Here is a 72,089-nt window from a genome sequence, read left to right as displayed (position 1 = left end):
AATACGACTCACGATACAAAGTGACACTTATACATGTGGTACTATTATGGACAACACATGTCCATCTCACTTATGAATCCACACCATACGACCAAAGCACACCAAACCACTACCATCACTGTAGGCAACACTTCACTGATTCCCATCTAGAATTAGCTACTCGCTCCTGAATCCCCATATTATGACCAGTGCAGTAAAAAATTGGACTGAAGCTTGTACACCATGATGCATGACTCTCAACAACATGCATTATCACCAAAAGATTCACCAAAAGTATCACCATGCATATTTATCCATTATGCACACCATAATTCACAATATGAAACAATTAATTAATGTTACAATAATCACCAAACAACACCAAACAACAAAACCCTAAAATGCATATTCATAAGCATTCGATAATGTTAATTCATTATAACATCAACACATCATTAGGAAAACACAATGATTCGCTAATCGATCATACATATCATCATATGCATCCCTATATTAAACACATGACTACAACTCAATTATTTTACCAAGCACTACCGTGAGGTAGCTTTACGCATTATCTTTCCAACACTTCGAACAGTGTCTCATATAAACCTACAGAATGAAAGTTACGGCTAAAATCGTCGGACAATGCAGCAAAATCAAAAACATAAATTTTCACAATTTGGCCTAAGACAATCAATTTTCATAGGGCGACAACTGATTATAATAAAAGATGATTAGCTATTGACTTTCAAAAAATCATGTTTTCCAGGCATTTTATCGATTGACTCCCTATGCAATTGATTATCATATAGATTTTCTCCAAAAGTACATAGTTGCAATCGATTGTCATCTAATGTTAATCGATTGTCATAGGCAAAATTTCCAAAAGTAAAAGTCTGCAATCGATTGTCATCGTAAATTTTTTTTAGAAAACTCAATTTTCTCTATACGTTCATCGTCTCATTCATCCCCAAACCTCCCTACATGATTCCAACTAATTTTACCCAAAATTAATCAACCCAAACACGAATTTAATAATGAATCATGTCATTACAATCATCACATATTATAACATCTATATTCATCATGATCCATAGCAATTCATCAATAATCATGTTCACAGCCCAAACATTCAAACATTCATCAATGACATAATTTTATATATGCATAGTCATGATATTACAAACATAAATTCAGTCACTGGATCACATATATGAACACATTCAATCATCAAATTCTAGATTTCTAACACAACAATAATTCATCAAAGACAAAATCATGGAACTCTAATGAGAGCAAATACCTTTATTCTCCGTCCCATTATGCAAAACACCCATATTAAAAGCCCTTTTCTCCCCTACCTTAGATTTTCCTATAACAATATCAAATCAAGCAACTCATATAGATTCTCCCTTCAAAACCTAGCTCTCCTTCCAAATGCTCTTGTTTCTTCAAGCCTATTTATTTTCACGTACTGACAAAAGGTTCCCTAAAACTTAATTTTCTTCAACTTTTAGAATATATAATATTCTAATTATTTTTGCCTAATTATTATTATTAGCCAACTATTTTCCATCTCCTTTTCTCTTACCTCATACTTTCCTCGAATCACATTGTAGTACCCCCAAATTTGCCGTCCCTTTTTGCTTTTCATCTGACCTATAACTTAAGATCCGCCTATATCCATTCACGCATCATTCATTCATGATCAACACATGCTAAAAAGCATGACTCGAGGTTGTGGTTAATGAAAATCAGGGTTGTGGCCTGAAGATTATGGTATTGCTCATCATGTGGAAAAACCCTAGTTTCTGGATCCTTTGAGACCATGATTCTTGATGGTTACACCATGGTAGTCTCTGAACATCCTAACCTTAATCCTTGATCTTGGATTTGGTACACCTTTGTTTAAGGGTTTGGAAACCCTGAGTATGTTCATGGCACTGATGGATTGTTTATGTTGGCTACTTCTTGGTTTGAGCCCTTTGATTGTTGCTTTGCATCCTGATTTTGGCCTAACTAAAACCCTAACCTTTGGTTTAAGATGTCTGACCATTGTGGATTGCATCAAGCCATTCTTGTTTACCTTTGGGTCATGACTTGTGGTATGTCTACTTGCTTGATAATCATTTGATCCAAGGTCATGTTTCATTCACATTTCATTCATGTTTTCATGATTTAACTAGTGCATTACCAATCCACAGTCCCATGTTTCATTAGTGTGTCATGATTCAGATTTCCATTCAAATTCATGGTTCTAAGGTCCATTTGGTCAAGTTTCATACTCCATTCATGATCCATCAATTTCCATTCATTTAAGCATGGTTTAGGGTGCATTTAAGATCTTTGGTTCGAAGTGATCTCAAAAGAAAAAATGGTAATTTGAAATTCAAGCTTGGTTCCATTTTTGATTCATTCATGGATGCTTGACATTGAACACAAAACATTGTGTCATAAACCATGTTTCATTTCCAAAATCCATAACTGACTTTGGTCAACCATTGACTTTCTGGTCAAACATGTTGACCAAAGTTCACAATTAATTTATAGGTTCTTTTGATGTTGACATCATGAATCATTCATATTTGGTTCAATTTGTACTTTGATTAACAGGCATTCAAGATCATTAACAATTAACCCCATTTTTCACACATTTAAAATTCAATTTTCAAACATTTCTCTATAAACCAATTCATATATGATTTCCATTCATAGTCATTTCCTCCTATATTCATATACTTTCCATGAGACTACAAAGACCATTCAAAACAATTTCAAAGTTTTCAATACAATTCCATACATTTTCAATATTTACAAACCTACAATTCTACATAATTCCAACCGTCACATCTCATTCATTTTTCAATTTACATTCAAATACATTACATATATCATTCTACCATTTTAAACATTGACTCATAAGCCATATATTCAATCGACCGTCATTAATCCAAACAATTCCAATTTCAAATACAAAGAGCCCCCATATTTCAATTTCAAATACAAAAATTACAACATTCGCATCCTAATCTTAAATTACAAAAGAATGCAATCCAAATACACATGGCCTATGCCAAACAAGCTTTATAATGTCATCCAAGGTCCATTCCACATTCCATATTTCAAACATATCCTTTGGACTTGGCATCTAATTCGTCAACTTACACACTTTACCATGGGGTGCACAATTCAGATTTCAACATTGCATTTCCATTTCCAAATACAAAATCATACAAGTCATTTTCCAAGATTACATTAGTGAATCATTCGACATAAAATCCTACAGGCAGAATTCAATTAATACTCTAATTAATTTATACATATATGACAACAATACATATTGCATCTGTTGGAGTCACAGCGGAAATTTGGCTTCTAATAACGATATGAAATATCACCCTCACTAAGGTTGAACACGAAATAATATAGCTAGAATAATAACTTGTATGAAGGAATATATGTCTAAAGAATAAAGATTGATTATATTGAGAAAGTAGTAACTTTGTTTATATATATATATATATTGTTGTTACAATGTTGCCTGATCATTGTTACACTAAACATATGAAAATTTATAGTGTCTTACATACTAATAAATGAATGAATCATGTTACAATAAAATATAAGTCGTTCCCTTATTTTCCTATTATGGCTTGTGTTGAATTTTTCTTGTGTTGACTATTTCTACAATTCTCCACCTCGTTCATAATTTAAAAAAAATCCTTAAATTTTGGACGAAAATGGAATAATGTTTAGCAAGTTCAAGCAGTGTTGAAACTTGCTGCCTGTCACAACCTTGGTCAACATGTCTGCAGGATTTTCATCAGTGTGTACTTTAGTAAGAGAAATATGACTTTCCTCTACGACATCCCGTACAAAATGATACCTGACATCTATATGCTTGGTTCGAGCATGATGGACCTGATTCTTAGCCAAATGGATTGCACTTTGACTATCACACATCAGTCTCACGCGTTCTTGCTCAACACCCAAATCACCTAGAAGACCCCTCAGCCACAATGCTTCCTTTACTCTTTCTGCTACTGCCATATACTCGACTTCCGTAGTAGAGAGTGCCACTGTAGACTGTAACATCGATCGTCAACTAACTGGAGCACCGTGTATTTTGAACACATAACCAGTAGTAGATCTGAAGGAGAATTGCCATCCAAGGCGCAGCGGAATTTAAAAATTTATCCATTTAGTGATCCTTACGAATGGGCATGATCAGTGATAGAATCGTTACCTCTTGTGGCGATTCAAACCTTTGGTGCAGATCTCTGATAATGATTAAAACCTTTGATACAGATCCACGGGGCGATCACGAACGTTGAACGATGACAACGTCTCTACTCAGTCCACACGAACGGATTCCTTCAATCGGAGTGCTAGCTGTTATGAATGAAGGCTTTGAGTGAGAGAGAGATACGAAATTCCAACTCTTCAGTTGTGTTGTATTCCCATACAAAGCTTCTGCACAAGAGCTCTATTTATAGAACCACTTGTGTGGGCTTCAAGCCAAAAGCCCACTTAAGTGCATTTTGGCCTATATCTCATAATATGCCAAAATCACTTAAGTACTTGGTACCTTACCATATTTCGTATTCTACTTAAGTACACCGTACCTTACGATGTTCCTTAATTATTCTATCTCTCATCAATCCGTCCTTTGTGTGTGACCCTATAGGTTTTCGCGGCGTTGGCAATTATATTAAATCACGCATTTAACATAATAAACAGTGAGCGGTATCTAGCAACACATCACTGCTACCCAAGGCACGAAAATGTCATGTGATCTGACAAAACCTCCTGTGATAATAATCATGTGTATAATTACCCCTTTGCCCTTATGTCTATATTGAACACAAGGTATATACCGTGTTACCCTTGTCCAATTCAATATTGGGCCCATTGACATTTATCCTGTTACGCATGATTGGCAAATTCCATCTAGGACACTCATGTCCCTCAACATGCTTCGTGGAGTACTCATCAACTGTCTTTATGGTCATCCAGTTACGGACAACGTTGGATCAGCAATAAAGCACTCAACTCTACATCTAGGATCCATAGTGGTTTCAGGTCGAAGAGTGGTATACACTATTATCACCATGAGAATAACTTATGACACTTTGCATAACTTTTTATATAGTATTCTCATAGCGGGTCAATCCAGTATAAATATTACTCCTAATATTCATACCTATGTTTAAGACTTGATAACTCTTTATCCATGATCCATGAGATGTGATCATCAGTCTACAAACATAATAGTCTTAATGCTTTAATGTTATCCCACTTCACATTAAAGCTCGACTACGGATACTTTAAGAACAATGCCCTTATGTTTAATGTGTTCTCATAATTAAGTCACACTTAATACATTAAACGGACTATCTATTCTAGGGACTTTATTAATCAACCATAATAAAGAAAATGCCTTTTATTATTAATAAATAATTCGATACAAGTACCAAAAGTATTGGCCTTTAGGGCTTACACCAACAATCTCCCACTAGCACTAGAGCCAATCAGACATACCCCGTATGCCCATTGATCTAGTATGGCCATCATGCTTCTGCTGTGCAAAAGGCTTTGTCAGTGGGTCAGCTATATTGTCTAGTGTAGGTACTTTACATATTTTCACATCTCCTCTATCAATTATCTCTCGAATGAGATGATAACACCTAAGTATGTGTTTGGATCGTTGGTGAGATCTAGGCTCCTTAGCTTGTGCGATAACACCATTGTTATCACAATAGAGACCAATGGGATCCACAATGCTATGGACTATGCCAAGTTTATTGATCCAAACAGCTTCCTTTGTTGCACTTAAGGCAACAATATACTCGGCCTCAGTTGTAGAATCAGCAACTGCATCTTGCGTTGAACTTTTCAAGCTCACAGTGCCACCATTTAAGCAAAACACATAACCAGATTGGAATCATTCATATTAAAGCGTCTCAGCACTTTGTCTATGTACTCTGACTTAGGCCAAGCATTTCATGATCTATCTCTATAGATTCTGATAGGCTGCTTCACCCAGATCCTTCATAGAAAAGCATTTCCCCAACCAAGACTCTACTTGTTGCAGGGTAGGGATATCGATTCCAATGAGTAATATGTCATCTACATATAATATCAGGAATACGATCATGCTCCCACTAACCTTCTTGTAGACACAAGTCTCATCTTCGTTCTTGATGAATCCATATAGTTTTACTGTTTCATCAAAACGAAGATTCCATGAGTAGGTCACAGGCTCATCTTGATCCATGAGTAATACATCACCTTGATCAGATATCCATATATCTCAGGTAGGTGACGTATCCTGCCTGACCTACGCTGGTCTTGTTCTATTTGAGCAGGTTGCTCTTACACAACTACTTGTGTTTCCTGCTCTAATTCCTCCATAGGTGTATCGATACTTTGTGATTCTTGAATTTCTTCAAGTTCTACTTTCCTCCCACTGATTCCTTTGGAAATAAAATCCCTTTCTAGGAAAACTCAAGTTCGAGCGACAAACACTTTGCCCTCAGAAGGATTGTAGAAATAATATCCTCTTGTTTCTTTAGGATACCCCACAAATAAGCATTTGTCAGATTTGGGCTCAAGCTTAGTTGAAATTTGTCGTTTCACATAAACTTCGCAACCCCAAATCTTCATGTAAGACATATGTGGTCTCTTACCACTCCATATCTCATATGGTGTCTTTTCAACCTTTTGGATGGAACACGGTTAAGTGTGTAAGCTGATGTCAATGGTGTATGTCCTCAAAAGGAGTTTGGAAGATTGGTGTGACTCATCATGGATCGGACCATGTCCAACAGGGTTCGATTTCTTCTCTCAGATACACCCTTCCATTGGGATGTTCCAGGAGGAGTAAGTTGGGATAGGATCCCACACTCTTTCAGATGGTCATCAAACTCTAGGATTAAATACTCACCACTTCGATCTGATCGAAGAGTTTTAATATTATTACCTAGTTGGTTTTAACTCGTTAGGTTTCACTCTTTTGTATTAATGTTATTAATAGGCATTTCAAGATCAAGGACATACAGTCCATTGTTCATTTGTGCAGTAGCATAGAATATATCATTCAAATAAATTGAGCAACAATTGTTCTTTATTATAAATGAAAAACCAAACTTGTCCAAACAAGCAATGGAAATAATATTCCTGCTAATTGCAGGTACATAATAACAGTTCTCTAACTGAATTATTAAACCACTAGGTAAAGTCAATACAAAAGTTCCTACGGCTAAAGCAGCAACCTTTGCTCCATAGCCAACTCGTAGGTCGACTTCACCTTTTGCCAAATCTCTACTCCTTTTTAGTTCCTGCACATTTGTACAAATGTGAGAAATGCATCCAGTATCTAATACCCATGATGCAGAAGTAGATAAATTAATAACAAAAATACCTGAAGTTGAAGTCTCTACTCCATTCTTCTTATCTTCCAGGTACTTTGGGCAGTTCCTCTTCCAGTGTCCGGTTTTACCGCAATGGAAGCAGGTGCCTTCTTTTGCTATGCCTCCACTAGGCTTCAAAGCAGCAGTGGGTCTGGGATTGGCAACTTCCTTGCACTTCCCCTTATCACTCTGCTTAGTGGGTCTTTTGTTCTGTCTCTTTCCATTTCCGATCATCAAAATGGACTTTCCTTTTGACTTCAGATTCTGCTCAGCAGTTCTTAACATGGCGAGCAGTTCAGGAAGAGATTTGTCCATATCAATCATATTGAAATTTAGGACAAATTGACTGAAATTATCTGGCAACGATTGCAAGATCAAATCAGTTGCAAGTTCCTTTTCGAGGGGAAAACCCAATCTCTCAAGGTTTTCCACATACCTAATCATCTTGAGTACATGGGGACCTACAGGGGCTCCCTCAGCTAACTTGCTTTGAAAAAGGGCTTTTGAAACTTCAAACCTCTCATGCCTTGCTTGCTCTTGATAGAGCAACTTCAGGTGTTCGATCATATCGAATGCTGACATGTTCTCATGTTGCTTTTGCAATTCTGAGTTCATGGTAGCTAGCATGAGACAAGCAGTTTCATTGGCATCATCGACATGCTTCTTATAAGCATCTCTTTCTGCCTTAGGTGTAGAACTAGGAGGTTCCTCTTCAGGAACAGGTGTCTCCAAGACATACAGCTTTTTATCATGTTTGAGGACAATCCTCAGGTTTCGGTGCCAATCCAGAAAATTTGTCCCAGACAATTTTTCCTTATCAAGGATTGATCGCAGGATGTTGTTAGAGGTGTTTGCTGTCATGGTAATCTACATAAGGATTAATGAAAATATAAGTATCATTGACATATTCAATTAGGCCTTTAATTAAATATGCTCCCACTATTTTATTCAAAACAAATGACCCTCATCATTTGATTCGGAAAATCCCGTTGGAAGATTTTCTAGTGGGTCGAGATCCATATTTCACTTCGTTCTAAGTCCGCGTAGGCGGATTACACAAAACTAGGTTATTTTAGGTAGGAACTCCTTCCAATTGTATCTCATACAACTCTCGAAAATTTCAGTTGGGTGAATAACTCCTTATTCCAATCCATCATATGGATTATTCCCAACTCTTGCTTCTAAACATATATATAATCTTATTATAATTTGTTTAGTTAAGTTTGACCCATTGTTTTAACAGTTGGATATTACAATTATCCCATCGCACCTTACTAATATATAGATCATGCACCTCGCGTAGGCGAAACCTACATTATCCATTACTAGTCTTGATGAGTGTTAAAACTTGGAAAGCATAAACTTAATATTTATTTTGAGGGAATTACAATTTTTTTTTCTGATCTCACCGGCTTGTTTATCATATAAACCGTCTCTCACATGCATCAACATACATTCACATGCATCAACATACATACAAACAAAATGAAACAGTTATGGCCCCTAGCGCAATTGTTCTCCCAAGCCAATGAGAGAACCTAAGCTAACCTACAACGATCTAAGCTTCTCCAAGTAAGATCTTCAAGGTTGTCCTCCTTTGGCACCGACTTCTTTGCTTTCTTCATATCATTACATTACATGAAAGAAACTCGTTTTACATACGAGGGAGTGAGATGAGAAAAGAAGTTACATTTGAGAGATTAAGAGAGAGGCACGACACGCATGTCGTATTTTAAAAACCCAAAACAAAACAAAGGAAAACTAAGGCCATAACCGATCACCACAAGACAATAATAAAAACTTTATTATTATTATTATTAATTCCTTTAATTAATTAAAATCAAATTAAATTTCGAGGACCGATCATCACATTTTAATGAACAATTCATTTAAAATCGATGTCGCTTTTCGTATCAACAGTTGACACTTTTAAAGCACTGAGTTAGCCGAATGGGTGAAAATTTCCTTGCGTTAACCGGTTAACCATATGCGTTAACCGGTTAACACTGTTTGAAATTAAAAAAAAATGTTTTCTGCCTTGCGTTAACCGGTTAACCAAATGCGTTAACCGGTTAACACTGTTTGAAAATGTCTTGGAAAACTGTTTTCCGCCTTGCGTTAACCGGTTAACCAAATGCGTTAACCGGTTAACACTGTTTGAAAACTTAAAAATTTTAATTTCGCATTGCGTTAACCGGTTAACACTGTTCCAAAAAGTGTTTAAGAAGCACAACTCTTGTGCGTTCAAACCCCAATCGCATAACTCTCTGACAACACAACCCTTGTGCCGTCACTAACCCTGATGCACTAATTTCAGACCGTCAAACACATCTCGATTGTTAATTCAATATGATTGATCAACACGTCATTGCTTCACCATACTAATGTCGGATCAAGAAGCAAACGACCATTGATCGCTCAAAGGAAAACAATCATCGAGGGTTTGAATGAACGAAACGAGAACACTATATCATATATAATGTATTTTGCATCAGGATCACATATATCACATATATGTAACTTGATCGATCTCAATTTAACCTTTGATTCATTCTGTTTTAATCATATTATTACAGAACAAAAACAGATATCAGATTCATGGTTTCGTAAGTGGCTCTGATACCACTGAAGGAGAATTGTCATCCAAGTCGCAGCGGAATTTAAAAATTTCTCCATTTAGTGATCCTTATGAATGGGCATGATCAGTGATAGAATCGTTACCTCTTGTGGCGATTCAAACCTTTGGTGCAAATCTCTGATAATGATCAAAACCTTTGATACAGATCCACGGGGCGATCACGAACGTTGAACGATGACAACGTCTCTACTCAGTCCACACGAACGGATTCCTTCAATCGGAGTGCTAGCTGTTATGAATGAAGGCTTTGAGTGAGAGAGAGATACGAAATTCCAACTCTTCAGTTGTGTTGTATTCCCATACAAAGCTTCTGCACAAGAGCTCTATTTATAGAACCACTTGTGTGGGCTTCAAGCCAAAAAGCCCACTTAAGTGCATTTTGGCCTATATCTCATAATATGCCAAAATCACTTAAGTACTTGGTACCTTACCATATTTCGTATTCTACTTAAGTACACCGTACCTTACGATGTTCCTTAATTATTCTATCTCTCATCAATCCGTCCTTTGTGTGTGACCCTATAGGTTTTCGCGGCGTTGGCAATTATATTAAATCACGCATTTAACATAATAAACAGTGAGCGGTATCTAGCAACACATCACTGCTACCCAAGTCACGAAAGTGTCATGTGATCTGACAAAACCTCCTGTGATAATAATTATGTGTATAATTACCCATTTGCCCTTATGTCTATATTGAACACAAGGTATAGACCGTGTCACCCTTGTCCAGTTCAATATTGGGCCCATAGACATTTATCCTGTTACGCAGGATTGGCAAATTCCATCTAGGACACTCATGTCCCTCAGCATGCTTCGTGGAGTACTCATCAACTGTCTTTATGGTCATCCAGTTACGGACAACGTTGGATCAGCAATAAAGCACTCAACTCTACATCTAGGATCCATAGTGGTTTCAGGTCGAAGAGTGGTATACACTATTATCACCATGAGAATAACTTATGACACTTTGCATAACTTTCTATATAGTATTCTCATAGCGGGTCAATCCGGTATAAATATTACTCCTAATATTCATACCTATGTTTAAGACTTGATAACTCTTTATCCATGATCCATGAGATGTGATCATCAGTCTACAAACATAATAGTCTTAATGCTTTAATGTTATCCCACTTCACATTAAAGCTCGACTACGGATACTTTAAGAACAGTGCCCTTATGTTTAATGTGTTCTCATAATTAAGTCACACTTAATACATTAAACGGACTATCTATTCTAGGAACTTTATTAATCAACCATAATAAAGAAAATGCCTTTTATTATTAATAAATAATTCGATACAAGTACCAAAAGTATTGGCCTCTAGGGCTTACACCAACAAGATCGCCGTCTATCTAGATCACCAGCATAATCTGAATCAACGAACCCGCTTATTTGACATGTATCTTCACCAAAACACAAACCAGTGTTAATGGTACCCTTTAAGTACCTCAAAATCCACTTCACCTCTTCCCAGTGTGCCTTTCCCGGATTTGCCATGAACCTACTGACAACACTTACTGCTTGTGAAGCAATAAGCATGTCATCGACATACAATAATAGATAGATAGAATCACCTCCATGAAGCTTCTGAATATAGACACAACTGTCATAGCTGCTTCTAGAGAAACCTTGTTTTATCATAAAAGAATCAAATCGCTTGTACCACTGTCTCGGAGATTGTTTCAATCCATAAAGTGATTTTCTCAAACGACATACCTGACTCTCTTTACCCTCAACCTTGTACCCCTCAGGTTGATACATATATATTTCCTCATCTAAGTCTCCATGCAAGAAAGCTGTCTTCACGTCTAGTTGTTCCAGCTTAAGGTCACCATGAGCTACTAAACTTAATAGCACCCGGATAGAAGTATGTTTCACCACCGGAGAAAATATCTCATTGTAATCAACTCCTTCCTTTTGTGCAAACCCCTTGGCCACTAGCCTAGCCTTATATCTTGTACCGCATGACTTAGTATGATTTTCTTTTCTTTTATACACCCATTTACAACCAATAGCAGACTTTCCTACAGGCAATGGGACCACCTCCCATGTCTTGTTCTTGTGAAGAGATTGCATCTCTTCCTCCATAGCAACCAACCAACTCTCTTTATCTTTGTCTTTGATAGCTTGCTTGAAGGTGACCGGCTCATCATCTTCAACCGAGAGTGCATATTCAACCAAGTTAACCTGCCCATAATGCCTTAGAGGTTTGTCTGACCCAAACTTCTGAATTGTTTTATAATTTCTCTTTGGCCTAGTGGTATCCAAAGATTCCTGTTGTTGTTGTTGTAATACATGTGTATTTTCCTGCTGAACCTCCTCATAATCATGTTCATCCTCTTTCTCGTCTTCACTGGCGATAGGATTCTCCACCTGACCACGACTAGAATCTGGTTGGTCTTCAGATTCTATCTCAATAACTTGCTTATTTGATATCGTCACATCACCATCTTTAGGCACCATAGATTTTTCATCAAAGGTAACATCTCTGCCAATCACAAACTTAGAATCTTCTACACTTCAAAGGCGGCCTTTGACCCCTGTTGCATATCCTAGAAAGATAGCTTTCTTGGCTCTATTATCAAGTTTGTTTTCCTTGACGCGATAATAAGCCGTGCATCCGAATATTTTTAGTCTTTCATAATCAACATGCTCACCTGACCACACCCTATAGGGTGTGTCTCCACCTAAACTAGAATGTGGGGATCTGTTTACAACATAACAAGCTGTAGCTACCGACTCTGCCCACCATTCTCGACCTAACCCATAATTAGAGCGCATACACCTTGCTTTCTCAAGAAGTGTACGGTTTAGTCTTTCCGCGACTCCATTCTGTTGCGGTGTGCCGCTTACCGTCCAGTGTCTAACAATGCCTTCCTGATCACAGAACCTCTTGAAAGCTCCATCCGTATACTCGGTACCATTATCTGATCGTAGAGTTTTCAGCTTTCTACCCGTTCTGTTCTCAACCATTGCTTTCCAACACTTGAAAGTATCAAATACCTCATTCTTATGCTTAAGGAAATAAATCCAAGCATATCTCAAATGATCATCAACGTATGTAACAAAGTACCTAGAACCACCCTTAGAAGTAATCGGAGTCGGACCCCAAATGTCAGTATGCACGTAGTCTAACATTCCCCTGCTTTTATGCTTGCTTGTAGAAAACCGCAACCTATGTGCTTTGCCATACACACAATGTTCACAAAATTCCATGTATGGCTTTTCCATGTTCTTCAACAAACCTTTCTCACCAAGCAGTGATAGACCCTTTTCAGACATATGCCCAAGGCGCATATGCCACATCCTGGTACATTCAGTTTGGTCTTTACTTCCACTGATTCCAACTGCCAAATCACTTGTGACAGTTTCCCAAATAAGAGGATATAGATTCCTGTGACGAACCCCCTTCATCACAACCAAAGAGCCACGAACAACCTTTAAGCCTCCATTTTCCAAGATTATTTTGCAACCATTTTCCTCTAATACACCAAGAGAAATAAGGTTTTTTCGCAAATTAGGGACATGTCTCACGTTCATCAGAGTCCTTACCGCTCCATCATGCATCTTGATTCGTATTGTACCATACCCCATAATTTTACAGGCATGGTTATTTCCCATTAAAACTGTACCACCATCTGTGCTTTGGTAGGTAGTAAACCACTTCCTATTTGGGCACATATGGTGTAAAGCTCCTGAATCAAGCATCCATCTCTCGGAGATATCATGGTCTTGGTCTGAAACTGAGAAGCAACCATCCTCGCCATTAGAGACATAACTCGCCTCCTGCAAATCTTGTTTACCTCTGGAGTAGTTTTCGTTATTGGTGTACTTCTTAAATAATACCCTCTTATTTGGAACAATTTGCTTTAAAGTGCCCAAGCTCACCACATTTAAAGCACGCCTTATCCACAGGAGCTCTAGATTTTGATCTAGACTTCCTTCCCCTGCCTTGTCCTCTTTCATTTGTCCTCCCTCTAGTAACAAATAATCCCTGAGCTTGTTCTCTTCCACTGCTACTAGACATCCCACTTGTAGCAACCTTACGAAGATCATCTGCCAAAAGTGATGTTCTAGTTTCATCCATGGTTAGAGTATCACCCACAAGCATCAATGTTTGGACTAGATTTTCATAGGACTCTGGTAATGAAAGCAGTAACAACAATGCTTGGTCTTCTTCATCAATCTTCACTTCTACATCCTTCAAGTCTGATATAATACTATCAAACTTGTTGACATACTCCCGGATTGAGGTGCCTTCCTCCATCTTGCAAGTATACAATTTGGACTTTAAGTAGATCCGATTTGTTAGAGTTTTCGTCATGAAATTACTCTCTAACTTTGACCACACGCCAGCAGCCGTTGCTTCTTCATTAACCAAGAATGAAACATCCCTCTCAAGGCATAAGATTATGGCCGCCCGTGCTTCAAGATCTAACTCCTCCCAATCCTCATCCTTCATACTCTCCGGTTTCTTTTCTTTTCCCGCTAATGCTTTGTGCAACTTTTATGAAATAAGCAGATTTTTCATCTGCATCCTCCAATAGGAAAAATCATTTTTCCCATTGAACTTCTCAATTTCATATTTACCAACCTTGACGGTTCCACTAGTAGAAGCCATTATCTTTGATAACAAAAAAATAATAAAGTTTTACCACTCTACTATTTTACAATTGGCTTTGATACCAATTGTTGGAGTCGCAGCGGAAATTTGGCTTCTAATAACGATATGAAATATCACCCTCACTAAGGTTGAACATGAAATAATATAGCTAGAATAATAACTTGTATGAAGGAATATATGTCTAAAGAATAAAGATTGATTTTATTGAGAAAGCAATATATATATATATATATATATATATATATATATATATATATATGATGATTGTTACACTAAACATATGACAATTTATAGTGTCTTACATACTAATAAATGAATGAATCATGTTACAATTTATAAGTCGGTGGTTACTCCATTAGCTCCACATTTTAGGCTTTCTGGTAATCAATCTCCCACTACAGCAGAAGATAAGGCATACATGGAAAATGTACCTTATGCTACTGCAGTTGGCAGTTTGATGTACGCTATGGTGTGTACATGTCCAGATATTTCACAAGCGGTAAGTGTTGTCAGTATGTTCATGGCAAATCCGGGAAAGGCACACTGGGAAGAGGTGAAGTGGATTTTGAGGTACTTAAAGGGTACCATTAACACTGGTTTGTGTTTTGGTGAAGATACATGTCAAATAAGCGGGTTCGTTGATTCAGATTATGCTGGTGATCTAGATAGACGGCGATCTACTACTGGTTATGTGTTCAAAATACACGGTGCTCCAGTTAGTTGGCGATCGATGTTACAGTCTACAGTGGCACTCTCTACTACGGAAGCCGAGTACATGGCAGTAGCAGAAGGAGTAAAGGAAGCATTGTGGCTGAGGGGTCTTCTAGGTGATTTGGGTGTTGAGCAAGAACGCGTGAGACTGATGTGTGATAGTCAAAGTGCAATTCATTTGGCTAAGAATCAGGTCCATCATGCTCGAACCAAGCATATAGATGTCAGGTATCATTTTGTACGGGATGTCGTAGAGGAAGGTCATATTTCTCTTACGAAAGTACACACTGATGACAACAATACATATTGCATCCCATATTTCACTTCCGTAAGACCACGTGAAAGGCGCCATATTTCACTTCCGTAAGACCACGTGAAACTCCGTTGTTACAACCTTGACCCTACAACAGTGACTCTTCCATGGAATCAAACCAACAATAGCAGAACAAGGACAGAGTCCTGTTGGAAATTGTTTTGCAATATTAGTTCCAAAATGACAAAAGAGTTTTATTAGTGCTCAGAATTTTAGTTATTGTTTTGTTTGAATTTTGAATTCAATTTTCATATCTTTTCATGAAATAGTGTCATATATGAAACATTGTGTTTTATGGTGAAATGGTGTTGTTTCATCAAAGGTTGCAAACTTTTGAAACAACATCCATATCTCCTATAAATATATGATTCTATTCAAAAAAATAACAAAAGAACTAAAAACGTATTTCTCTTCCAAAATTCCAGAAAAACCTTCCTTGCATTTCGGGTTCTTCACTTGTCTTGTGCAGACTCGAAATTAAGGCTGATATTATCCTGAGTGTTCTTGCATTTTCCAACTCTAAGATATAATAAAAGAGTGCTTGAAATACTTTTAAGGAAAGTGATTCTCAATCACGATTTAGTCCTGGATCCATTTAATTTTACCGAAATTTCTAACAATCTTAAAAGTATTAGTAACATAATGGCTTCAGACGCTGCTGTTTCAAGCATCAAAGTGATGAACCAGGATCTTGTCAAGTTAGATCGATTTGATGGAACAAATTACGCAAGATGGCAAGACAAGATGACATTCCTATTGACTGCCCTGAAGGTTCAATATGTTCTTGATCCCGACCTACAACCAATACCTGAACCAACAGAAAATGATTCGGAAGAACTCAAGAAGGAGCGCAAGAAACGCAAGGAGGACGAACTGCTTTGCCGTGGACACATTCTGAATACTTTATCTGATCGTCTCTACGACCTATACACAGACAATCCATCGGCAACAGAAATATGGAAGGCACTAGAATTCAAGTTCAAGGCTGAAGAGGAAGGTACGAAGAAGTTCTTAATATCTAAATATTTCGATTTTAAATTCTTAGATTCTAAGCCCATTCTTCCCCAAGTGCATGAATTGCAAGTTCTGGTCAATAAAATAAAGGCAGTAAAAATAAACATCCCTGAGACCTTCCAAGTCGGTGCAATTATTGCAAAATTACCACCTTCATGGAAAGGCTACCGAAAGAAATTGTTGCACAGTTCCGAGGACTTCTCCTTGGAGAAAATTCAGAAACATCTTCGAATTGAGGAGGAATCGAAGGAGAGGGAGAAATCAGAACCCCCTACTCATTTCAAAACAAACGCTGTGACCAACAAGGGAAAGAAGAGACATGATGGCATGAAGAGTCATCTTGGACCAAAGAAAGAACATAACAAGTTCAAGAACTCTGGCGGTCATAAAGGTCAAAAGAACGGATGTTTCGTATGCGGTAAACCTGGACACTATGCTCGAGATTGCAGACAAAATAAAGCAAAAAATGAGATCAATGCAATTCGATCAGATGATGACATAATTGCTACAGTGAGCGAAATTATGGCAATCAAAGGAAAAGTTCAAGGTTGGTGGTATGACACATGTGCTACGGTGCATGTTACTTATGACAAGGCTGCATTCAAAACCTATTCTGAAGCAATTGATGGACAAGAGGTACAAATGGGAAATGAAGTCCGCTCTAAAGTTGTTGGAACCGGTTCGGTCGAACTTAACTTCACTTCTGGAAAGAAAGTTACACTTGTAAATGTGCTTCATGTTCCAGACATGAATAGGAATCTTGTTAGTGGGGATTTATTGGGAAAACCGGGTATTAAATCTGTATATGAATCGGGCAAACTTATTTTGACCCGTAATGGTGTATTCATTGGAAAAGGATATTCCGCGGAGGGAATGATCAAACTATGTACTAATGATAATATTATTAATGAAATTTCTAATTCCGCTTACATGCTTGATTCCGTTTCTTTATGGCATAATAGATTAGCACATTGTGGTATTAGTTCTATGAAGAGACTAATTAAATCTGGACTAATTTCATGTAATATAAAGGATTTCAAAAAATGTGAATTATGTGTTGAATCAAAAATGATTAAGAAGCCTTTAAAAAGTGTTGAAAGGAAAACGAAATTACTTGATCTTGTGCACTCAGATTTGTGCGAATTTAATGGCATGTTGACACGTGGAGGGAATAAATACTTTATTACATTCATAGACGATTCCTCTAGATACACTCATGTATATCTCTTAAAGCATAAAGATGGTGCATTTAATGCCTTTAAGACTTATAAAGCAGAAGTCGAAAATCAATTAAATAAAAGTATAAAGGTCCTTAGAAGTGATAGGGGCGGCGAATACTTTTCAATTGAATTTGATGCATTCTGTGAAGAGCACGGTATAATACATGAATGTTCGGCACCACGAACACCGCAACAAAATGGCACGGCAGAAAGAAAGAATCGAACATATCAAGAGATGATGAATGCCATGTTGATGCATTCTAAATTACCCCTTAACTTGTGGGGTGATGCATTATTGTCCGCCTGTCATATAATCAATAGAATTCCGTTAAAGAAAACTGGTATATCTCCATATGAGTCATGGAAAGGCAGAGCGCCAAATATCGGTTACTTTAAAGTGTGGGGGTGTGTGGCATACTACAAAAACATGGACCCTAAAAGAACCAAGTTGGGTCCTCGAGGAATAAGATGTGCTTTTGTAGGATATGCACAACACAGTAAAGCATATAGACTCTTAAATCTAGAATCTAATGTAATTGTTGAATCCCGGGATGTAGAATTCTTTGAAAACCTTATCACAAAGGATAAAGGATCGGAGTCGGCCACTAATAAAGAATCTCATGAAGATAACTCTTCTCGGATTGTAGAAATACAAACTGAAGGCACTCCTATAATCATTGAACCACAACCCGAGCCTAGGATAAGCAAGAGAATTCGGAAAACAAAGAATCTAGGACCAGATGAGATTGATTCTCAATCTATTTCCTTTTATCTTGTTGAGGGAAATTGTAAGAACTTTGTTCAACGCATTCCGATTATTCTTCAAGTGGAAGATGATCCAAAAACTTATAAGGAAGCAATAACTTCAAGGGACTCCACTTTTTGGAAAGATGCTATCCAAGATGAAATGGATTCAATTGTATCAAACCACACTTGGGAACTTGTTGACTTACCTGAGGGATCAAGGCCCATTGGATGCAAGTGGGTGTTTAAGAAGAAATACCATAGCGATGGTACTCTAAACACGTATAAAGCCAGATTAGTGGCAAAAGGATTTAGACAGAAAGAAGGCATAGATTACTTCGACACATACGCACCAGTAGCAAGAACAACTACTATTAGATTGTTGTTTGCCTTAGCATCTTTGAATGATCTTATAATCCATCAGATGGATGTTAAAACAGCGTTCCTAAATGGAGATCTCGATGAGGAAATCTACATGGAACAACCGGAAGGCTACCTGCTTCCTGGAAATGAACAAAAGGTGTGTAAACTTGTCAAATCTTTATACGGACTAAAACAAGCACCAAAACAGTGGCATCAAAAATTTGACTTTGTAATACTCTCAAATGGATTTATTCCTAATTCTTGTGACAAGTGTTTATACACAAAGACGTGCAAAACCACTGTAATATTCCTTTGTCTCTATGTCGACGATATGTTGATCATTAGTAATGATTTAAAAGGAATCTTAGAAACAAAGAAGTTTCTAACATCCACTTTCAAGATGAAAGATCTTGGACTTGTTGACACAATTTTAGGGATCAAGGTTAAGCGAAATAGTGGGGGTTATGAACTTAGTCAAACCCACTATATTGAGAAAATGCTTGATAAGTTTAAACATCTAAACTTTAAGGAAGTAACCACTCCATTTGATCATGCCAACAAACTTCAAAAGCATAATGGAAGATCAGTGGCTCAATTGGAATATGCAAGTGCAATAGGGTGTCTAATGTACCTAATGCAATGTACCAGACCCGACATATCATTTGCAGTCAGTAAAATGAGTCGATTTACTAGTAATCCAAGTAATGAACATTGGAAGGCAATTACAAGGATTTTTGGCTATCTACTGAAAACCAAGGACCTTGGTCTTCACTATGGAAGGTTCCCTGCCATATTAGAAGGATACATTGATGCGAGTTGGATATCTAATATTGGAGACCATAAATCTACAACTGGATGAATATTTACACTTGCTGGTGGAGCAATTTCTTGGAAGAGCAAGAAACAAACATGCATTACACTTTCGACCATGGAATCAGAGTTCGTGGCTCTCGCTTCCGCCGGTCAAGAAGCGGAATGGTTGAGGGATCTTCTGTTGGAAGTTCCATTGGCTAAAGACAATGTCTCAAAAGTGATGATACATTGCGATAGCCAAGCCACATTAGCAAGAGCATTCAGCGAAGTGTATAATGGAAAGTCTAGACATATAGGACTTAGACATTCGTTCGTAAGAAAATTGATTAAGGATGGAATCATTTCACTCACCTACATACGAACATGCTATAACTTAGCAGATCCGTTTACTAAGCCACTGGCCAGAGACTTAGTACGAACAACCTCGAGAGGAATGGGGTTGAAACTCCTTAAATAAAAGTTCCGACAACGGCAACAACCCAATCTTATGTTAACAAAACATTAACTTCAAGATTCAATGGGTAACAACAAGTCGTTGAATTGGATGTAAGTCAAGAATTTGGGAAATAAGGTTGACTGTGTTGAATTGAGGGTTGAGGTTTCCAAAACCTCTTAATGAAGTTCATTAACGAAGAAGAGTATTTATTGGAAAGGATGCTATATGAACCTCACCTATGTGAATTTTGAGATGGTGCCGTCTCAAAGTGAGAGTTGGAGTTTCTCTCATGAAAAATTCATGAAAAGGATAGCATATGGCCATAAATAAGTGTTAAGCGAGATATGTAAAGGAAGAACCTTTAAAGAGTGTGTGTAAGGTAACGCCGGTTTGATCCCATGAATTAATGGTTTAAAAGCTTTGCTACCAAACATTCCGATTAAACTTTGCGTTATTCTCACTAAGGTTAAGTTTAAAATCGAAAGATACCTAACTGTATTAACACTTTTTATATTTCACTATCTGGAATGATTTTTGTCATTATTAGAACTAGTGGGGGATTGTTGGAAATTGTTTTGCAATATTAGTTCCAAAATGACAAAAGAGTTTTATTAGTGCTCAGAATTTTAGTTATTGTTTTGTTTGAATTTTGAATTCAATTTTCATATCTTTTCATGAAATAGTGTCATATATGAAACATTGTGTTTTATGGTGAAATGGTGTTGTTTCATCAAAGGTTGCAAACTTTTGAAACAACATCCATATCTCCTATAAGTATATGATTTTATTCAGAAAAATAACAAAAGAACTAAAAACGTATTTCTCTTCCAAAATTCCAGAAAAACGTTCCTTGCATTTCGGGTTCTTCACTTGTCTTGTGCAGACTCGAAATTAAGGCTGATATTATCCTGAGTGTTCTTGCATTTTTCAACTCTAAGACATAATAAAAGAGTGCTTGAAATACTTTTAAGGAAAGTGATTCTCAATCACGATTCAGTCCTGGATCCATTTAATTTTACCGAAATTTCTAACAAGTCCCTCACTGAGATTCTTGTGCTCCAAAGGAGGGAACTGTCAACATAGTCGTAGATATGCTCCAAAGGAGGGAACTGTCAACAAGACTGATGTAGTTACTCTTGGTACCAACTTTGGGTCTCTATCTAACATAAGGGGTGCGTATATGGGAGATGTAGTTCATTGCCTTGGCATAGGAGGGAGCAAGGTCAAGTGCTTGTTTGACACTTTCCATGAACCGTTCAAGCATGTGGAGTCCAGCCAACAAGCCATTCCAAAGGTTTTTGTCCTGAATAAGCCAGCTAGCCCAGATGCATCTTTTAGGAACAATGTTGAATCTTCCTCTTCTCTTAAAGACAAACAGAAAACTCAGCAGACTTAGCTAAGTAACACGCATAACAGCAACCATGAAAACCCAATTCACTATAGCTTGCATAAACTAAAGCAGTTCAAGATAGCATACGTTTGAACAACATCTAACATTTCAATATAATAGGGAATTGAGTGTAATAACTAGCAGTGCATCCAAAACTATTTGAAACGGTTTTCATACATCAGAAAATAACAACCAGCTTGAACTTCCTAACGTTCCCACTAAACACTCCAAATTCACCTCAAATTAAAACGAATTCATAACTGAAAACACAACTAACAGTTTTTAATAACCGAGTCTGCAGCAAATGAAACAGAAATCCAATTTCGAGTACATTTCAATTTGGATATGAATTTGTAACCAATTTTGACAGCTAGCATTTCATTACTCTAACTAACTCATAGTTAGTAACCAACTCATTTTGAATTTCAATGGAATTTGAGTTGCTTTCCATTGAAATTTATGATGAGTTTCTAACAGAATTGGTGGGGAAAAGTTCTATAAGTAACTCACCTGATTCATTGGAGAGGGAGTTTTTTCTTTCACCAAAGATCCAGAATTCGATTTTGCAAACCATTTCTTCCACTTCCAACTAGTCTCTTCAACCTCCATAACCAAGAACAGAGAAAATCAAAGAACCGCACAAAGAACTCAGAAAGAAAATAACAGAATTGCGAAATCGTTCTTCAGCATCTTCTTCAATCTTCACAGTGGTGCACCCTTTAACTGAAGAGGAGAACGGAAAGCGTATTGCTCGGGAAGAGGAAAGCTAATTCTGAGTCGCATCCGAGAAACCTCATCATAACAGAACAAAACTTCCAACTGTGCAAGAACTTTGCAAAGTCGAATCTTCACCCGCGACCTCTCATAAAAATTGCAATGACTGAAGAATGAAGAAATTAAAGAATATGAGGCATAACAGGGAAGAAGAAGATTGAAGGGAAAGGAAGAAATCGGAGCAAAGAAACTTGAACGGAAAACTTACGAGTTGAAAAGCTTCATTCTCCGTCTTCATCATTGCAACAATCAACGAAACACGTAACGAAGTGCACGAATCCGAATCCGAATCCGAATCCGACGACTTCGTCCTCGTCTAGATCAACCGCGAACAGAAGAACATCGGACGTCAATGTGAGTCTCGTTTCGAGCATTTCGTTTAATTAGGATTTAATTTATGTTTGTAATCGGATATCTTATGAAATAACCATTTTGCCCTTATGGGTTTCTTTTATTATTTTTTGATCATAAGATGGAATGTTTCTTTATGATTAGAATTTGACATAGAATTTTAATCAAACCATGACTAGCTATTACATGTTCCCTTAGGATGGTTGGTAACAAATTCTTCCCATGAGATTAGGTTTTAACCTAGTTCTCAAGATAGATTCTAACCCTCGATTCAAATTAATCAAGAGTAATTTTGATCAATTAAATATTTTGATATTGTATAATCCCACAATCTAAATTGAGTGACCAGAAGATCCTTGGTCACTTAATAAAACTTTTTTCTATAAACTGTGGAGCTCGAGGCCTCAAGTCAGATTCTCAATCAAGGCATCATCAGTCATACCAAGTGGTGGATAATATAAAGTACATCAAATGTGGCATCTTCAAGAGCTTGTTAAATCAAAGATGGAATTGTGTGACATGAGCCTTAAGTAATAGAGAAGGAATGAGACTAGAGAATTCCTACCCTCATTCTGAATATCTTTGGATATGGGACAAATGACTCAGTTGCTCATCGTATTCACTTCTATTCATATACTTTAGCATAGTTTAAATTATATGATTGTAAAGTCTCTCTCTTCACAAAGCATCATGCAAAAAACAAAGGACTACATCAACAACTTATCAATCATGATTCAAGTTGTACGACGCGAGCCTTAAGAAATGGAGAAAGACTGGGACTGGAGGATTCCTACCCCCATTCTGAATATCTTTGGGTACGAGACGCTTGACCCAGTTGCTCATTATATTCACATCCATTCATAGACTTTAGTGCAATTCGAATTGAATGATTGATAAGGTCTTCATCATCATTACAAGAAACAACAACAAAGATTCTCCTCCAGCAAATTGAAAGTTAGGATGAGAATTACATGTCACGAGCCTTAAGTAGTAAATAAGGGATGAGACCGGAGCTTTCCTACACTCATTCTGGATATCTTTGGGTGTGGGACGTTTGGCCCGTTGCTCACCGTATCCACTTTTACTCATAGACTTTAGTGTGGTTCTTACCAAATAAATATCAAGTCTCTTAACATTTCATTCTCCATTCAATCAATCATTTTCTTTCGCCTCATCAATCATCTTGTTTTCAGCCCTAGTGGGCTGAAATACAAAAGCTCTGATTTTTTCATTGCATAATAAGAATACGTAGGCAGGAGAATTCAGATTCTTCACGAGCTACCTTATTTATTAATCCATCATTCTTTCATCAATCAATACCATCTTTTTGAGATCAAATATCACTTTTCCTTAGTTTTCATTCATATCCTTTTAGGAGGCCTAATGAACAGTCTGCCTTGTGAACCAAGAGTTGTTTGCCTTATTGCCAGACATTTAATTCCTTTGTTTTTTGTTATTCCAATACAGTGATACCATGCCTCAGGCCCCTCACTTGTTTGTTCATACCAACTTTACTCTTCAGTTCAAAGTTTATTCCTCAATGGATCCAAGATACTGTTCTTCTTTGATGTCAGATTGTTTGTTCCTTAGCAAGTGATATATTCTTTCCTTGTGTCAATCAATACTTCCCTTTGGGTTCCATATTCACCCTTTTAGGACGACCTAACCAATGTCCATCTTTGTATCAAGATTTATTTGGCTTATTGCCATACATTTAATTCTCTTTGTTTCTAGTCATTCCACGACAATGATACCATGCCCCAGGCCCCTCACTTGTTGATTTGTCTATTTACTCTTTGATTCAAAGCCAATTTGCCTGTATGAAATCCCATGTTACCATCATGTTGGTATAAATTATACTTTCAATCATTTTAATCCTACTCTTGAAGTTGTTTGTCTTGTCAGTCCTTGTTGCTTAGACAAACACTTCTTTGTTCTCTCCTTTGTTTTTGTGGTTCCACGAACTAAGAATACTCCGACTTTCTCATTGCATAGTGAGAATACGTAGGCACGAGAATCCTTGGCGAGCATATTTCTAATTATTCCTCCTTCCGCCCTAGGGCATCAGTCATACCTTTCATGATCCATTATCTACCTTCAATCATTAAATCGTTCACTCCAGTGACATACTATTTATTTGACATCAAAATACAGTTCCTTTGGAATTCCATATATACCCTTTTATGACGCCTAATGAACAATCCACATTTGTACCTAGAATTGTTTGGCCTGTACCCAAACATTTAATTCCTTCTTTTTAGATCCAACCATACAATGATACTGTGTCTTAGAACCCTCACTTATGGTCCATGCCACTTTTCCCTCTATGGTACAAATTCCATTTCTCATATGGACTCTAATATACCTTTACTTTTGATTTCAAACTACACCTCTTCAGTCACTTGTTACCAAAATTTTGATTTTGTGACTTTGGTCACTTCACTCCATTCATATATGTGATACACTCATATTCTACCTTCATTCACTTCATGTGATATAACCTATTCTTTGAGTCAAATACAATACACCTTTGAGTTTTATCTTGAGCCTCTTTGTGAACCAAGAGCCAATTTGTTTGTCTTGTCAGACCTTGTAGCTTAGACAAACATCTCCTTACTTACTCTGAAACCGTATTCAGGCAACCCTTTCTTTTCGGTTATTCCAATACAGTGATACCATGTCTTAGACCCCTCACTTGTTGGTTCATATGAGTTTTACACTTGGGTTCATATTTTCACCCCTTGTTGGAGTTCAAACAACACTATCCTTTGGTTTAGACCATACTTTGATCATAATTCTATTCATATCCTACCATTAGTTATTTGAACTACGGAACTCTGAATTCCTCATTGAACTACGAGGATACGTAGGCATGAGGACCATAATCCTCATTGAGCACTTTATATATTTCTCTTCCTCCTCCCAATCTTATGCGAGTAATCTTTAGATATAACACCCATTTGAGCGAGAACAATCAAAACGGTTCTCATGGAGTACCATAGATGTTTGGGGTGATAATACCTTCCCCTTAAATAACCGACTTCCTTACCCAGTATATCTCTTTCCACCGAGTTTTATCGATGTTTTCCCTTTCCTCCGGGAATAAATAAAGTTCGACGGCGACTCTGTTGTATGTTCGAGCGTCTGATACAGTCGGGTATATTTCCGCTAGCTTCAATTGGCGACTCTGTTGGGGAACTTTGCTTCTTAGAGCATTTCCTAGTCGCTAAAAGGAGTTGAGCCTAGTGTTAATTGCTTCTCCGTTTGCTTAGGTGTTTACCTTTATTGCTTTACTCGCTTTATTTATCGCATACTTTATTGCTTTAAATATTGTTTACACTAGATATCATCTGTTATATTCTCTGTTGGGTTATGGGTTGATACTATATGAGTGAAGCTTTATACCCGAGCTTAATATACACACAAGATAGATTCGTGGATAGTTGTGTACACTTGCGTTTCGCGCGTTGGGTTATCACGAGAACCACATCCAGACTAGATTCACTTGGAAGTACTTTTGTCCTTTAAGCATTCACTAGAGCCAAACAGATAATGTCTCAAAATCTTCAACACGAATACCAATGATGCCAAATCTAGATCATGCGTATGATAATTCCTTTCTTGAAATCTTAACTGTTAAGAAGTGTATGCCACAACCTGACCATTCTGCATCAACACGGCACCTAGACCCATCTTTGAAGCATCATAATACACCACAAAGGACTAATTCAGATTCGACAAAATCAAAATTGGAGCAGATGTTAACTTCTTCTTGAGTTCTTGAAAACTCTCTTCTCGGTGCACGTCCCAAACATGAGCTTGACCCTTTCGAGTCAACCGAGTTAATGCCAATTCTAACTTTGAAAAGCTTTCGATAAACTTCATGTTGTAACCAACCAAACCAAGAAAACTTCTAATCTCAATAATAGACTTCAGAGTCTCCAAATGAAACACCGCATCTATCTTTGATAGAATAATAACAATACCACCACCCGAAATCACATGAACAAGGAAACTCACCTCTCGCAACCAGAACTCGCACTTGGACAACTTCACATACAACTTCTTCTCTTTCAGAGTCTGCAACACAATCCTAAAATGTTATACCTTCTCTTCATCAGACTTTGAATATATCAAGATGTCATCGATGAACACAATCATAAACTGATCTAAGTACGAACGAAATATTCTATTCATGTACTCCATGAACACCCCAGGCCCATTAGACACACTAAACAACAACATTAGATACTCATAATGACCATACTTTATTCCGAAAGCAGTCTTCGGAATATCCTATAGTTTCACACGAATATGATGATAACCCATACACAAATTGATCTTGCTAAACACACAAGCACCTATCAATTGATCCATCAAATCAATAATCCTCGAAAATGGATACTTGTTCTTGATAGTTACTTTATTCAACTGTCAATAGTCAACACACAGTCTTATGCTATCATTTTTCTTCTTAACTAACAACACTGGCGCATCCCACGATGAAACACTCGACAAAACAAACTTATTCTAAAGCAGATCTTTCAATTGCTTATTCAATTTACTCAACAATGAAGTAGACATTCTACAAGGAACCATCGACACATGACTAATACCAAGTACTAAGTCTATAACAACTTTAGAATGTCATATATATATATATATATATATATATATATATATATATATATATATATATATATATATATATATATATATATATATATATATATATATATATATATATATATATATATATATATATATATATATATATATATATCAGACAACTTTTATCAAACATAACACGTATTCAACAAGATCGCAGTTTTTTAAACCAAAAGAGTAAATCATTGTATAAAACGATATATCTTGAACAGAATTTAGGAAACTCCTTTATCCAAGTCGACGAAGCGCCATAATTGTACAAAATTTCACCACTTCTCGACATAACATTGTTGATTACTACTAGGATTTGTTGAAACAAAACCGAAAAATCGAAACCCTATATAATTTGCTTCACAAGTATTACAATCTAGAACATAAACTTTCATCGATTTGGACTCTATTTTGATTTAGAACTTGAGGTTTAATTTTTGGGGTTGAAAATTAAAGGAACAAAAATCACTTATTAGAATTTATTTAATTTTTAATTTATCTTAATTTAATAAGATAGATATAATAAAAAAATATTTGTAATTTATGATCAACACATTTTTGATAAAAAGTAAAAAATAGAGAGTAGAATTATTTTAAAACAAAATATGAGAATTTAGTGGATGAATCGTAATAGGAGACCCAAAATATAATTTAATCAAATTTATTTAACCTAAAATTAATAACTTTTTATTAATTTCTATTTATATTTTGGTTGTTGATGGAATGGAACTCGCAAACCAATCAATAAAGCAAGTGGAGAGTTGAACTCAGAGTTGCGTCTGTGGTGCTTGGGTTTAGGTGTGACGGTGAAGATAAAATGGACTTGATTGAATTATGGGCAATTTTCGGCCCTGGCGTCGCCGGTGCTGTTTTCGGTGCCGGCTGGTGGATCTGGCTCGACGCCGTCGTATGCAGCTCCACAACCGTTCCCTTCCTTCACTATCTCCCTGGTGAGTTTCATATCTCTCTTTCTCTATCTTTTAGTTTTAGGGTTTCAATTAATTGATTGTGCTTTTGATTATTGTTTCCAAGGAATTTTTGCATCTCTAGCGGGTTTGATGTTCAATTGCGTTAGAAAAGAAGATATTGATTATTCTCCTTATGACGAAGGAGAATGGAGGTACTTGATTGCTTAATTGTTTGCTTGTTTTCTTGCTTGTTGGTTACGATGATATCGTTTAGCTTCGAAGTTGGTAACTATATTCACGATTCAACCCTTGTGTATGTCTCACAAGACATAGTAGCAAGTAGTGTCTCTTTTGAATTTTGAATTACTTTACTTCACACACGAGTCATGAACTTGGAAGCTTGGGAATGTGTTAATTCTCCAAATAATGCATTGCTGAACATATTTGCATTCATGGACAGTGACTTTTGTTATTTTCCCCAACACAAGGGCCGTAGTGTCAATATTCTGAACTGCTTTGTATAGAATGTTGATGTCCTTGTAGTGTATGTAAATGATTTGGTTGTCTGTGTCCAAGTTATTAAGTTTAAAGAACAACTATGTTGCTCTTTGAATGCTACAGAATTATGTTAAGCTCACTAAAGTGTAGGCAAAACCAGAATTATGTTAAGCTCACTAAAGTGTAGGCAAAACCAGAATTATGTTAAGCTCACTAAAGTGTAGGCAAAACCATGTTCTTTTTCTCCTGGAAGAGTACCCGCATTCAAATATTATTTTAATGTGCTTATATCCAACTCCGCTGTAAATTAACTAAACCGCCACTCTCACACAAGAAACTTTACTGGGTTTAAATGGCTAGCCGATCAATGCTTACAAGTTTGCTGGTTTAAAATGACCAGAAAATTTTTCCAATAAATTCCACTGAAATCTCTTCTCACATTGATGCTAGTAAGTCTACAAGCATCATGTTTCTAACTAGGAAATTGTGGCACTGGCATGTCAAAGATTTCTCGAAGATGTCAGCAATCTGTATGCTGAACAAATGTCAAAACACAAGATACAGTGATAACTTTGTGGTTAGATGATTCTTTGATAGTGACAATTGACCTGCATTGTTTATATGGTAATCCTTGTTGCAAAGTTGCAATTTCTATGATACTTCTGTTGTCAGCATTAGTGAAGCTGTCTGTGCTTGAGAAACAGTGAGAAGACCACACAACCAAATTATCAGATAGCATATGGTAGACATTGCTCAATGCTCCGCTACTTCAGTGAAAGATTTAGACTTTGTTTGGAAGTTTGGAGGGAAGGGAAGGGAAGGGAAGGAAAGGACTTTGAAAACAAGGAAGAACGAAGTAGAAAGAATTGAGGGATTTGGGGGAGGGGGGAGGGCTTTGGAGGGTTTATCTTTCTTCATAATACAAAATCCCCCTAGTTCGGGGGAACTCAAAAACTGTATTAGAAGAGGGTTTTGGAGGACTTTGGAGGACTTTGGAGGGTGTAGATAAGTTATTCTCAATTATAATCTATGTTGTTATAATACTCTAAAAATTTAAAATATATTAATGATAAACATTAAATTATGATTCTCTTCAAAAACACCATCTCAAAAATTGTGAAAAGTTCTCTAATTCCCTTCCCATCCCTCTAAACTCGCAAACAGAGCCTTAGGGAACAAACATTTTCCCCCGTGATTCCATGATTTTGGATCATCACACAATAAAACATATTCCCGCCACTAGTAGATTTAATTGTGCCTAGACATTCAGCCCAATCAACATCATTTGATATTTGGAGCTGAACAGATGAAGCAGCATCGAAGAGTAAGTGTATGCCACATTTGGAGGTGCCAAGGAGGTAATGGTTGGTCTGGTGCATTTCTAAGAAGGGGAAATGCTGAAGGGTTGCACGAATTTGCAAGCTAACTACGTGGACAGCAAAAAGAATGTCTAGTTAAGCACCAAAGAAAAATGTTCCTTAATCTTCCTTGAGGTCACACCAAAGAAAAATGTTCCTTAATCTTCCTTGAGGTCACACCAAAGAAAAATGTTTTTGACTTCTATTTGATGAAATAACTAGGATTGGAATCTTGAAGGGAGAGAATCATGCGCAGAATAGACATCTTGGAAACAAGTACAAAGTTTCATCCCGTAACAAAGTCCACACTTGTTGATAGAGCACTGGTCGTGGACATGATTTAAGCAGTGGGGTTGAACTAAGCGTGGACTACTTATTGGACCCGAGCCCTGGAAAGTAAATGATTTAGAAGGTCTATACTCGCTCGCAAAAAAATGCAAGGGTAGTGAATTATGCTTCCGAGTTAGCAATTTAGTTAGGCCAGACAATGTGATTATAAGGAGATGAGTAGTGGGAGAGGAGGTTAGTCATGGAGTCTCTCTCAAAGAAACGGAGGCTTTGGTTTTCTCTTGCAAGAGTTAGATTCTCCTTTCTGTTTAAGCAACAGTTTTACACCACTTCTTAATTGTAGTACTCCATCAATTGGTCGGGCCTTCCAAATATGGGCCACAATCTGAAGGTTTCAAAGGGTCTTTTCATGCCACTATTGATCATAAGTCTTAAGTTTGCACTTTATTTAAAAATTTCACGTACATCAAAGCGAAGATGGTGGATAGAGTTGAATAACTGGAAGCTAAATTTGCTTTGTTAGAAAATCATCTCTGCCACAAGAGATGAATCAAATTTGGGAGAAACAAACTATTAAGGCCCATTACAGTGGGATGCAGTGGGTGTGGAGGTGGCACCCTTGGAGGAACTGTGTTGATGGCGGTAAGGATGCTTGGATTGCTCTTGCTTGATGGTGTTGATCCATTTGGGTGGCTAACAAAAGGTTGACATTTATTGAGGGGAGTCATTTGGTTGGTTTTAGATAAATGAAAATTTTCTTTGAGGATCTGTCTGGTCATGTCTTGCAGTCTTGGGTCTTAAATTGTTATTGTCATTTGCTTCATTAAGGAGTTAGTAAATTGAATTTTTACTAAGCACATGGAGTAATACTGAATCATGTTTAGATACTTTGATTTATTTTACAAACATCATTTTTAAATGAAGGAAACTCTTACAATTTTATGAGTGGAGAATTTATGCTCAAACAAAAAAACAATGATGGGTTGGGGGAATTTGTTACATTACTGAGTTGGGAAGTTAGTTAGGCCAAGCAAGATGGTTACAGGGAGGGTTGTAGTGGTGAGAGAAGAGGTTAGTCATTGGGTTGCTGTTAGACAAAGGAAGTCTTATTTGTGGAGTTGAGGCGTCTTCCCTCAAATTGCCTAAAATGAATGGTGTCTACAAGACAAAGTTCTGCATAAATTGAAGAAACTTATGATCGTCACCCTCACTATTTATTTCTTCTAGTTACTAATTACCTGGTAAGATGGTTACACATTGAAGGTGTAAATTTCTTACCGAACAACCAAATTCAAAGCACCATTATATCCTGCAAACCCATTAATTTGTTTATTCAATTCATGACCCAAAAAACTAGGTCGTGATTTTTTATTCCAGTCACATTCAAAGCAATATTTCCAATCTATTTTTTGTTTTGGGTCTGCTTTTTCCAATCTAATTTATTTACTGAGTTATTGATCGGCCCTTTATATCTTTACTTTCTAAGTTCGTTACTTCAATGTTGCACACAGCTTCAACTCAGCTAGAGAAAATAATCCCAGGATTTTATTCCTCAAGGCCTTAAGCATTAAGAATCATATGGCTCAATATTCTGTGTTGTCTTGAAAATATATTTTAACCTTTTTTACGCTTGTGAACAGACTGAAGCTGTGGCTCTTCATCGCATATGTCGTGTCCTTTGTTTCTTTAGCTGGATCAGCGGGTTTACTGATCCAAGATTCACTTGACAAATCTGCCCCTTCAGTGTGGGCTGGAGTTGCAGGTGTTTTGCAGTGTGTTTTTGTCTTGATCAGGTAAGAATGACAAAGCTTATCATCTAATGATAGCTTATTTTTCCTTTATGTTGTTATGCAAACTTGCGTTGAACTCACAATTGAAGGAACTGTGTTGAAAACCATTAAAAATAGAAAATTTTGAATAACCATACATGTTAGTAAATATTGAAAATATCTGTTCTAAATGTCTGTCCTTACTTTAGTAATCATTTTCCGCAGTTTCGAAATGCGACCAAATATATCTTCTGCTGAAGTCCTTCTGTCAGATTGAAATTTAAAAGCATACTCATATGACATTCTTCCAATTCCATCACATAAGTCAAAAGCTTGAGAAACATTGACACTCCCCCCTCATGTCAATATTGAAACTGATTAAACATTATACTGCCTACTTGTTTGATGGTGGCTTGTTGATTACTGCTAAATCAAATTTTGTTGCATGCAGTGGACTGATTTATTGGACTGCTCATCCTGAATAAGATGAATATGACTCGGAGCTTTAAATTATACCAGGTTATGCTGCCTATGTACCATTTTCTTTATTTAATGCGATGATAAATAGTTGGCTTCGTGTAAATCAGTAAATGTAAATTGTGCTAACAATCTTAAGCCGCTGGGTAGATTTATATTATATGTTTTATTCGGTTGATCAAGATCTGCTATCCAAAGTAATTTTAGTCGTGTGGTGGTTTTAACAAAGATGATTTTCTTCATTTTCTTAATATTTTGAACTAAGAGCACTGCCAAAGCAGAAAAGCTCTACTCAATCGCAGTTTGCAATATCTAAGAAAATACTTGTACTGTTTTAATTGAAAAACTTAAGCAACAATTTGAGGTCTATAGTAAAGTAAATATGGTATGCATGTATGTATTATTTCATTAAATCTATTGACATCTTGTTTGAATTGTCATGATTTTCAGCGTGCGCGCACCTTGTAATATGATAAAAAAATGTGACGTTACATTGATGCACCAACAAACAATGTGACATAACATTACGTTGACAATCACAATATTATCTAATACAGATAATACTATTCATGCAAAACTTTTGAACTAATATTTCAAATAATGATTATGCGTTTACAGTGTAAATATGTTATATAAATAATAAAAATATTCTAGTGTTTAATAGGTGTATAGAATAAACTTTTTCTTATTTTAAAATTAAATGTTCACTTTTGAAATTGTGCCCAAATGAAAATTGTTTATGTATAAAATTTATATGAGATTAATTGAAATACACTGTCAGTGTAAAAGAGTTTTACACCATCACTTAATTATATACGTTGGATATTAAAAGAAGTTTGACTTTTATTTTAAAAATCTATAAAGTAATACAAACGGGTGATGGTAATGAACCGACGCTGTAAAGCTTTTTACACTGACAGTGTATAGTAATTAATCTCAATTTATATATAGTTATATATATTATTAATAAATCAAATTTACTATCTTTATTATTAAATAAAAAGCAATTATTAAATAAATAGAAGGAGCGCAAAGTTTATCACAATTATCAACTTCTCTACTTTTAGTGTGAACAATTTTTGTCGCATTGAAAAATAAAATAATTATTATTTTTATATAAATTAAGAAAAATAATAATATTATCATAGAATATTATATTTTTATTAAATTAGTCTTATTAATACATTGGAAGTAGCATATAAAATAATAATTAAATAACTTAATTGAAAAAGTAATAATCATTACTATATTGAAAAATATGAATAACAGTCATTTTAAATGATAGTTATTTTAAAACAAAAGGAGTATTTTGCTTTGGATACTTAAACTGTAATTCATATCAATGAGTACTATTAGGCTATTATTCTCATGGTATTAAAAATAGATTTTAAACAATTTGATTTATTTATTTAATAATTTAATAGTTAGAAATTTTCTATTTAAAAATAAATAAATTAGATGTCGTGAATTCGAATTTATACTTCTTATTTTTATAATCTGTACAATTATCAATCGAAATACTTCCTATCATAAATATTGATGAGATTAAATTAAGTTATTATTAAAATTATAATATTTTTTTTTACTTTTAAATTTTTGGTACGAACTTTTTATCTCTTCTTTTTAGAAGTGTTAGTGTAGACGTATTTATTTTAAAAAAATTTAGATTTTTTTTCTCGAAAATTTTGGTATTTCTTCAAAAAATTTCAAAAATTCTTGATTTTTGCAAAAAATTTCCGTATTTATTCAAAAATTCTGGTAAACGCAATAGGAAATCCTAAAAAAAATAGTAAGAGTATAAAGGTAATAGCAGCCACAATGTGGGGGTGTTAGGTTTAATTAGAGGGTGATAAGTTAAATACTCCCAAACTTGTCTTATGAACGCACAAATTGAATTGTAGGCCTCTCTTCAACATATTTAATAGTGAGTTTTGAATTGAAATGACTTATGTTAGAATCGATCTTGATAGAACAAGATTCAATCACATTCTTGATTGATTCAAGAACCTCGTTCTTCACTCGAGTGAATCAACCACAACTTGGTTGCAAGATGATTCATTTTGCACAATGATTTGAAAAGAAAGAACGGGTTGAAAACATATTAATTTTGGAAGAGAGAAGAAGAATATATGGAAGTGAAATGAGGAATGTTTATTGACCAATCTGTCAAAAACTATTTCTCTGAAACTTTCTTTGTGCATTCCTATTTATAATGAGATTACTTGCACATCAAGCAATCTCAAACTAACTAATTAACTAAATTTGATAAGCCGTATTCGACATGCAGATTCGACTACTACAAACTATATTTGACTCTATTGAATACATACAACTTCGACTCTGTTGAATCCTGCATTTTACAAACATGTTTAACACAAAGAATTACATATTTAACAATTTTTCCTTGTTAAAAATGTACAATAAGGAAAACCTGTTTTAGGCGGGTAGTATTTGGAGTTTTATGGCTGTTGATGGTTTTAGAGCAAGCTTATGTTGTGAAAAAACCCACAAGATAATGGTGAATAAAAGAAAGATGTAGAGAATGAGAGAACTAGAGAGAATTATGGTGAAAATATGGTGTTGTTACATTAATGATCCAATATGAGTAGTTATACAACCATACAAAATAATGTAGCTAACCAACTAATGAGAAAACAAACTTTGCAACTTTGTAACCGGTTACAGGAAGCTAATGACTTATAAAAATACAAAACGGAAAGGTGGTAGCCAGTTATACTAAACTTGTAACCAGTTACAGGAAGCTACTGTAAGATACTAAGCTCTGCTGAAGGGCTGGTAACCAGTTACACTCATACTGTAACTGGTTACACCAACTTGAATTACTTTATTTTCATAACACACCACCTTAATTAAAGTCCTTCAAATATTCCATATTCATGTGTTTCTTCAACCTCTTGAACACTTCAATTGTTACTTCTTTGATGAGAAAATCGATCACCTAACTTCAATTTTTCTTCACTCATAGTGAAATCTCGTCTCTATATGCTTGCTTCTCCCATGTACAATGAGATTCTTGGCAATATTTATAGTGTAAACGTTGTCTATCATCAATGTCATAACTTCATACTCTTCGCTGCCCAACTCCTTCATCAAATTCATCTACCATACAACTTGACACGCACACATAGACGGTGCAATGTACTCGACCTTACAAGAAGAGAGTGCCAAAACTGGTTCCTTCTTAGAACACCAAGAGATCAATGTTTCTCCAAATATAAATATGTATCAAGAAGTGGATTTTCTATCATCTTTATCTCCACACCAGTTTGAGTCGGTATAATCGAGCAATTTACAACTTCTACCTATATCCATTGCAGGAGATAAAAAATTTCGTAGCTTGTTGAACCTTTGGCGTATCTCAGAATTCTCTTAAGTGCTTCCAAGTGTGATGCCTTTGGCTTCCCTATAAATATACTCACTATGCCCATACTAAATGCAAAGTCCGGTCTAGTATTGTAAAGTACTGTAATAATCCAATCAACCTCCCGTACTATTTTGGATTAATATCTTGCTCGTCTTCATTCTTTGACAATTGCAATCTTGGATCTATATGAATAATTGCCTCATTCCAATACTCCATTTCTAACTTCTTCAATATCTCAAGAGCATATCTCCTTTGATGCATGAACAATCCCCTTCCGGACTTGTGAAACTCAATGGCAAGAAAATATGACATGAGACCAAGGTCGATCATTCCAAACTCCTTTATTAAATCATCCTTGTATTCGACAATGTAACCTTCATTACTGTCCTTAATCAATAAACTATCAACGTAGAGGCATATGATGATCACTCATTTGATTGTATCCTTCTTCACAAACACACAATATTCATATACATATTTATCAAATCCCATCTCACTTAGAGACCTATAAATGATTTTTTTCCAAGTCCTTGGTGCTTGATTCATCCCGCCTTCCTCAAGTTATAGACATTGGATTCCAAAAGACCATTGAAAAACACATATTTGACATCTATTTGGTAGATGGAACGATTTTTGTTATTTGCAATATCAACAACTAGCCCAATGGTTTCAATTCTGCCACCGAAGCAAATAATTCTTTAAAGTATTCTCTTTGCAAAAATTCATTTGCCACTAATCAAGCCTTATACTTGATTATTTCACCTTTGGGATTTTCCTTCACTTTGTACACCCATCTTACACTAATTGACTTCTTTATTTGAGGTAGACCAACTAGTTCCCATGTGCTATTTTTCTCAATGAACTCCAGCTCCTCCTTCATTGCACATATCCACTTTGGATCACTCAAGGCCTTCTCCGTTTTCACCGATTCAGACTCAACCATGAGCGCAAAATGGACAAGATCACCATTATCTTTCACTTCATTATCAGGTAATAACTCAAAATCTTGTAGTCTTACATGCATGCCTCTTTGCCTCATTGATCTTCTCAATTTTCTTCAACTTGGACTTCTCTGACTGGATTTTCTACATTTCAAACACTGTAGGATTAATTCCAACACTGTTGTAATCAATTACGACATGCTTCCAGTCCCTTAATTCATCAAAAATCACGTCCCTACTGATTATGATTCTTTTATTAACTGTGTCATAGAGTTTGTAGCCTCTGGTAGAGTGAGACCCAATAAGTATCATTTGCTCTTCCTTATCATCTACCTCATTTTTAAGCTGATCCAAAACATGTATATACACAACCGAACCAAATATCTTCAATTGACTCATATTTTGCTTGAATACGAATCATGATTCTTTGGGTGTAATATTTTTTACCTTCTTTGTTATACACCTATTCAACAAGTATGCAGTTGTGGACACCGCTTCTACCCATATTTTTTTGGAAAGTTCTTCCCTTTCAACATGTTTCTCACCATGTTCATAATTGACCAATTCTTCCTCTAGGTGACTCCATTTGGTTGAGGCGCATAGGGTGGCACTATCTCATGTACAATGCCTTATGGATCACAAAATTTCCCAAAGTCATTTGAGACATACTCACCCCTACCATGTCTTTTTAGAGTTTTGATTATGTGACCACTTTGTCTTTCCACAATGGATTTGAACTTCTTGAATACTTCCAACATCTCATCTTTTATTTTAATCAAGTACGTCCATAACTTTCTACTAAAATCATCAATGAAAGTGATAAAGTAGCCGAGTCAACTTGCATCGGTTCACAAACATCCGAATATACCACCTCAAGATGATATTTGGTTTTGCATCCTGCATTTTGCTAAAGCTGCCCTAGTGTTGCTTGACATGCACACACTCTTCACATACTTCTGTTGGGATGTTGATCAATGGCAACCCCCACTACAACAAATAATATATTTCATGAAAATGTTTTCACCCCACCCAACCAAAAACTGAGGTAAAATGTCAAGGCGCACAATGTTTAATTTGTTTTTAATAAATAACATATATTCCATCAGTTTCTAAATATAACCGAAGGGAAAAATAATCCAAGACATACTTCGAATCCCAACAACAACAGTTTACGTTTTTATTTCTTTAAAAATAATGTCTTTCTTTTTATTTTATTTTATTATTATTTTTTAAATTAATGATCTATTCCTTCAGTTATATTTAATAATCAAGGGATTGACTTATCAGATTTTACTATAAAACCATTTGTTAATCAGGTTTTACCATAAACCTAACTTATACACAGTTGCTCCAAACTTTTACACATCATTCTTTGGGATGAATTGTAAGACAAAAAAAAATCTTCAATGTTCTTACTAAGTTGTCAATCAAAGAAAATATTATTAAATTTACTCCTTAGCACAATCATCTTGTTCTCTTTCATGTGAAAGAATTTGCCATGAAAAATTTTGCTCAAGATAATGAAATCTCTCTGGGATGAATTGGACGGGTATAATTTTTTTTCTCTTAGTAGGATTATATAACTTATCAGAAATTTGAGAAGATTTGTTGTTCTCCAAGAATCCATTGTCTAAATCTGGATTTGTTTAAATAATTTATTTTAATATTCTGTATAAATAATGAAATTAAAAACAAGGATTTTCCCCTCGGTTTTTAGTAGAAACCGGGAGGTATGTGGCGCTTAGGGTGAAACATATTTTATTTTATATTTTATCTAAAAGGAAACTCATTTTTCCTCGGTTTTTAGTAATAACTGAGGTAAAATACTTTATTGGAACATATTTTATTGAGTTAAAATATAAGTGTGTTTCTTCAATGTCCTTAAACAAATCTTTATCGTCAATTTAATGATTATCAACGCTCAAGACACTACCATTAGTGATCCTCATGAAATCTAAAATCCTCATTATAAAAGCATTATGAATATTAAAATTTGATAGTAGTGAATCCACAAGAAACCTAAACGTTGTTATGAAATTTTATAAAGTAAAAGTATCACTATGATAGATTGCAAGAGCAGAAAAAAATTAGATTTATTTAATATTTGGTTGGTGAGAGTGTATTTACTTTGCCAAAGATTTATGTGATGGATTGCAAGTGCAGAAAAAAAATCTGATTCAAAATTTATTTTCTAACATAATCTCTGATCATGTAACTACAAAAATATTTTATTTATCTAATCCTTTTATAATTTTATATCAGAAACAAATGCATGCAATACCCAATATTTTTTCTTCCACAAAGTTCAAATGGAGCGGGATACAAATAATTTCCACCCCAGGTTTATAGTGATGAAGACGATTCCAACAAAGATGAAGATTATACTTGTAGATTGAAACGATAAAAAATATAAAATAAGTAACTTTGTATATTAATAAAACATGAAATCGAGAGATAAAGTGACACCTTTTAAAAATAAAAATTGCAGTTGCTGGAGATCGGACCCACTTCAGGTTCAACACTTCCCCCTTGGTTATTCAAAAACCGAGAGGTGAAGTGGAAACATTTCATTTTTCCCTTCGTTACCTCGTCTGGGTAACCGAGGTACAATCCACTCCGCGTCCAAGGTGAAATGAGGTTATTTGTAGTAGTGCCCGTAGCCATGTTATTTTTCTGCATAACATTGAGGTCCTTGAAATTCAAGTGCCCAAGCTTATAGTTCCATGTCCATTATTCCCTACTAAATGTCATTGCAAGACATATATGTTCCTTTACTTTCAATTCAACCTTGAAGGTTCTGTTTTGATCCATAAGGGCCTTTAGGATCAAACTCCCATTTGCATCAATAACTTACACCACTTTATTCTCCACGTGAGTTGCGAATGTCCACACTTGGATCCGATTCACACTTGGATCAGATCCATCTGTTAAACAACTTATCATGTAAGCTCATAAAACCTCTGGAAGATCCTGCTTAGTGAATAGAGGAAAGTCATAAACCTCAACCCTTTTGGAGGAGACAAATTCCTTGTCCATCCTATCAAGATTCACAATATCTTTAATCATAAGCATGCTTTTAAGATTCCTTCCGTTGAAGGATTTTCCCACATATGTGTAGAGATCGTCACGAAAGTTCATTTCTTCCAACTTGGCTACCAAATTTCTTTCAACCAGGATATCCAAGATTAACCTGCCTAAAGGAATCCACTTCCTTTGTTTGCTACCATCGTTCCTTATTTCTTTGACCATCTCTCTCAAGTATTTAAACAAGATGGAAGAAAGAATCATTTTGATGCCTTTGGCCAGATAATACAACATGTATTTATGGTCAACATTGATATAACCAACATAGTTGTTAGCAGGATGATGATGAATGCACCCCAAGATAATATTGGCCAAAATCCTTGACTCATATTTAAGGTTCTTGACACCTGAGTCTGATCCTTTCTGAAAGATTGTAGCCGCAACTTCATTCATATTTCCCCCTTTTTGAACATTTGATAACACCTTTTGCCAGACCTATCACGATTCAGTAGCTTGGCTATTGATTTCTCATAAATTTGAATCTTCTGACCTAGAACACTTGAGAAGACCTGGACTTATGTATCTTTTGCATGAATCTAAAAATCTTTTACCAGTGCTAGATAGATTGGCCCATTCAACTCGTTGAAGTAGACTTCACATCCTTGGGTTGCAACATCTCCAGAGAGATCAAGCCCATTTCTCTTTAGATTATAAAAATCTACAATAGTTTCACAGAGAACTTCCAACTGATCCACTGGAGTAGATAAAGAAATTTCAGGGATGCCTTCCATCATATTAACTTCCTTTTGAGAAGACTGATATTGTTGATTTTGTTGTTGTTGTAGTAGCTCTTATTGTTGATGTTGCTGGTCAACCATGGTTAGGAATTTTTGAGGAATATATATATATATATATATATATATATATATATATATATATATATATATATATATATATATATATATATATATATATTATATATATATATATATATATATATATATATATATATATATATATATATATATATAGAGAGAGAGAGAGAGAGAGAGAGAGAGAGAGAGAGAGAGAGAGAGTAAGTTTTAGAGGTTGAAACACTTTCAAGTGTGGGTTGTGAGAAGAAGTTTCACAATGTGTGAGAAGTAAGCACGTCGTGGGTTTAAATAGAGAAAGTAATAATTAAAAGAATGTGAAAACATTCAATCTTGACAAGGGAGGCAAACATAATTGATTTTCTCTAAAATTAAGAAATAGTATCCCGAATAGGTCACCTCAACAATTTAGTTGGCTAAATGTATGACAACTGTCTTACATTATGACCACATATGCAACACTTGATTTTCACGACATATAAGCGGCATATGAGAGAGACACATAGAGTTACCTTTGTTTACCATTTCTTATTTCAGAAAACAATGTTGGAGCTTCTAGAATTTGATGAGCATCACAGGTTCTAATGATTTACTTTCTTGTTGAGTTCATTAGAAGCTATGTCCTTAGTGTCAGATTTGATTATTCTTCAAACTCTTATTATATTGATAACCTTCTAGTATATAGGATATGCGAATCTGAGTGCTTTGATTACTTTAAATCCAGAATTCAAATGACATGAGTTCCTAGAGGAATTCTGGCTTATATAACATTCTGACTCTGCCTATGTTTCCTTAGAGGTGCTTGAGAAGCAACAACTTCTGATCCAGGTTGGGAATCTTTGTGTTGAGAGTCTTCAACATCTTTAACTTCAGATTCCTTTCCTTTAGAATTTGAGTAGCGAATCTGCATATATGCAAAAATTTTAACTATGTTTGACTTGTCAAGGTCAAGCTTATCATCAAACTTAACATGAATTGATTCCTCAATAATTCTTGTCTCAATGTTATATACTTTGTAGCCTTTTGATCTTTCAGAGTATCCTAACATAATACACTTTTGTGCTTTGGAATCGAACTTGTTCAAGTTTTGTTAATATAATAAGATAAATATATTAGAGGAAGAGTGACAAAATAGTTGCCAATAGTTCCTATACGATGGTCTTAATTTTTTGATCTCATTTAGAAATTTCAGAGTCATGAGATCTAAGCTCCAGATCTTGGAACATGTTCCTTTTTCCCTTCGTATGCTAAGAGCATCCATGTTTCAGGTTCTAAGATAGGTGTCTCAACCTTGCTGCCCAAGATTTCTCATTGGAGTTTGATTCTGATTCTGACCCTTCTATGTCAGCACCAGACATCTTCCATCTCTTTCTCTAGAGTTGATTTACTCCTGTGAAGTAAAGATAAATCTCATTTTCTTCAGCAAAAACTTCTTCACCTAATTCTTGATTAAAGCTAAAACATTTGATTTCTTAATTTTCTCGTTTCCTTCAAGAGTCATTCTAAAAGAATCAACTACAGACTTAGGTGAGTCTTAATTTGAAATATTCTCAAACTTTGAATAAGAAATGGAATGAAGCAAAATATTTATGGATCCATGAATATTTTTGTAATCCTTTCTTTGTTGCTTGTTCATATGACTTCTTTCAAGCCATATGCCATTAGCATCCAAAGGATGTGTGTAGCCATTTAAATCCATATCCATAAATCCGCATCTTGACCAAGAAAGAAGCTTGGAAGATTAGCCAAAATGAGAATATTTATCATTGTAAGTACGAGTCATTTGTGTTTCAAGAAAATGGATCTTTTTTTGACACAATTAAGTGTTTGACAATACCAAAACGGGGCTCTGATACCAATTGAAGATGCAAGTAACACAAGAGGGGGGGGGGGGGGGGGGAGGTGAATTGGGTTTCTAAATTTAAAACTTTTTTTCCTCCGAATGTATCACACATCAACGATAAAGATAAATATATGACCACAAATATTTTTATCACGGTTCACCGTTAACTAGGCTACATCTAGTCCACCCATCTGAGTGATTTTGCCTTAGAAAAGGATTTAGTCCAGTAATCATCCTGATTATAATCACAAAGAATAATCGTCAATGTCTTCTTGAGAAATTCTTACTATACCCCACTCTCTCAAGAAAATAAACTCAAAGACAAACTGTCTCAGACTTATTGAGTATTCAGACTAACACTAGTCACTCAAGGACTTAACCAAAGGCTAAGAATATAGTGTTGTGTTTACAAGATTGCTTCTCAAATAAGCAGATAACACACAAAATGAAGATCAAATGAATACACTTAAAATGATATACAATGAAATCTCTAAGTGTTTCTCACTTTTCTTTTCTTTTATGCACAAATAATTTTTCTTTGTTCTTGCGATTTTTTGTTGTGGTGTTGTAGCTTTAGCATAAGTGAAAACTCTCTCTCTCTCTCTCTCTCACACACACACACACACACATACACACACACACACACACACACACACACACTTTTCCATACTCTTCTTCCTCTAAATATATAGAAGAGAAATAGATCCATTGGAGGGTAGAATAGGAATTGTCCTCAAAATATTCTTTGTATGGAGCTAATTTCATATGGAACAGTAGGGTGGCGCTTGCAACAGAGAGTTGGTAACGATGGGACATGGTAAGCTACTTTTAAGTACAAAGTATAGTCCTTGAAGAAATGGTATGTCTGTCTTTTTTATGCACATTCCTTTTTTATTGTACTTTTCTTGAATATATTTCTCATCATAATCAAAGGCTTCATATAAGAGATGAAGTGAAGCTTGGTCAGATTCCAGAGCCTAGATGATGTAGACTACAAAGTCTATTCAGAGTGAGGCTTGAAAAAGACATAGTCCAGAGCAAATTTGAACAAGAAATGCAGAAGCACTTACTAGTTTATTCAGATGCTTTGACTATTAGAGAAACATTTCCTTTGTTCATAGAATTCTAGTCAGAGGCTTCTAATATAAGAGTTGTTGAAGCTTGAGTAGAGTTCAGAGGCTTGATCTATTAGAGTCCTTTGTCAGAATTGTTCTAAATAATTCCTCATAGGAGTGTTGAATTTGATAATACTGAAGCTTGTCTTTTCTTTAAACTTGCCTTTGTATTTCCCTTTTGTTTAGAGTGTGGATTCTCTTTAGAATCTGCTTTCATCTTTCCTCAGACTTTGTCTGCATTCATATTTGACTTCTTTAGAGTCAAAATCTGTTTTCTTTTATCTGCGCACTTAACAAAAGTAGTCAGAGTACAAAATTGTTGTCTATACTTTGTTATCATCAAAACTTAAGGATAGTTGTAGAACCAAACTTGTTCCAACAAAAACACCTTCATTTGTTTACACACTTGCCATAATTCTTCGAATCAAGAATTAGGAGATTTGAGGGGATTGGCTCATTGGAGGTGGAAATAATTTTCACAGACTAAGTGTTCAATCATATAACTAGGCTCGTAATGCCAAATGTTGGGGGAAAACCCAGTCACAAGATAATGGTGAATAAAGCAGATACAGAGATAATGAGAGAATTAGATGAAATCATGGTGTAAAATATGGTGTATTACATTAATGACCCGACATGGGTATTTATACAACCATATAAAATAATGTAGTTAACCAACTAATGAGAAAAACAAACTTTGCAACCCTATAACCAGTTACACCAAACATGTGATCGGTTATAGGAAACTACTGACTTCTAAAAACAGAAAACTGAAGGGTGGTAACCAGTTACACTAAACCTATAACCGGTTACAGGAAGCTACTGTAAGATACCGATCTCTGTTGAAGGGGTGGTAACAGATTTCACTCATGCTGTAATCGGTTACACCAACTGGAATTACTTTATTTTCTTAACCGCTCACACAGAGTGGTGAGAAACTCTGTATCTCTAAAGTTTTGGTGAATAAAATGCCTCTTTTTATATTGGTCCTGGATATTTTAACCTAAGGTGCAATTATTCTACTCCTCTCTTAGGAGCATGGGACATGGAACCATTATTTCCCCTATTTTTTTGTGGAGAAAATGGTTTCCCCCATTTGATTGAGCTTTCCATATCATTGGTGCCTACAAACATGTCATTCTCCATAATTCACAAGTGGCTGAGAGGCGATCTAACTCAAAGCAAATTGGGACAAGTGATACTACAACCAATGGATGAGGGTTATGATCGATGGGCGAGTGTTTCGACCAATGGACAACATACAATGTGAACTTTGTACTCACGCGAAGCCAGTTCACCTCACTTGTCTCTCTTCCCATTGGGTTACCTTCTCTTATGCATAATTAAATTATCTCATTACAAAGTATCTCAAGAACGAGGTATTGTAAAGGGAGAAATGATTTAGTTTGAGTTCTTTAGGTGAGACTTTTAAGTTTAGTCCCTCAAATGAGACTTTAGTTGAGTCCCTTAAGTGAGATTTTTAAGTCGAGTCCCTCAAGGAGACATTTAGTTGAATCCCTAAGGAGAGTGTTTTAAGTTGTGTTCTTCATGCGAGACTTTTAAGTTAAGTCCCTTAGAAAAGATTTTTAGTTGATTCTCTCAGGCAAGACTTGTAATTTGTGTCCCTCAAGCGAGACTTAAGTTAAGTCACTTAGGTGAGACTCTTAATCGAGTCCCTCATGCGATACTTTGAACTTGTGTTATTTCTTGCGTCACCCATTTAACGGTCAAAATCATATTATATTTTATGATCTAGAAAGAGGGACAGTCGTAAGGGGGTTGACAAAGCTTGAGAGTTCTTTGATATGGGCCCAATATTTGTATTGCCCTTTGGACGAAAAGGACTCTTGAGAGAAGATCTAACATTTATTTTTCCTTTTGGGCGACAAGGACTCTTAAGAGAAGATTCAATATTTATATTGCCTCTTTAGCGGAGAAGACTCTTTAGAGAAGATCTGTAAGACCCCAATTTTGACCCTAAGATCCCTCATGCTATCTCATCATATGCATTGGCATTAGGATCACACCTTGGCATCCTCCTTACCTCTCATTCATTGGGTTTGCATTGGGAGAGATCACCAAGCACATTTGATTGTATCATACTTCATTTTTTCTTTATTTACAAACCAAAATATCAAAAAATATGTCATTGTGTAGTTTAACTCTTTTGTAGGTAGTGCGCATGCTCACCTATGCTCTATCAAGCTCATATCTAGGGTTTGAGACCCTCAATGCAAGGAGCTCAATCAAGAATTGGTTTAATTTGGATCTAAGTGTCATATATGAATCCCCATGATCTTCACATGTTATTTTTATCAAGAAATCATCAAGAGTTTGGAGTTTGTTTGCCCTGGAAACCCTAATTCATCTGGGTATCTTGTGTGACTTCTTCAACAAGTTTCTTCACCAATTGATCAAATATTTCAAGGGATACTTCACATTACATCATATTATGCATATATGATCCTCCATATGTCCCAAAAGTCAAGATAATATCAAGCTTGCAAGTCGGTTCATGGTGGTTGACCAGAGGAATTCAACTGGTCAAAACTGGGGTTCCCTAGACCCTATCTCCTACAATTTTTATCATATGAAAATTATTCCAAGAGAAAATTTACTATAAATGACATTACAAACAACTTTCATGTTAAGGTTAAGAGCTAGTTTTGCTTGGAAAGTCATTTTTTAGGGTGAAAGATTATAGGTCATTTGGTCTAAACCCTAATTTGGAGGTCAACTTCCCAAGACCATAACATTCTCAATTTTCATTATATGAAATCCATTCAAATTCCATGATTAATTTCAAGATGGTTACTTCAACTTTTATGTTTAGAGGAAGTGCAAATTCAACTTGAAAATGCATGTTCCAAGAGGAAACATTATAGGTCATTTTGGGCCAATACCATTGAATAAGTGATTTTCCTTAACTTCTAAAATGCACAACTCCTTCATGCCAAATCCAAATGAGTTCAAATTTGTTCCCAAATTTAAGAGATTTGAAAGGGCTACAACTTTGATGAAGGAACGTTTCTCATTTGAAACCCATAGAAAACGTTATTCAAGGTGGAAGAAGTGAACATATGGCTTGGTACTTAGATTTTTTTTGATATGTTTGATTTTCCAAACTTCCATCTCAAAATTCATCATGATCTAAGCTTCAAATGAAAAAATGTTCAGCATGAAAGTTGTTCCTCTTGATCTAACCTTTCCAAAAAGTCCAAAATCATCTCATTTGGACAAAGTATGAGGCACTTGGACCTGACTTAAAGTTGAAGGACCATTTGGAAGATTTCAAGTTCCACTTTGCATACACGAATGCATGGCTTCACAACATGATTTCAGCATGGCTTACACTCATTTTTGGACCTAAGTGCATCACTTGATGGGCCTATCACACGCCCATGCAAGCATGCAAGAGAGGTTTTCAAGTTTTGCCAAAAATGGAAGTGTGCAAATATCATTGACATTGGCCTATAAATAGAAGCACTCTTGCTCAGAAATAAGGACCTGATGCGCCAAATTTGATTCAGCAACCCTAAACCTTCACCATTAAAGGATAAGCTTGAGGATTTTCTTTGAAAATCGAGTTTGAATCTCCCACTATTTTTGAGATTGAAACTCCAAGAGTCCATCCCTTTCCTTGATCCATCTCCATTCCATCAAGCATCTGAAGCAAGGCCAAGCATAATTGAGAGCAAGATCGTGCCAATCTGAATCTCCATTGAAGGTGAATTTCCAAATTTTCCACTCTTTGATTTTCTCTTATTTCTCCACTATTCTTGTTGATTTTTGGTTGTCTAAATTCCTACCAATGTAGGCAACAAGATTGAGTTGCTTAGAGGTCAAATCGAAGCAACTCAGATCATGATCCTCAAAATTCAACTCCCTGTATCTTCCTATATATTTGGAGTTAGACAAAATTGAGGCCAGATTCGAGCTCTTGAGCATTTTTTCTTTAAATCCATGTCTTGCCTTTTCATATTGGTGATGGTTGAAGGTGGACCAGTCCAGTGAGGTCCACCGGAGAAGAAGACCGAAGCTCTGGCTCCGGCGATGCGTTGACAAGTCTCTGAACCACATGATCCATTCAAACTGTTTTAATCTCACGCGTTGGTTGTGATTACTGTGCCTGCTGCGCTGTTGACTCAAGACCACATGGAACACGCGCTAGGGACCATCTGATCTGCCACCTCAATTAATGAGGGAGATCAGATGGTCCACGTATTTTTGTAATTTCTGATTTTCATTTTAATTGCCTTAGTTTCATTAATTCATATTAATTTTAATATTGATCCAAAAAATATGGGACTTTCACCAAAAAAATTCAAAAACTTTTCTCTTTCATTTTCTTAATTAAAATTATTTTTTGGATCAATATTAATATTTTTCATGATTTAATTGTTTTTGTGCATATTTTTAATTGTTTAAAAATACTTTTGCATTTCCAAAAATAATGAATGTTTTTCTCCAAGGTCCTTTGACCTTGTTTGACCTATGATAAATCTCTTGGCCATTTATTTGGTGTTTTGAAGAGGTTTTAGGTTTTTGATCAAATATAATTTAATAAATGAATGAATGATTTTAATTTAATAAAATCCTTCCTTTGGCCAATTTGGGTTTGTCTCATTTCCCCCTCCCTCTTCATCTTCAATCCCCTTCTATCCCATTCATTCCATTGACCTATGATATCTCTATATCCTAAGGCTAATTGGTTGATAAACTAATACAAGTATGGATGAGATTAGGTCCACCCTTTTGCCATTTTCTTTTAAGTGTGGTATGTTTTAGGAGTATGGTTTATTATACCATATCTCTAACATGCATTAACACTAAAATTTCTATTGCCCGACCTCAGATTGTTGTGACTTCTACATAAGTCCAATTACGATTGCTTAACATAGCGCTAAATTTTGACCCGAAAGCATAACATTCTAGTAAGTGAGATTGTAAGTCTCCCCCCTTTTATGGTATTGTATGGAAACTTGGACTTTTTTACTTCCTTTGGAAGATGTCTTGGTTCAAGGATCCATGCTTGTGAATAGAGGGTTGAGTTTTCTCCAAAGAATGACTTAAACAATTGAAAAGAAAAAACAATACTAACATCTAATCAACTAACCTTTGACTAACTTTTAATTTCAAGTCATTTACTTTATGCAATTTAAATTCAAGCCATTTATCATTTGCCATTATACACATCATTTGACTTGTTTATGTTTATGTCATTTTCACTTTGCTCTCTTGAGCCATATATTGTGTTTGTATATACTTGTTTGTGCATCTTATTTATGATTATGGTCTTAGGACCTTAATGTACATAATAACAACAAAAACTCTTAAAACATGTTTGTATGGACTGTTAGATTTGATTTGAGACTTGGACTTAGAATTAGACAACACCCCCTATGCAAAAGTGTTGGTGTAAGCCCTAGAGGCCAATATTTTTGGTACTTGTATCGAATTATTTATAAATAATAAAAGACTTTTTCTTTATTATGTTTGTTTAATAAAGTCCCTAGAATAGTTAGTCCGTTGAATGTATCAAGTGTGACTTAATCATGAGATCCCATTAAATATAAGGACACTATTCTTAAAGTATCTGTAGTCGAGCTTTGTTGTAAAGTGGGATAACATTAAAGCATTAAGACTATTATGTATATAGATTGATGATCACATCTCATGGATCATGGATAAGGAGTTATCAAGTCTTAAACATAGGTATGAATATTAAGAGTAATATTTATACTGGATTGACCCACAATGAGAATACTGTATAGAATGTTATGCAAAGTGTCATAAGTTATTCTCATTGTGATAATGGTATATACCACCCTTCGACCTGAAACCACTATGGACCCTAGATGTAGAGTCGAGTGCCTTATTGCTGATCAAACGTTGTTCGTAACTGGATGACCATAAAGACAGTTGATGGGTAGTCCACGAAGCATTCTGAGGGACATGAGTGACCTAGATGGAATTTACCCATCCTGCGTAACATGATAAATGTCTACGGACCCAATATTAAACTGAACAAGGATGACATGGTCTATGCCTTGTCTTCAATATATACATAAGGGAAAAAGGGTAATTGTACACATAAGTATTATCACAAAAGGATTTGTCGGATCACATGACATTTTCGTGTCTTAGGTAGCAGTGATGTGTTGCTAGGTACCGCTTACTATTTATTATGTTAAATACGTGATTTAATATAATTGCCAATGTCGCAAAAACCTACAGGGTCATACACAAAAGGGCGGATTGATGAGAGATAGAGTAACTAAGGAACACCGTAAGGTACGGTGCACTTAAGTGAATTGTAGAACATCTTAAGGTAAAATGTACTTAAGTAGAATACGAAATATGATAAGGTACCGCACGCTTAAGTGATTTTGGCATATTATAAGATATGAGCCACATACACTTAAGTGGGCTTTTTAGCTTGCAGCCCACACAAGTGGTTCTATAAATAGAACCCTTATGCAGAAGCATTTGAGCAGTTATAATTTTGTTTCTCTCTCTCTCTCTCTCTCTCCCTCTCTCTCTCTCTCTCTCTCTCTCTCTCTCTCTCTCTCTCTCTCTCTCTCTCTCTCTCTCTCTCTCTCTCTCTCTCTCTCTCTCTCTCTCTCTCTCTCTCTCTCTCTCTCTCTCTCTCTCTCTCTCTCTCTCTTTCTCTCTCTCTTTCTCACTGTTGAAAGTGTATGTTTCGTGTCGGGTTTTTGTTATCGTATCCACAGGGATTGTAAGATATCACCGCCGTTCGATGGTTGTATTAATTCTAGCTCAAGTAACAATAGGGTTTTGATTTTAATCAAGTTATCTTGCATAAAAAGTAATAAATTGCGGTAAAAGTTATGGTTTGATTAAATGAGAAATATTGTCAAAGTTAGGTTTCAATGATCACTTTGCATGTATTTGCTCGGTCAACAATCTTATAAACTCCTTTAGATGATAAATAATTTCACAAAGTCCTCTCAATATGTTTCTCTCGAACACACATTGTGAGTTTTGCCATTTTGATCCATTGTTTCTCTCGAACACAATCTATCAAAATGACAACTTTTTGGTTCAACCTTATGGTGAACAAAATCATTCATTACTATCTCTAGCTAACAAACAAGTTTGAATGAAAACCTAGGTCAAGAGTCGGTAAACATCTCTCGATCATAAACCAACACAAAGAGTTTTAAATAGAAACAAAGTTTTCATCATATATTTACCATTAAAGAGTTTACATATGAGGATCCTTACATTTACACACAAAGCTAGTAATCACCTACATCTAACCTTGACAAATGGATGACTTAGCTACTCATTTTCATGGTAGCTTGGTCGGCAAGTAAGGAAAGAAGGTTGATCAACATCCAAGTCGGATAATCGAAGTTGGATGGGAATCCACCTTCTTTTTGTAGAAGATGGTTCTAAGATGAAGAGAAATGAAAATTAGGGCATAAAAGCTCCCAAGAACAATGCTGTAAAAATATCTAACAAAAGTACAAAAGTGGAAAAATGAGGTAAAACTAAGGTAAGGTGCTCAAAAGTGGCACCTGCTACTTATAGACCACTGCTGGGCTGTCATGCTCGCTAGGCGAGCAGAATGGCTCGCCTAGCGAGGGTCTAAAATGGGCACATAAGGCACCTGCGCCCAGAGAAACAGGGTCTGCTGAACTGTCATGTTCGCCTAGCGAACATACCTTCGCCTAGCGAACATACCTTCGCCTAGCGAAGGACACACTTCAACCTTCGCCCCAACGAGGTTGAGAGGTTTTGCTACTGGAATGCTCGCTGGGGACTCGCTAGAGCTTCGCCTAGCGAGTGAGTGCTGGCTGCGCTTTTCACCAAAACAGAACGAACTCGCTACCACCTTCGCCTTCAGCTCGCCTGGCGAATTAATTTGACAATTTACTGGAGCTTTTCGCCTGGAGCTCGCCTAGCGAAGCAGTGCTTCGCCACAGCCTCGCCTAGCGAGCAGGCTGATGAAATGCTTGTATTCTTTGGTTCCTTTGCCAATTTTCTTGTGTCTTTATTTTCAATTAGTTCATGCCTTTTTCCTGCACAATAACACACAAATCAAAGGCACCAAGCTTGTTTATCAATGTAATGCATTCCATGTAAAACAAATGTGGTTTTGACAATTTTAGCAAGGAAAAAGAGTGAAAGATGCCCACATATGATAGCTCAAATAAGCACTTTTGGGCATCTAACAACTCTCCCCAACTTGATTCTTGCTTGTCCTCAAGCAAAATATGCCTCTTGAAGGACAAGAGGATTTGCTTTAAGAAACTGGTTTCTCCGAAGTTGGATAAACGACTCAAACACAAGCGAAATCAGCAAATACAAGTTTCCAACGGTTCGAATAACATAATACATAAGAACTAAAACTTAAATAGCAATGCAAAATATTTATCTATCTACAACAATACTATTCTGAATGAATCATCCTATCTCTCCTCTTCGAATAAGGAATGAAGATTTTACGCGTTTGCAACCGCGGGAATAATCTCACTCTCTAACAAACAATGAAGAAAACAAATAGATTCATACAATGTCTAACAATTATAAATGGTACTGTGGAAGCATAAAGATCACTAAGGGCTTTCAGGGTGCAACTTGGCTAGGTTAACAAACAAGGGACATTTCTAAGGCCATTGAAATGAAAGTGCCGATGCAAAAGAGACATTCACAATATTATTCACACTACTCGACTTTGTTTCATTTGTTTCTTATTTGTAACCTTCACAACACATATTCCACAACTCAATTTTTATTTTTCACTATTTTTCTTCCAAGCAAGCATTCATTTTCATTCTTTCTATTTTTGTTCTTTTCTTTCACATTAAATATACAAAACAAATGTTTCTTTTCTATATTTTCTATACATACATTTTTTTAATGCTTGCTCGGTTTTTCTTTTCTTTTACAAGAGTTGTGGTACTTACCAATTCTTTTTCGTTCTCCCCAACTTATTTCTTCCACACCCTAAGTGAATGCTCTTAACTTTTTACGGCAAAAGAACAATAATCAAGATTTTCCGGGTTGTAAAAAAAAGATTTTTGAGATCTCGCTTTATTTCAAGCCGAGATTCAACTGTTTAAGCTCAAAGGGGTTAACAAATACTCTCTCTGCTCACAGGTAAGTTGTTTTTGGATGTAGTTGTGCTCAAAAGAAAACAAGTGCCTTGATCATTTCTAATTGCTTCCACAATTTCACAATAATAAAAGACAAAGCATGAATCACATGAATCAACAAAACTTATTAGAATCCAGCATTTAAGTGTACAATGGAGGTTTCCTCACAATTTGTGGTTTTAAGTTCTAGATGAAACATTCATTCAATTATGTTGCAAAAAGACAATATTCAATTTACCAAAAAGAGTAAAGTTCCTAATGCATTCTAAAATTCTAGCCGAAGGTAACCATGTACCTTAGCTTCATTCACTTGTTTATTCTTATCATTGCCATCCAAGCTCGGATGCACCTTCATTGGGTACTTCTTGAGGAGCAACCAATCTAGAAGGGTTTGCCACTCAATCAACCAAAAATTTATTAAATACACAAAATTAAAAACATAACTAAATAACATTAACTGAAAATATAAATTTGTTCATGGGGGACAAAACACCCCAATAGTACAACCCAAAATCAAGATACAAAATCCGAAAATACAAATAGAAATGACATAAAAACTGAAAAAAAATACAAAAACTTAACCCACTAAGGGCTCAGGACTCCTCCTCGCTACCGGCCTCAGAACCGGTAGCCTCATCATCAACATCAACATCATCATCATCAGCATCAGCATCAGCGCCCACCCCCTCACCATAGACAGACCAGTTGGCGTTAAGCAGAAACTGCTCACGCGCCAACAATGCTCGAGCACCGGAGGGGTCATTACCTTGCAGTTCCAACCTCTGCATACTGTTGTGCATATCAATCATAGCTCTCTCGGATGCCGCCATCCACTCAAAACTGTAGTCACACACAACCCTGAGGTAGGGATCAAGTCCAGGAGTAGAAGTACCAAGACCATCAGAAGTCCGGGTACTTCCTGAGGCTGCACTGCCACCGGTAGTCTTCGGTCTACAATATTTGGCCACATACCGATCATCGATAGGTGAGGGGATCCTTACCTGACCCCGAGACGGAAGTCTCACCCTTGCCTGAACGCATAAATTCATGATCAAACACGGGAAAGCTAGGGGACAATTAACACGAGCCCCCGACTTAAGCCCGCTCTCGACCACGGACTTCAGCTCATTTGCGATGATCCTCGCCACATCGATCTCGACATTGGTGAGGATGGAATGGACCAAATGTGCCACTGGGATCGGCACAGTAGAGGTGTGTGATTTAGGCTGGATGTTGGTCAAAACCAAGAGCAGTATCAGTTGAGCCATGGGAGTCATGTCCTCCCGGTGATACCTCACTGGAACCCCAGATGGGTTCGGCTCAACAGATTTCCCAGGTAAAAGCAGGGCGGCAGTAATGGCAGGAACATCTCGGTGAAGCCTAAGGTCGGTGTGGTATTGGTCTCTCTGGTCAGCTCCCAACTGGAGCGGTTCCCCAAGGATTCGGTTGATAGCATCCCGGTCAAATGGAATTGGACGCCCGACCACTTTAGATACCCAAGTAAAGGGCTCGTCGTCGTCGGGCAGTGCGTTAGCATAAAATTCACGCACTGTCGCTATGTCGTAATGCTCTAAGGGACTAATCAACCTATCCCACCTCTTCGCGTCAATCAACCCGGCGAAATTTCTGTAAGTGCCCTGTGGGTTGATCAGAAATCGCTTCTCTGGAAGTATCTTCCGCTTCTCCAGAGCGATGTATCTGGCGGCCTGCTTCGGGCCGACAAACTTGTCTTGGTCAAACTGGATAGGCACTGTCCGAGAAGTAGTTGCTCCCTTTCTTTTCTTACCCGCTCCAGACCTTGACTCCATTCTGCAAAATATACAAAGAAACAACACATACCAACAAACAGATTAGCCATCAAAGCATAATTTAAAAGACTGCCTTGCTCGCTGCTGCTTCGCCTAGCGAAGTGGCAGCGAACGCTCGCCCCAGGTTCGCCTAGCGAGTGCTAGCGAACCTTACGGGTTTTGGGGTTTTTCAGCATGTTCAGAGATTCTCCCCCAAAACCCATACTCTAATGGTTCCCACATCAGAACCTAATGATTTCTCAAGCAATTAATCGTTATATGCTATTGGGGTTTGCCTAATTGCATGCTAAACCTAAAAATTCCCCAATTCAAAACCTAAAATTTCCAAAAATTGCAAACTCTAAAATACCACATGCAACCTCAATGTTTCCCATACCACACTCATCCTATTTGCCATTCAAATTGGAAATTAAGAGTTCAAACAAAAAGAAAAATGTAGTAGGGCAAACCTTAGTTACACGGATTCGGAAATGTGAAGTGAGAAGAGTTTGCAATCGACCGCAAAGAGCAAGTGTTGGTGATAGAGATGCAAATGAGAGAGTTTGAGAAGCTTAGCACAAATTTCTCAGCAGAGCCGTTCAGAAAAGTTTTGTAAGTTTGGGGCAAAATGGCCCTGCTGAGGTTTTTATAGAACACTGTCCTGCAGCGCTCGCTGCTGCCTCGCCTAGCGAGCAGCTAGCGAGCTTGCTCGCTACTGCCTCGCCTAGCGAGCTGCTAGCGAGCATGACATCAAATTCTTTTTCAAATGCAGCACTTGCAAGTTCATCCTGAATGGTATTAGCACAATGTAACCCAACACAACACAACATAAAAACAGTAAATACTTACAATGTTGGGGTGCCTCCCAACTAGCGCTTGTTTAACGTCGGCTAAGCTCGACGGTGCGATGCTCACCGAGGAGCATCAAACGGAATTGTGCAGCTTCCGCGCTCTACTTTGTTGTTTGAGCCTCCGGGATCCCTTTTGTTGAGCAACCTCCTCAAGGGCCTTGTCGTCTTCAAGAGGTTCGTGATGAACCTTTGATAAAATCTAATACCACCCTTTTTCGGAACTATTTGCACAACGCTCACCCATTCACCGTCGGCTATAGAACAATTCATCCCGGCCTCCACTAATTTGACAACTTCCTTCTTTTTTAGCACCCGCATCAATTGATTCTCTTCGTTTGTGGACAAATTGTTGCTAATGATCACGGGTTTAGCACAGTTATCATCAAGGTACACATATTTCAAATGTGGCTCTAGTTTTGGCTCCTCCACTATACTAGTCATATCCCCGCCTTCCCTTGTCTCTTTATGATAGACAAGTTCTCCACAAGCTTCTAATTCGTGCAACAATGCTTCCATGTCTTTTCCTTTATTTTTTGTTGAACCTTTGTATACTCCGATAAGAAATCTTTCGGAAGGATTCGAAACATGAACCTGGTTTGCGACTTCCACAAGTTTCTCGTCTGTGGCATCAATTCGGAAAGAATCATATTTATCATTGAGATGCTTTTTGGCTTCAAACAGATGGAAGGCTACCTCTTCATTTTGGACCCTTACCTTCATCAAACCGTTGTCTACGTCTATCATCATGCGCGCGGTTTTCATGAATGGTCGGCCCAAGATGAGCGGAGCATCATCATCCTCTTCCATATCAATAATAATAAAATCAACCGGGAAGAAGAATTTATCAACTTTGACTAACATGTCTTGAGCCACTCCATATGGTGCAGTGGTAGATTTATCAGCGAGTTGCAAAGTCATCTTCGCAGGTTTGATATCAACATTTCCCAATCTTTTGATAATGGACAGGGGAATTAAATTGATGCTAGATCCCAAGTCAATCAAGCCATTACCCATGTAGGTGTCTCCGATGGTTATTGGTAAAACAACTCGTCCCGGATCGGATTCCTTCCTTGGGAGGGTTTTTTGAATGATGGCACTACATCGTGCATCAAGCAAGATTGTCTCAGGTTCCGTGTGCCTCCGTTTTTTTGTAAGTATGTCCTTCATGAATTTGGCATACTTGGGCATTTGCTCCAAGGCTTCGGCAAACGGAATGTTGATTTGCAATTGTTTAAAGATACCCATGAACCGGGCGTAATGCCGTTCATTCTCCCTTTTGGACAGGGCATGAGGATAAGGAAGATTTTGGATTGGAGTAGCGCTCACTACCTCCTTTCCCTTTGCAACTCTAGAACTCCTCCATCTAGGCTTTTTCACTACCTCCCCTATTACCTCATCACTTGTATTTTTCCCAATCTCCACACTTATTCCTTTTTCAACTTCACCATTCTGTTCGTTATTTTCAACTTCTTCCTCATCACTCCACACTCCTACTTCACCATCAACATTTTCCTCCACGATTTCCTCCTCAATTTCTTTCTCTCTTTGTTCACTCTCAACTCTTTTTTTATTCTCACTCATCAATTCCCTCCCACTTCTCGTTGTGATCGCCTTACAATACTCCTTAGGATTTGTTTGCGTGTTTGCCGAAAAGGAAGGACCGGTTTGTTGTTCCGCGAGTTGCTTGGCAAGTTGCCCAACTTGAGTTTCGAGATTTTTTATGGCCGCGTCATTGCTCTTTTGATTGGCCATTGACATTTGCATGAATTGCGTCAATGTCTCTTCCAATTTAGAATTGACGACCGGCGGTTGTTGAGATTGATACGGATTTTGGGGAGGGTTTTGACGGCTAGAAGAACCACCTCCATAACCTTGGTTATGATAATAGTTGCTTCTAGGTTGGAACCCTTGGTTCCCTTGGAATTGTTGTTGTTGTTGTTGAGGGTGCGGTTGATAAGGTTGTTGTTGTCTCGGTTGATAGTCCCGTTGATTGGCCATGTAGTTTACTTCGTCAAAACCGGGAGGTGGACAAAATCCGGTGTCATGTTCACCTTTACAAAGCTCACAACAAGCTATTTGTTTAGCTTTTGACGGTTCTCTTAACTCTTTGATTTGTTGCGTTAAGAGTTCCACTTGTTGTGAGATGAGCTTGTTTTGGGCAAGGATGGCATCATTCGTCCCTAACTCAAGCACTCCCGCCTTCTTCAAAGAATTTCCACGACTTTGACTCTGAAGATCATTTAGAGCCATTCGATTTATAATGTTCGTGGCTTCTTCGGCACTTTTTGACAATAAAGAGCCACCCGAGGTAGCATCCAACAACGTTTTGCAGTTTGGTTGAAGTCCATTTCTGAAGATATGGATTTTAGTCATTTCATCAAATCCATGCCCTTTACATTTCCGAAGCATGGACTTGAATCTTTCCCACGCTTCATTCAAAGATTCACTGGTTCCTTGAGAAAACACCGAGATGGCCGTCTTTGATTCCATGAATCGGTTATGGGAGAAAAATCTTTCAATGAATTTCTCTTCCAACACGTTCCAGTCTGTCATTACGGCTGGTGTTTGATCGAGATACCAATCCTTTGCTTTACCGAGCAAAGCGTGGGGAAATAATCGTCTGAACAACGGAATCTCCTGAGCCTGATCCACTCCGGCAGCCAATGCTATCTCATAAAATTTTGTGAGAAAAGCAAATGGGTCTTCATGGTCCATTCCGGTGAATGGACTCCCATATAATAAATTCAGAGTTCCCGTTTTCATCTCAGCTTGCCTTCCTGTGTGGTTGGCAAACTGAGCGGTGTTCCTTGGACTATTGATACATGGAGTAGAAATAGGTGGTGGTGGTTGTGGCTCCATGTTTGGTATGAATGGGTGTGGATTTGTGGTTGAAGAACTTTCTCCTTGCTCTTGGCGTTGTCTAGCCTGTTGCCTCCTACGTCTCGTTTTGCTATTGAGCCTCCTTGCGGTTCTCTCGATCTCAGGATCAAAAAGAAGTTCGTCCACAGGGATTTGCCCTCGCATAAAACGTAAGCTGCACACTAAACCAAACAAATTACAAGCACAAGTCAAAAATTCACAAGCTAAAACTTAAACAACCATTGCGATGCTCGCAATATCAATTTACAATCCCCGGCAACGGCGCCATTTTGTTGAAAGTGTATGTTTCGTGTCGGGTTTTTGTTATCGTATCCACAGGGATTGTAAGATATCACCGCCGTTCGATGGTTGTATTAATTCTAGCTCAAGTAACAATAGGGTTTTGATTTTAATCAAGTTATCTTGCATAAAAAGTAATAAATTGCGGTAAAAGTTATGGTTTGATTAAATGAGAAATATTGTCAAAGTTAGGTTTCAATGATCACTTTGCATGTATTTGCTCGGTCAACAATCTTATAAACTCCTTTAGATGATAAATAATTTCACAAAGTCCTCTCAATATGTTTCTCTCGAACACACATTGTGAGTTTTGCCATTTTGATCCATTGTTTCTCTCGAACACAATCTATCAAAATGACAACTTTTTGGTTCAACCTTATGGTGAACAAAATCATTCATTACTATCTCTAGCTAACAAACAAGTTTGGATGAAAACCTAGGTCAAGAGTCGGTAAACATCTCTCGATCATAAACCAACACAAAGAGTTTTAAATAGAAACAAAGTTTTCATCATATATTTACCATTAAAGAGTTTACATATGAGGATCCTTACATTTACACACAAAGCTAGTAATCACCTACATCTAACCTTGACAAATGGATGACTTAGCTACTCATTTTCATGGTAGCTTGGTCGGCAAGTAAGGAAAGAAGGTTGATCAACATCCAAGTCGGATAATCGAAGTTGGATGGGAATCCACCTTCTTTTTGTAGAAGATGGTTCTAAGATGAAGAGAAATGAAAATTAGGGCATAAAAGCTCCCAAGAACAATGCTGTAAAAATATCTAACAAAAGTACAAAAGTGGAAAAATGAGGTAAAACTAAGGTAAGGTGCTCAAAAGTGGCACCTGCTACTTATAGACCACTGCTGGGCTGTCATGCTCGCTAGGCGAGCAGAATGGCTCGCCTAGCGAGGGTCTAAAATGGGCACATAAGGCACCTGCGCCCAGAGAAACAGGGTCTGCTGAACTGTCATGTTCGCCTAGCGAACATACCTTCGCCTAGCAAAGGACACGCTTCAACCTTCGCCCCAGCGAGGTTGAGAGGTTTTGCTACTGGAATGCTCGCTGGGGACTCGCTAGAGCTTCGCCTAGCGAGTGAGTGCTGGCTGCGCTTTTCACCAAAACAGAACGAACTCGCTACCACCTTCGCCTTCAGCTCGCCTGGCGAATTAATTTGACAATTTACTAGAGCTTTTCGCCTGGAGCTCGCCTAGCGAAGCAGTGCTTCGCCACAGCCTCGCCTAGCGAGCAGGCTGATGAAATGCTTGTATTCTTTGGTTCCTTTGCCAATTTTCTTGTGTCTTTATTTTCAATTAGTTCATGCCTTTTTCCTGCACAATAACACACAAATCAAAGGCACCAAGCTTGTTTATCAATGTAATGCATTCCATGTAAAACAAATGTGGTTTTGACAATTTTAGCAAGGAAAAAGAGTGAAAGATGCACACATATGATAGCTCAAATAAGCACTTTTGGGCATCTAACACTCACTCAAAACCTTCATTCGTAGCAGCTAGCACTGAGATTGAAGGAATCAGTCCGTGTGGACTGAGTAGAGGCGTTGTCACCATTCAACGTTCGTGATCACTCCGTAGATCTGCATCAAAGGTTTTAATCGCCACAAGAGGTAACGATTCTATCACTGATCGTGCCCATTCGTAAGGATCACTAAAGGAGAAATTTTTAAATTCCGCTGCGTTTTGGATCGCTCTTCTCCTTTAGTGGTATCAGAGCCACTTAAGAAACCATGCATCTGAAAGTTATTTATTTTCTGTATTTTCTGTATTAATACGATTAAAAGACAGAATGAATCAAAGAATAAACGAGTAATTAAATTTGGCATCATGTGTGTACGACTTGGATGATTGATGTTGACTATATTTCGGAATCCGTCGTTAGTATGGTGAAGCAGCGATACATCGATCGTCCATAGGTTACACAATTAAGATCGATCAAGTTATATATACGATATAAGTAATCCTGATGCAAAATACGATATATATGATATACAGTTTCTGTTTCGTTCATTCAAACACTTAATGGTTATTTTCCTTTGAGCGATCAATGGTCATTTGCTTCTTGATCTGACATTAGTATGGTGAAGCAATAACGTGTTGATCAATCATACTGAATTAACAATCGAGGTGTGTTTGACGGTCTGAAATTGGTGCATTAGGGTTAATGGCGGCACAAGAGTTGTGTTGTCAAAGAGTTATGCGATTAGGGTTGTGATTGCGCAATAGTTGTGCTTTAAAGTATCAAGTGTTGATGCAAAAAACGACGTCGATTTCAAATGAGTTGTTCATTAAAATTTTGCGTCGGGGCGCTGCCCCTAACAACCCCCCGCAAGGGGGCGATGCCCCCTTAACCCCCGTCCGCTGAACGGGCAGCGGACCCCCGGCTAACTCTGCGTAGTGTGATCGGTCGCTGAAATTTAATTTGGTTTTAATTAATTAATAGAATTTAAATTAATAATAATAATGTGTTTATTATGTGGTGATCGATTATGGCCTTAGTTTTCCTTTATTTTGTTTTGGGATTTTAAAATACGACCTGCGTGTCGTGCCTCTCTTTTAATCTCTTAATGTGACTTCTTTTCTCATCTCACTCCCTCGTACGTAAAACGAGTTTCTTTCATGTAATGTAATGTTATGAAGAAAGAGATGAATACAATATCAAAGGAGGACAACCTTGAAGATCTTGCTTGGAGAAGCTTAGATCGTTATTAGGTTAGCTTAGGTTCTCTCATTGGCTTGGGAGAATAATTGTGCTAGGGGCCATAACTGTTTCATTATGTATGTTGATGCATGTGAATGTATGTTGATGCATGTGAATGTATGTTGATGCATGTGAGAGATGATTTATATAATAAATAAGCCGGTGAGATCAAAATAATTGCAAATTCTCTAAAATTAAATATTAAGTTTATGCTTTCCAAGTTTTAGCACTCATCAAGACTAGTATCGAATAATGTAGGTTTCGCTTACACGAGGTGCATATTCTATATTAGTAAGGTGCGATGGGATAATTGTAATATTCAATTGCTAAAACAATGGGTCAAACTTAACTAAACAAATTATAATAAGATTATATATGTTTAGAAGCAAGAGTTGGAAATGATCCATGTGATGGATTGGAATAAGGAGTTATTCACCCAACTAAAATATTCGAGAGTTGTATTAGATACAATTGGAAGGAGTTACTACCTAAATAACCTATTTTTGTGTAATCCGCTTACGCGGACTTAAAACAAAGTGAAATATGGATCTCGACTCACTAGAAAATCTTCCAACGGGATTTTCCGAATCAAATGGTGAGGGTCATTTGTTTTGAGTAAAATAGTGGGAGCATATTTAATTAAAGGCCTAATTAAATATGTTATTGATACTTATATTTTCATTATTTTCATGTAGATTACCATGACAACAAACACCTCTAACAACATTTTGCGATCAATCCTTGACAAGGAAAAATTGTCTGGGACAAATTTTCTGAATTGGCACCGAAATCTTAGGATTGTCCTCAAACATGATAGAAAGCTGTATGTCTTGGAGAAACCTGTTCCTGAAGAGGAACCTCCTAGTTCTGCACCTAAGGTAGAAAAAGATGCTTATAAGAAGCATTTAGATGATGCCAATGAAACTGCTTGCCTCATGCTAGCTACCATGAACTCGGAATTGCAAAAGCAACATGAGAACATGGCAGCGTTCGATATGATCGAACACCTGAAGATGCTCTATCAAGAGCAAGCAAGGCATGAAAGGCTTGAGGTTTCAAAAGCCCTTTTTCAAGGCAAGTTAGATGAGGGAGCCTCTGTAGGTTCCCATGTGCTCAAGATGATTGGATATGTGGAGAACCTTGAGAGGTTGGGTTTTCCCCTCAGAAAGGAACTTGCGACTGGTTTGATCTTACAATCGTTGCCAGCTAGATTCATTCAATTTGTCCTTAATTTCAATATGAATGATATGGACAAATCTCTTCCTGAACTGCTAGCCATGTTAAGAACTGTTGAGCAGAATCTGAAGTCAAAAGGGAAGTCCATTCTGATGATCGGAAATGGAAAGAGACAGAACAAAAGACCCACCAAGAAGGGTGATAAAGGGAAAGGCAAGGAAGTTTCCAAACCCAAACCCACTGCTCCTACTTTGAAGCCTAGTGGAGGCATAGCAAAGGAAGGCACATGATTCCATTGCGGTAAGACCGAACACTGGAAGAGAAACTGCCCAAAGTACCTGGAAGATAAGGAGAATGGAGTAGAGACTTCAACTTCAGGTATTTTTGTTATTGAAATTAATTTATCTACTTCTGTATCATGGGTATTAGATATTGGACGCGTTGCTCACATTTGTACTAATGTGCAGGGGCTAAAAAGGAGTAGAGATTTGGCAAAAGGTGAAGTTGACCTACAAGTTGGCAATGGAGCAAAGGTTGCTGCTTTAGCCGTAGGAACTTATGTATTGACTTTACCTAGTGGTTTAATAATTCAGTTAGAGAACTGTTATTATGTACCTGCAATTAGCAGGAATATTATTTCCGTTTCTTAATTAGACAAGTTTGGTTTTCCATTTATAATAAAGAACAATTGGTGCTCCATTTATTTGAATGATATATTCTATGCTACTGCACAAATGAACAATGGACTATATGTCCTTGATCTTGAAATGCTTATTTATAACATTAATACTAAAATGATGAAACCTAATGAGTTATATCCAACTTACCTTTGGCATTGTCGATTACATAAATGAGAAACGCATTTCCAAACTCCATAAGGATGGACTCTTGGACTCTTTTGATTATGAATCATATGAGACATGCAGATCTTGTTTAATTGGAAAGATGACAAAGTCTCCATTCACAGGAAAAGGTGAAAGAGCTAATGATCTTTTGGCCCTCATACATACTGATGTATGTGGACCACTGAATATACCAGCCAGAGGAGGTTTTCAGTACTTCATCACATTTACTGATGATTTCAGTAGATATGGTTATGTGTATTTAAGGAAACACAAATCAGAGTCCTTTGAAAAGTTCAAGGAATTCAAGAATGAAGTACAAAACCAACTAGGTAAGAATATTAAAACTCTTAGATCAGATCGAGGTGGTGAGTATTTAAGCCTAGAGTTTGATGACCATTTGAAAGAGTGTGAGATCCTATCCCAACTTACTCCTCCTGGAACACCCCAATGGAACGGTGTATCTGAGAGAAGAAATTGAACCTTGTTAGACATGGTCTGATCCATGATGAGTCATGCCGATCTTCCAAACTCCTTTTGGGGACATGTGTAGCACATCAAATTTGCACCTCCCATTTGTACATTCATTTCATTTTTAGGTCATTAATATTGCATTCACATTGCATAGTCCATTACATCTCATCAGTCAAGACTGGTCAGGAGATTCAACTGTGCAAGAGAGCAAGAGCATTTTCCATGAGATGAAAGCCCTATGGTGGTTCCAATGAGCTCATGTGAATCAAGGATCATTTTGAAGCAAGTTGGCCAAGTGTTGAAGGCTTAAATTCATCAGTGCATGTCCAAGTCATCTGAGGCCCATAAAAGTCAACTACAAAGTCAACTGTGGATTTGAAGGTGGGAAGTGATTAGAGATACTTCATTCATGTTCAAACAAGTCTCATTTGACATTTCAAACACTCACATTGAAGAATTTGAAGTCAAGTCAAGAATTTCCCAAAATAGAAAGTGACCCATAATTTGAAATTTCCAAAAATGGAAAGGTTTTGGACCAACTTCAACTCATTTTTACATCAACAAGAAAGCTTCAAATGAAATTTTGTCCAACATGAAAGTTTAATATCTTTCTCTCCCATTTCCAAAAAGTCTAAGATCATGGATTTATGATGTGTGGTTGAGGAGATATGATCAAATCATGACAAAGTGTGGTTAAAAATTCAAATTGCCATAACTTTTGAACCAAGACTCCAAATGGAGTGCCTCTTTTTGCATTCTTCTCCTCATGAATCATACTTTCCACATCATTCATTACCTTGCATGGTAGAAGCTTACACCATCATGTGCTCACATGTATGCATTTTGGAAGGATTTTGGATATTTTGATTTGTGTGAATCATGCAAGCCTAATTCCAATCTCATGCTGATTATTTTGTGATTTTAAGTGGATTTGGGCTTCAGCATGGCACTGTTCACGTGCCCTTTTGCCATGCTAGGTGTACTTAGCAATTTTTGCAACTCACCTTATGTTTTGCTAATGACCATTAACCAATGCTTAGAATTAATCTCAGATTAATTAACAGAGGGTATAAAGGCTTAATTGTAACTGCATTGGTCATTACACAAGCTTTTCAGATCTAGAAAATTTGCATTTCCAAAAACTCTCTCAAAAAAGAACTCCAAATTTCTTCACATACACATCATTTTTCGTGGCAAATTGTTGATCCTGGTGAAGTCTAGGGTAAGAACCAACCATTGCTTTGCTCAAATCGTGCCAGAACCATACACACACTAAGCTTGAAGGTGATAATGGAAATTCAAAGTTGAGCTGGATTCAAGAGGAATTAAGCATCCATACACACACAAAGCTTCATACCAAAGTTGATAGAGTGGAAGTGGACATTGCTGAGCTTTGAACCTGCTGTTTTAACCAACTGTTCTTCAAGAAGGTACCTAAGTTGCTTTAAATTCATTTGAACTTGCTTGGCATTGCTTGTGGTTTGCATACCACTGAGGTATAATTCCTTGATCTTCATGTAGTCTGGAAGACCTACTGTTATTGGTAGGCACCTGTCTGAAGCCCTCCTTAAGAGGAAATGCTTGTGGATGTTTAATTTTGTGCCAAGCAGGTAAAGTCCTCTTAAGAGGCAATTGGCAGATAAAAGGGATGTGCAATCCATCCCCTGCTATTCAGTTGTGTCATTCACTTTGCTCACACACCATGTGTTGATGCATTGTGAATAAGAACCCAAGATCTTGTTGTGTCAGTCATCTATGGAGAAGAGTTCCTACATTCTGAACTCCCACACTTTCTATTTTGAGTCAAGCTCTCCCAGGCCAGGGATAAGAGCTGTGAGGTCTTACCCTCACTTCCTATTTCATCTGCTTCACCCTAACTCTCAATGTTAGGGTTAAGAGCTAAAAACACCCCATTCCAGTTGGCTTGTTTCTGCAGTCTAACCTTGTATGAGCCCAATTGTTTGCATATAGTGTGTGTGCTTGCTTTATTGTGCTTGTTTGTTTGGTTGTGCTGCTTAGGATAGCTTGCTTCCTGTGCAAGTTAGGATAGAAACCTCAACATAGGGATCGTATGCACGACAACTTCTAGGCTCGAGTCGTAGTCTCCCTAGTAGCTTGTTATCTCCCTTTGTCTCTGGTTAGGTTAGAAGTTCTTTCCCTGTTAAGGGGAACTATGTCGCCCTGATCCTCATACCAGATGAGGTACGTAGGCAGGAGATGAGCTGATCTCTCCGGGCGCCCTTTTGTCTTTTTCAACCCTTTGTGTGTGTTTGGAGTCTGACGTAAGTCCAGCGATTGGCAGTTGGTTTCCTGTGTGTGTTTGTTGGTTTGGAGTCTGACGTAAGTCCAACGATTGGCAGTTGGTTTCCTGTGTGTGTTTGTTGGTTCGGAGTCTGATGTAAGTCCAGCGATTGGCATTCGGTTTCCATGTTTGCCTGTTTGTGTGGAGTCTGACGTAAGTCCTGCGATTGGCAGTCGGTTTCCTGTGTGGGTTTTGTTTGGCGTGCGTTAGCCGAGCTACGAGTGCTCTGATTCTTCTCTGGTCAGAGAAGATACGTATGTATAGGATGCGACATCCTAGCGAGCACGTTTCCCCTGTCCCGAACTACATCGACTCTGATGTCTGTGCTTGACAGACCACGTAGGCCCAGGATGCGATATCCTGCCGAGTCCCGTTTCTTCCGTCTTTCTGTGTTTGTTTCCAGCGTGTGTGCAGTTTGTGAGCAGTCTTTAGCAACCTTTCTTCTATTCTTTTGAGCGTGGATCCCGTCGAGTACGACGGATGCGTAGGGGTGCTAATACCTTCCCTTCGCATAACCGACTCCCGATCCCATCTTTCTCTGGTCGTGAGACCATGTCTTTTCCAAGTTTACTTCGAGCGTTTCCTTTCCCTCCTTTGGGATAAATAACGCACGGTGGCGGCTCTGTTGTTTCGTTTTCCCGCCGGTTTTTCGCGTAATACGGCAGCTGGCGACTCTGCTAGGGACTAAGAGAAGTTGACCTCTTGCTGGTCCATCTTCCCTAGGCGAGTCAGTCCTAGCGCTCTGTAGGATAGGGTTTGGTTGCTTTTACTGCTTTATTTATTGCATTTATGATTATGATGTGATCGTTTATGTTTACATTTATGTTTGCATTTATGTTTGCATGCATCATATTTTCATTGTGCTGGCTGTGTGTTTGTCTCTCTGTGGGGTGAGAGTTACAAGAGGTAAAAGGCCCAATACCCAGGCTATGAGTGAACTCTAGGATACCTAGGAATAGAGTGATTCATGGGAAGCGGGTGGTATTGCGCCACTTAGTGGAACATGATATCACGAGCAGTTCAGATCCTGATGGGGTATTATCGGTGCATACATCGGGTGTGTACATGATGATATTCTATGAAAGGGTTGTTTATCCTGCGTTTCTCTCGACCTTACCTCGGCCTAGATGACACCCGTGAGTGGGGAGGCATTTGAATCATTACAGGTACCGTTGGTGACTTGTTGGTGATTTGTTGGTGACTCTTGGGTCCTGTTGGTGACTTGGTTCTTGTTATATGGGTCTCAGATGACTTTGGGGTTCCAGATGACTTTGTGGTTCCGAACTCAAGCCGAAGCTTTGAACCTGTGCTCCGTGATACGCAGCCAGCCAGTCCTTGCATCATTTGCATCATAGCATGTTTATTTTCAAAAAAATAATGCAATAAAAAAAGAAGAAGCTAATCTCCTCATGCATATCATTTCTCAGGTTCATTCAGGAGTCTATTCACTGTGAGAGATGGCATCCGTTCCAGGGTCGAAGAGGAAGACTTGCACCTACAGTTTTCACCGTGAGCCATTGACACCGTTGATAGAGTTGAGCAATCTTGTGACCGGCGGTAATCAGAAGGTGTTTGTTGACCAGTATGGGGACATTCTGACACTGTTGAAGATGGTGGTAGATCCAGTACTGTTGCAGACTCTCCTACAGTTTTATGATCCAGAGCTCCGTTGCTTCACTTTCCAGGATTATCAGTTAGAGCCCACTCTTGAAGAGTATTCCATTCTGATGAATGTCCCGATCAAGTACCAGGTGCCTTTCTTGGATGTTCCAAAGGAGGAGGATTTCAGGGTTGTTGCCAGATCTCTTTATTTGAGTATCAAAGAAGTGAGTGACAATTGGAAGTCGAGTGGTGATGTTGTGGGTTTGCCTTTGAAGTACCTGGTGAGGATGGCTAAAGAGGAAGCAAAGAAGGGAAATTGGGAAGCTTTCAACGCTCAGTTAGCCATTTTGATCTATGGGATTGTGTTGTTCCCGAGTATGCCTAATTTTGAGGATTTTGCTGCTATTACTATCTTCATCAGAGGAAACCCGGTTCCTACCCTGTTAGCTGACACTTACTATGCTATCCATAGCAGGCATGGTAAGGGTGGAGCTATCAGGTGTTGTCTCCCATTGCTACTTAGATGGTTCTTGTCCTTTCTACCAACCAGTGGACCTTTTGTGGATGCTCAGAACACTCATAAGTGGACTCAGAGGATTATGTCTCTCACTTCCTATGATATCAGGTGGAAATCTTACAGGTTGAATATGCGTAATGTCATCATGAGTTGTGGAGAATTTCGTAATGTGCCACTTGTAGGGACTAAGGGTTGCATCAATTACAACCCGGTTCTTTCTCTTCGGCACTTGGGGTTTGTTATGAATGGAAGACCACTAGATGCTGAGATAGCAGAGAGTGTGTATTTTGAGAAGCGGATTGACCCTGCTAGATTGGAGCAAATGGGAAGGGCTTGGAAGACCATTGGTGTCAAGGATGGAGTTGTGCTAGGGAAGAAGTTTGCCATTGCTATGCCTGCCTACATTGAGTGGGTCAAGAAGAGAGTTGAGACTTTGTTGTTACCCTATGATAGAATGGAACCATTGCAGGAGCAACCGCCTTTGATCCTTGCTGAGAGTGTACCTGCTGAGCACTACAAGCAAGCCTTGATGGAGAATCGTCGGTTGAAAGAGAAGGAACAAGATACCCAGATGGAACTTTACAAAGCCAAAGCTGATAAGTTGAATTTGGCTCACAAGCTCAAAGGAGTGCAAGGTGAAGATGCTAGCAGATTGAGAAGCAAGAAGAGGTCCTATGAGGAGGTAGAAGCCATGCTGGATGGAGAACACCGTGAGCGCTTGAGGTTGCAAAGAGCGGAAGCCAATTATCAGAAGAAGATAAGAGACCTGGAAAAGCAGCTTAGGGACAAAGACATCCAGTTAAAGAAGGAGGTAGACTTGAGACATGCATCAGAGAGCCAGCTTAGAGGAGAAGTTGTGGAGCTCAGGAGACAACTGAAGGAGAAGCTCACTCCCCTGCCTGAGTGTTCAGAATGTGATCTGTTGATAGACCAGTGCCAATACCTGAAGACTCTCATTCCTGGAGGACATCTTTCCTAGCTTGTATCTGTTGTTTATTTTGAGAATCACCTCCAGGGTTGTTGGATGGGATTTCTTGTACACTTATCATTTGGATCTTTGCTTGAATATTGTTGTATGATCCTTGTGCTCACATCTATAGATGAGGTTGTTGATGTTTCACCCTTTGTTCATTATCCTGTGTAGGTTGTTTCTTTGGTGTTCTTGTTACAGGTTGCCATTTCTTGAAAGTGAATTAGGCTTTTGAATGCCTGAGAAATGAACATATCATGTGCATCATTAGCATCATACACATATCATTCTTGCATTACAGGTGTTCTTGAACGCGACTTCTCATTCTGGTTCCTGTTTCAGGCAGGATTGCTGATCAACGTCCGCACCGCTACTCTACGAGATTGAATCAACAGAGGAATATGGATCAAGTGCAAGCTGAGTTAGCAGAGATGAGGGCTAACATGGCCCAGTTCATGCATATGATGCAAGGGGTTGTGCAAGGTCAAGAAGAACTTTGAGCCCTAGTCCAGAGACAAGAAGCTGCAATTCCACCGGTCAACCATGCTTTGCCAGAGGGAGGCCCAGTCAATGACCCTGCTACTGCTGCTGTTCCCATCAACAACTATGCCGTGGGTGATGAGTTGAGGGGTATCAGAATCAACAGACAACCTATTGCTCCAGAGACAGTTAATGCCAGGGTGACTTGTGCTCCAGTCCGTAATCCTGCTCCATTGGTTGATAGGCAGGAAGATATGTTTACTCTCCTCAGTGAGGATGATGAAGTTTTGGGAAGAACTGACGAGAGGGATAAGAGGGTTGATTCCCTAGCTGAGAAGATCAGAGCCATGGAGTGTCAGAACTCTTTGAGGTTTGATGTTACAAATATGGGTTTGGTGGAAGGACTGAGGATTCCCTATAAGTTCAAAGCACCTTCTTTTGATAAATACAATGGCACTTCTTGTCCTCGCACCCATGTGCAGGCCTATTTCAGAAAGATCTCTGCCTACACAGATGATGAGAAGATGTGGATGTACTTTTTCCAGGACAGCTTATCTGGAGCTTCCTTGGATTGGTACATGGAGCTGAAAAGAGAATCCATCAGAAGTTGGAGAGATCTGGGTGAAGCCTTTCTGAGGCAATACAAGCACAATATGGACATGGCTCCGAGCCGAACTCAGTTACAGAGCTTATGTCAAAAATCAGGAGAAAGTTTCAAAGAGTATGCCCAGAGATGGCGGGAATTAGCTGCAAGGGTGCAACCTCCGATGCTGGAGAAGGAGTTGACCGATATGTTTATTGGGACTTTGCAAGGAGTATTTATGGACCGGATGGGAAGTTGCCCGTTTGGTAGCTTTTCTGATGTGGTAATTTGTGGAGAAAGGACAGAGAGTCTTATTAAAGCTGGAAAGATTCAGGATGCTGGTTCTTCATCTTCAAAGAAGCCGTTTTCTGGGGCACCCCGCAGAAGGGAGGGAGAGGCCAATGCTGTGCAACACAGAAGAAATATGAATAGCGGACATTACCGTCAGGATGCTGCTGTGACCATCCCAGCACCTCAACCACGACAACAGCAACAACAAAGAGCACCACCACCACAACAACAACAACAGCAACGCCAGTTTCAGCCGAGACAAAGGATGCCGGATCGTCGATTCGACCCATTACCTATGACATATGCTGAGTTGCTTCCAGAATTGCTCAGGTTGGGATTTGTTGAGTTACGCACTATGGGTCCGGTGACGAAGATACCTGCTGGGTATGATGCCAACGTTCGTTGTGACTTCCATTCTGGTGCACCATATTGAGAACTGTCGGGCTTTTCATCATAAGGTCCAGGACTTGATTGAGGCCAAAACAATCAATTTTTCTCCTGTGCCTAATGTTGTGAACAATCCTATGCCTCATCATGGTGCGCATAGGGTGAACAATGTGGAAGGTGAGGAGGCCTTAGACTTGGTAGTCAATGTTGATGATGTTCAGACCTCGCTGTTGGTTGTGAAAGAGCGTCTGCTAGATGGAGGAATATTCCCGGGCTGTGATCAGGGCTGTTCAGACTGTGAAGATTCAGCGAAGGGTTGTATACAGTTGAAGAATGGTATCCAGGGTTTGATGGATGAGGGTTGTTTGCAGTTTGCTAGGGCCGTGAAGGATCGTGGAGTGGTGTCAACTGTCACCATTTATTTCAAACCGTCCGAGGGACGTGGCCAGAGAACTGTCAATGCACCTGCAACCGTTAGTGCTCCTGCTACCATTTCTGCTCCAGTAACTGTCAGTGCTCCCACTACTATTGTTGCTTCGGGTTGAAGGGCTGTTGAGAGTAGTAGGGCTGTGCCGTGGAAGTATGATAATGCCTACCGCAGCAACTGAAGGGCAGAAAGTCAGATCAGACCGGTGAATCAGGATCCAGTGACTATTGGTTTGCCGATTAGAGCTCCTGTGACTGTGGGTCCGGTTGTGGACAATGTAGGGGGACCAGGAGGTTTCACAAGAAGCGGTCGTCTGTTTGCACCGCAGCCTTTGAGAGACAACAATGCTGAGGCTCTTGCCAAAGCAAAGGGGAAACAAGCTGTGGTTGAAGAAGAACCTGTACAGAAGGAGGCGCTTGAGGGCTCATTTGAGAAAGACGTGGAGGAGTTTATGAAGATTATTAAG

General features: G+C 37.6%; 3 protein-coding genes and 1 long non-coding RNA gene across 5 annotated transcripts; 2 read left to right on the top strand and 2 right to left on the bottom strand.

Annotated features, from left to right (window-relative positions):
- Positions 1–14,979: 14,979 nt before the first annotated feature.
- LOC127080335 (secreted RxLR effector protein 161-like) lies at positions 14,980–15,741 on the top strand. The gene has a single exon (XM_051020663.1). It carries the CDS (start codon positions 14,980–14,982, stop codon positions 15,739–15,741), a length of 762 nt encoding a protein of 253 aa, XP_050876620.1.
- A 5,333-nt stretch (positions 15,742–21,074) lies between these two features.
- Positions 21,075–22,824, bottom strand: LOC127084137 (uncharacterized). Of its 2 annotated transcripts, XR_007788629.1 has the most exons (3): positions 22,650–22,818; positions 22,178–22,547; positions 21,075–21,640 (listed from the first exon to the last, which is right to left on the bottom strand). It is a non-coding gene; the product is annotated as an uncharacterized LOC127084137 (long non-coding RNA). The 2 variants fall into 2 exon arrangements; XR_007788628.1 differs by having other exon boundaries at positions 21,075–22,547; positions 22,650–22,824.
- A 5,260-nt stretch (positions 22,825–28,084) lies between these two features.
- Positions 28,085–32,931, top strand: LOC127084136 (uncharacterized). Its single transcript, XM_051024538.1, has 4 exons — positions 28,085–28,401; positions 28,484–28,571; positions 32,144–32,296; positions 32,724–32,931. Exons 1-4 carry the CDS (start codon positions 28,269–28,271, stop codon positions 32,755–32,757), a joined length of 408 nt encoding a protein of 135 aa, XP_050880495.1. The 5' UTR covers positions 28,085–28,268; the 3' UTR covers positions 32,758–32,931.
- Positions 32,932–40,024: 7,093 nt separating this feature from the next.
- Positions 40,025–40,890, bottom strand: LOC127080334 (uncharacterized). The gene is made up of 2 exons (XM_051020662.1): positions 40,711–40,890; positions 40,025–40,594 (listed from the first exon to the last, which is right to left on the bottom strand). Exons 1-2 carry the CDS (start codon positions 40,888–40,890, stop codon positions 40,025–40,027), a joined length of 750 nt encoding a protein of 249 aa, XP_050876619.1.
- Positions 40,891–72,089: the final 31,199 nt, after the last annotated feature.

The sequence above is a fragment of the Lathyrus oleraceus genome, chromosome 5 (assembly GCF_024323335.1).
Source record: "Lathyrus oleraceus cultivar Zhongwan6 chromosome 5, CAAS_Psat_ZW6_1.0, whole genome shotgun sequence".
NCBI classification, from domain to species: Eukaryota; Viridiplantae; Streptophyta; class Magnoliopsida; order Fabales; family Fabaceae; genus Lathyrus; species Lathyrus oleraceus.
The sequence above is the reverse complement of the archived record's forward strand: the minus strand, read 5'-3'. Positions and strand labels throughout refer to the sequence as shown.

Coding starts and splice junctions, on each gene's coding strand:
- LOC127080335 (XM_051020663.1), top strand. CDS start 14,980: ATGAATCATGTTACAATTTATAAGTCGGTGGTTACTCCATTAGCTCCA.
- LOC127084136 (XM_051024538.1), top strand. CDS start 28,269: ATGGACTTGATTGAATTATGGGCAATTTTCGGCCCTGGCGTCGCCGGT. Junction 28,402..28,483: donor CTTCCTTCACTATCTCCCTG/GTGAGTTTCATA, acceptor ATTGTTTCCAAG/GAATTTTTGCATCTCTAGCG. Junction 32,297..32,723: donor TGTGTTTTTGTCTTGATCAG/GTAAGAATGACA, acceptor TGTTGCATGCAG/TGGACTGATTTATTGGACTG.
- LOC127080334 (XM_051020662.1), bottom strand. CDS start 40,890: ATGGAAGGCATCCCTGAAATTTCTTTATCTACTCCAGTGGATCAGTTG. Junction 40,595..40,710: donor GGCCAATCTATCTAGCACTG/GTAAAAGATTTT, acceptor GAATCGTGATAG/GTCTGGCAAAAGGTGTTATC.